Below are 72,089 nucleotides of genomic sequence, written 5' to 3'. Positions count from 1 at the left end.
TCTGAGTGGTTTTATAAAATGACAATATGCAATATCCCCTAGACAGAGTCTCAAAATCACTATTGTTACTATGGAATTTCTTAATGACTTCGTTTGTTCCCAAATGGACATGAATGCTTGTGTGTGACACAGATTCCGACTTCTCTATCCCTCTGATTTAGTTCCAACAGGAGGCGGAGGTGGGGAAGAGAACTGAAGTTCAAGAAAAATCTTCAGCAGTATAGGTAAAAACATAAATTATACATGAGAAGAAAGAAACAATATTTTATGGACTTTACAAATCCAATTCTGATAGACACGGTTTTGCTCCCTATTGCCCTATTGCCCATAGTACCGGAGAAGGCAATGGCACCCCACTCCAGTACTCTTGCCTGGAAAATCCCATGGATGGAAGAGCCTGGTGGGCTGCAGTCCATGGGGTTGCGACTGAGCAACTTCACTTTCACTTTTTACTTTCCTGCATTGGAGAAGGAAATGGCAACCCACTCCAGTGTTCTTGCCTGGAGAATCCCAGGGACAGGGGAGCCTGGTGGGCAGCCGTCTATGGGGTCGCACAGAGTCGGACACGACTGAAGCGACTTAGCAGCAGCAGCCCATAGTACCACAGCCCAACTCCAAACCCTTTAGTTGACTCATTGTGTGTCAACAGAGATGCTCACTCTTGACTTCCATCACTCTACCTCAAGGAGCTTGTTTATATCCAGTCCAGGTACTCCTTATCATACAAAAATGTCCTGCATTTGCCCACTGTCATGCTTTTCCTCTTGCCATTGTCCCATCTGGGATGTATTGATTGTATCAGATTGTGTCTGTCCCTCTGCTACGGCTACCCCAACTGAATGCATCTTTCAAGGCTGTGTTTAAGTCGTTTCTCCTCTGGGAAATATTCTGTAACTCAGTCAGAAGAAATCTCCCTGATTTGTGACTTTCTGTCTTTATTCATCATAGTCTACCTTTTATTATGGTTGTGCACTTTACTTTTTTCATTAGATTGTAGAATTCTTAAGAATAGAGAAGACGCCTTACTCATTTTTATTATATTACTCCATGATCCTAGTGCAATACCTGACTGGTAGTAGGAGATCAAGAAATATTTGTTGCATTCAGCAGAACTGAATTAACACTAACTTCCCAGAGAATCCAATAACCAAGATTAGATGTTTTAGTATATTTATTAACTAGATTTCTATCTCTCTGCCTCTTTTCCTTTTAAGTGAATCTGGGATATTTAAAACCACTTAAGGAAAAATTAGAGGTCTTAAAAATTAGTCATGAGCATAGTTCTCATTAAATTCTCATGAAATGTGAAATAGATAGAAAGATGAAATAAACCAGAATCAGCATTGTATGGCCCTCAAAATATACATTGGCTGTGATTATGAAAAATTACCAGGGAGATGGCTTTGGGGCTAATGATTTCACAAGTTATTTAAATTGGCTGTCATTTAGAAGTGGTATACCATGGCGTTCCACCTTGACTGAACTTGAGGCCCTTGTCAAAGGGAACCCACCAATCTAAAGAGGCAAAGTTGTATAACCTCCTTAATAACCACCCAGTACTTTTCAGTGAACTGTGCTCTTCCACTGGGACAAATGCCTTCTAATATTTTATATATTCCTGGTCAGTGACTTAAAAAAAAAAAAAAAAACCTACCCAATTGCAGTCTGCCATTCAAAAGGAATATTTCTGTAAAGAAAAAGATGTGAAAATGTAGGCATTCAAGTGAAAATTCAATCCTTCACAGTACAGAGCCTCTGCGAAGTCTTTTAAATGACCCTTTTTATCATGGTGCCATGTCTGTACCTTTCTGAATAGTGAGACCTGGTAAGAAAAATAGATGTATGTATACAAGTGGTTGAGTAATGTATTACTCATATGCACTTTGTTCTTTTTGGCAAACTGACCTTATCAAAGGGAAGAAAGCTATACATTGTGACAAGCTAAGCCTCACCAGAAAGTCTGAATTAGAAGTGCAAGTCCTCTGTTATCTGGATTAAAATGTGATCAGAACAAAAAAAAAATTGTCATTTAACCTCTTGAGAAGTAGAGATGACAAGGAATTGAGTTCCTTTTAAATCAAAACTTAAGCTTTCTTGTTACATTTAGATTTCACCGTCAGAGATGATTTATGTTAAAAACAATAATAATCATACTGTTTTCCTCTAAACCCTTGTCAGTTGTTTTGAAATGTTCAAATGAAGGGTTAGATTTTTGATTGCTTATACTTGCCTAGAGAACTATTAATAAGAAAAGGGTGACCAAATTTCCTTCCTCACTTCATCCAGGGCAAATGCTGTGCCTTTTTTTCCACCTACATAGATAACTTTTAAGTGGAAAACTAAGCTTTCACATTTATATTGCACAGTAATTAGAAGGCCTTGGCAGTTATCTGAGAAGCCCCTGGAATTCAAAAACACTCTTTCCTCATGCTGATTTAACCATTCCAGTGCAAATACCAAACTATTTTTAAAATCAGTCAATGGAGGCATAGTGAATCAAATTCATTCCTTTAAAAATAAAGACACGTGAGTCAAACTTGCTCATCTGCAGTCTTTTTTTTCTTTGTGATAACCCCTTTTCGAGCAAGTACATAAAGATGGACAAAATAATCTGGAGTGGCTAAAGCCAAGAAGGGGAAAAAAAGACATCTGACATAGCACACAGGCGCAGAGAAGTACTGCTGTTTCATTCACATTACAAGAGTACATATGTTGCTGCTGCCCAGTTATTGTGCATGTGTATCCGCCAAATCCTGACGTATTTGCCCAATTAATTACTCTGCTGTTCAACAATGATGGGTAATGGTCCAAGCAGCTCGCTCCTCCTCAGATCACCCGTGGAATTCATGCACGCATAATGTCCTCTCTTCAGAAAATGATCCCAACAAGCTCTAGAATTATTTTTTTTCCTTTTGAAATAAAGGCATCCATTCAATTATATGTGAAAACAGTTTGTAGGAGAAGAAATGGAAAGGAAGCAGGACGATCTCTCTCTCTCTCTTTACCTTTCTGAGTAGAAAGCTGGAAGAGGAGCTTCCCCCAACTCTACTCTTTCCAGGCGCCAACTTCGATATTAAAAAAAAAAAAAGAAAATTGCTGATCAAAACTGTTCATCATTACCCTTAATTAGTCTGTTGGTTTTCAATAGTTTTCTTGGTTAATACAGATAAAGGTGTGTTCTGCCATGTTTAATTATACGTGCTATCCCTCTGTGCTGGTGAGCAGATGACTAAGCTTATGATGTAGCAGATCAAACAAAGAACCCTCGTGTACAAATGCACGGCAGTCCCATAAACTGGGCTAATTAGCATTGCAATTAACTCACGTGATGACTAAAACAAAATCAGAGTAACCCAAGAATCAGTTAGAAAAGATACCAAACGGTATGTCCCCCTTTGTCTCCAGTGATGGGGGAGCCGGGAGGAGCCGGGAGTCACTCCCTCCTCCCAGCCTCCCCACCTCCTGGGGGCACAAGGCTGGACAGAAAAGGCTGCACAGGGCTCTCCCACATCTGCTGCAACAATGCTGTTCGGATTTTAGAGTAATGCAGCATGTTATTGGTTAAAGGTAGCTTACGGGGAAGAAAAAAAAAGCTTCCTCCTTTGCCTTTGCTGAAATGGACAGACACAGTTCTCTGTCAGGAGAACTGGAAGCAAGAATGAACACGTGGGGCTTCTTTTCACATACGTATCTGCTTAGTTAGGAGAAAATATAAGTATAGCACACAGAGGGATACTCCTATACTTCCACACTGACATCCCTTATAAAACAGAAAGCCCTGAATGGGGCCCACAGGCCTCAGTGGTTTTCTCTGGAATTTTACGTATAATGATCAAGGCATCTTGCTACTTGCTACAGGATTCTTACTAATTTTATCCAATTAGGAAAAAGTTCCCAGGTTTTATTTGGAGCAAGAAAGGACAGAGACTGCCAATAAAAATCAAAGGGAAAAATGACCATTGCAGGAGAACAAGTCAATATCTGGAACAACTTAATTCATTCCTTAAATAACTTTGTGTCACCTAAGATTAATAATTCCTTATTCAAGCGTTTTCACCCTTTTGTTTCATTTGATCCTTACAATTATTCTGTGGAAGAGGTACAGATTTAATTCCCATTTTAAAGAACTGAAAATGACCTTAGAGGTGCTAAGTAACAGAAATGCTCTAGTTCAGGGAGGTATCCATTATGGTAGGGCTTCCCCAGTGTCTCAGATGGTTAGGAAACTGCCTGCATGCAAGAGACCTGGGTTTAATCTCTGGGTCGGGAAAGATACCCTGGAAAAGGAAATATCTACCCACACTAGTATTCTTGCCTAGAGAACTCCATAGACAGAGAAGTCTAATGGGCAATAGTCCATGGGGTTGCAAAGACTGGGCCAGGACTGACTGACCTTTCACTTTTTTCATTATGGCAAGCTGACCATGCTTAAAGCTTTCATTTTTCTTAGGTCAGTGAGACTGGGAAAGATTTGTTGGTTTTTTTTTTTTTTTAATTAGTCCTGGTCTAGCAACGGCACCCCACTCCAGTACTCTTGCCTGGAAAATCCCATGGATGGAGGAGCCTGGTGGGCTGCAGGCCATGAGGTCGCAGAGAGTCAGACACAACTAAGTGACTTCACTTTGACTTTTCACTTTCATGCATTGGAGGAGGAAATGGCAACCCACTCCAGTGTTCTTGTCTGGAGAATCCCAGGGATTCGGGAGCCTGGTGGGCTGCAGGCCATGAGGTCTCAAAGAGTCAGACACAACTAAGCGACTTCACTTTGACTTTTCACTTTCATGCATTGGAGAAGGAAATGGCAACCCACTCCAGTGTTCTTGCCTGGAGAATCCCAGGGATGGGGGAGCCTGGTGGGCTGCCGTCTATGGGGTCACACAGAGTCAGACACAACTGAAGCGACTTAGCAGCAGCAGCAGCTTAAACTCAGTTCAAATTTAAATTTATTGACAAACTAAATTGCTTCCAGTCTGTTGTTATCTTCAAAACTCTCTGAGTATATGAACTATCATTATTGAAAAAAAAATGTAGACTAATTCTATTACACATTTAGCATCATATAAAATTGATAATCTTTAAGTCTCATGGCATATCCACATTTTTCTAGTGATCAGAGTAGGATTTACTGAAGATAGATACTTTACCTCTTTTCCAGAGCCCACTGTCAATGTATTTTGGTGACAACTACATTTGCAATAATAGCTGATACAACTTTAAAGGTATATTCATGTGATTAGCATCCATGAAAATATAAAAATTTTGACCTAATGAGTCAACTGCTCGTTTGATTTGTTATCTATTGGTATCACAGTTTACCCTATTTGATAGAATTTGATCAATTCATTTTCAAGATAGCAGATTTAGTCTTATGTTAGATGGAGCCTAAATGGCAGTATTAGATTGTTGATTCTCAGGACTGACAATGAAAGCTTGGTAAATATTCATAAAATGTGATTTGAGATTTCCTAAAGGATCAACCTAATGAAAAAAAATGGATATATCATTAGTAAAAACTTATGTTCACATCCTGTGTGATATGTGAGCACTTTTAATTAAGACACAACTTGTTCTTGGTATCCGCCAGAAAATTAAGTAGGGATGAGCTTGCTCTGAACATAAAAGAAATAATAAAAGACCTAAAGAAAGGCATTTGGAATGACTATTGGGAATCAGACAGCTGATCCAAAGAAAGTGCGTATCTTCTGCTTGTGCTTTTTTGTCTTCTTTTGTGGAAAGAATGTGGGGAAATGAAATTAGAAATACACTGGCTACTATTTAGCCAGCTTAATTATGATATGGGGCATAGGAGTAAGTGGACAGAAGGGTAATCAGTACTACATGATACAATAGACTCCTGTACCCCTTTCTCCAGTCTTCAGATTTTTTGGTGTTAGAAATAGAAAAGGGAGGATGCCAATGCAGATTTCTTTTAAATTTTCAAGCCCTAAAATAATTTTGGACAATGTTTACTCTTTGATTTTGAAATTTAAAAGAAGAGATATGAAACACCAGTTTTCAAAACAGGAAGGAATTTGTATCTGGCTTTGCATGCTTAGTTACTCAGCCATGTCTCACTCTGTGCGACCCCATGGACTGTAGCCCACCAAGCTCCTCTGTACATGGGATTTTTCAGGCGAGAATACTGGAGTGCATTGCCATCTCCTCCTCCAGGGGATCTTCCCAACCCAGGGACTGAGGCCACATCTCCTGCATCTACTCCATAGAAGGTAGATTCTTTACTGCTGAGCCATTGAAGAAGCCCATATCTAACAGTGTGGAGCAAAATATGATATCCTGAACTTACCATTTAAGCATGAAAGTAGTATTTGACAGACCAGTTACATGAAGTAAGATTTTTTTTTAGGAGAAAAAAATTAAGGATAAAAGGAAATATTATCACACATCAAGGCCCCAAATAGTTAACAAACTAATAAATGCAGTGTAGCAATATAAAATATGCAATATGATCTATTAACTTATTTTATCATTATGCTATTTTTATTATTGCATTTCTTCATGATGGTGCCATCACTCTCTGCTTTTTCATTCATCCTCTACATCTCAGGCCCAAAGGGGGGCACTTCCTGGCACCCATGTTCCCCTGAAATTGCACAAAGATTTCTTATGCGAGTATATTTGTATACCTGTGAGAGGATGACCCATAACTTTAGTTAGATACACTAAGAGGCACATGCCCCCAGATGGTTAATATTCAGCATCTGGCAGCTAATTAATAACAATGTCTCAATGATTTTTTTTCCTTTAAAATTTTTCCATCTAGACCTTCAGTGTTTCACACCCAGACTATGCCTCCCTCCTGCCTCCTTTCTCTAACCATCTTCTAGAGCAAAAACCACCAAATTAACTTCTTAAAAACATCATCTCTATCATGTCTCAAATTCAAACAAACTAACCACTGGTGCCTTTCACTTTACTTACAGGGTCAAGTTTAGATTTCTCACTCTGGCATTCAAATCCACCTAATATTGGATTCTCTACCATCTCTACCAGGAGTAGCTGACATGAGTAGAAATAATGTGCCAGCAACTGTGCTAAATGCGTTGCATAAATGGACTCACATAATCTCTCAGGTGGTGATATAATATTGGTCCTATTCTAATCAAAATGCTTGCAGATGCCTTAAGGAGGCTTAAGAGGTGACGGCATCCTCCCAAATTTACATAGCTAGTAATTGACAGAATCAGAATTCAAATCCAGGCAATCTGGCCTTGCCTGAGTTTTTAGCCATGAAGTTCCTTCCTGCCTAACCTAATTTACTTCTTGTCAACTGAACCTTCCTCTCTAGACAGCAGGGGATTCTTACGGTCAGCGGAACAGTGCACATTTCTGACTTGAAGCTTTTTCCTTACTCCATTTTCCCCATTCTCCAAGGTTGAACTCAAGTCTCACCTCTTTTTATAAAAGTCATTAAGCTCTTGGAACCATAACATTCATTGGCCATTTCCCTTGCCTTGGTCATACACACTTTTGCATTAGGATTTTTCTCTGGTTGGACAGTAACCCATTGGTGGGTGGGGCTTTGAGTTTACGTTTTATATCATCTTCAGCACATCGACCAGTGCTTTTCATCAAGTGTGCATTCAAAAAACTTATTGAGAGAATAAATTAACCTGAACTTCCAGAGAATGTCATGTTTGAAAAATGATACTATAATTAGTTCTCTAGCATTCTATTATGTCTTGATAAAAGCTCCTGTATATTGATGGCAGGTGGGCTTATCAACTATTGCTACCATGCTGAAACTGGTTTTCTATATTTTTTCTGTTTGCCTGGGTAAATCTGATAGGCAATAAAAAGAAACTACCCAAGGTGAGTGTCTGCGTGTGTTTGTGTATGTGCGTGTGTGTGTGTGTTGTGGGAGGTATTCATTTTCATTTAAGAAATCCTGTGTTATGAATACTTTTTAAAAACTATGCTGCCAGCTTCTTGTTCATTTAAATGAATTCAGTGCTACTGCATTAGCTTTCTCTCAAGAAAAGGATCTATTTAGAGAAGAATGTCTCTCTGATCCAGAGACAGAATTTCTGCTCAAAAAGGCCAAGAAAATTTGAAGGATTCACTTTACTAGGAAGTTATTGGAGCAGTTAGGTTCTTCTGTTCTTTTAATCCTTCCTGGGGATACATGGAGCAGTATGTAAGTTTCTAGCACTTGGGCCAAAGTCAGATTTCCCCATTAACACATATTGGGAACCTGGATTCTTTCTCACCATCAGATATTCCAGCACCAACTGACAGAAAGACAAGGAAGAAAGAGTCTCTCTTTCAAGAGACTGCTTGAAAAATCAGTCTCTCAGTTAGCTAGGCAGAACTCAGTTCAGCCGCTGAGTCGTGTCCAACTCTTTGCGACCCCATGAATCGCAGCACACCAGGCCTCCCTGTCCATCACCAACTCCCGTAGTTCGCTCAGACTCACGTCCATCGAGTCAGTGATGCCATCCAGCCATCTCATCCTCTGTCATCCCCTTCTCCTCCTGCCCCCAATCCCTCCCAGCATCAGAGTCTTTTCCAGTGAGTCAACTCTTCTCATGAGGTGGCCAAAGTACCGGAGTTTCAGCTTCAGCATCATTCCTTCCAAAGAAATCCCAGGGCTGATCTTCAGAATGGACTGGTTGGATCTCCTTGCAGTCCAAGGGACTCTCAAGAGTCTTCTCTAACACCACAGTTCAAAAGCATCAATTCTTTGACGCTCAGCCTTCTTCACAGCCCAACTCTCACATCCATACATGACCACTGGAAAAACCATAGCCTTGACTAGACAGACCTTTGTTGGCAAAGTAATGTCTCTGCTTTTGAATATGCTGTCTAGGTTGGTCATAACTTTCCTTCCAAGGAGTAAGCATCTTTTAATTTCATGGCTGCAATCACCATCTGCAGTGATTTTGGAGCCCAGAAAAATAAAGTCAGCCACTGTTTCCCCATCTATTTGCCGTGAAGTGATGGGACTGGACGCTGTGATCTTAGTTTTCTGAATGGTGAGTTTTAAGCCAACTTTTTCACTCTATTTCATTTCAAGAGGCTCTTTAGTTTTTCTTCACTTTCTGCCATAAGGGTGGTGTCATTTGCATGTCTGAGGTTATTGATATTTCTCCTGGCAGTCTTGATTCCAGCTTATGCTTCTTCCAGCCCATCGTTTCTCATGATGTACTCTGCATATAAGTTAAATAAGCAGGGTGACAATATACAGCCTTGATGTACTCCTTTCCTACTTGGAACCAGTCTGTTGTTCCATGTCCAGTTTGAACTGTTGCTTCCTGACCTGCATACAGATTTCTCAAGGGGCAGGTCAGGTGCTCTGAACTATCTACACTGAAAGTCTGTTTTCTTCTCTTAAAAACACACAGGACATCTAGTGTCTTTCATGTCTAACAGAAATACATTTAACCCATTTTATTGTTCATATTTTAAAACATGGAAGATATTTTGTATAATAAATCACATTACAGTCAATCTGAGAAATTTCATTATATACATATGTATGTGCAACTTTAATAGAAGGCTTTTACTATTTTAAAAATCCTTTTGAAATTTTTAGAAGGCACTCACTCCTGAAGCATCTAATCCTCAGTGGATAACACCCAGGACTTAGATGCATCACTGTAAATGATTCAGCTTTCCTTCTAATTCCTGATTTCAAGAATCACTTAAATGCTTATAGACAGAAGGCCCATAATGAATGCTGGAGGTGGGCTTGGTGGAAATCTCTCTAAGAAGTACTAGGACTGGGGCAAACTGGAGAAAGCATGCCCTCTCTAAAGAGAATAGCCAATGCTCAGCCTCAGCTGATCTTACCCTACAAGAAAGAGGACCCAGTGTTACAAAACCTTCTAGTTCCTCATAAGTAGCAGGGCTTTTTAAAAATGTGGAATTCCATGTTTTTTTTAGTTAATTTTTTTTAAATAAAGAGGCAGGCCAAACAAAACATGTATGTGGATGGGATTTGGCCCCACAGCTCTAATTTTTTACCATGGACAAAATGATCCATCCCTGATGCTTTCTGACCAGTGCAACATGCACATATATATGCAACTATTTCCTATACAAGATATTTCAAAAACACTTTAAAAAATTAAAGATATTCAGTCATAATCAGTATGTGCTGTGCTCAGTCGCTTGGTCGTGTACAATTCTTTTTCACCCCATTGACTGTAGCCCAGAGACCAAATTGCCAACATCTGCTGGATCATGGAAAAAGCAAGAGAATTCCAGAAAAACATCTATTTCTGCTTTATTGACTATGCCAAAGCCTTTGACTGCGTGGATCACAATAAACTGTGGAAAATTCTGAAAGAGATGGGAATACCAGACCACCTGATCTGCCTCTTGAGAAATCTGTATGCAGGTCAGGAAGCAACACTTAGAACTGGACATGGAACAACAGACTGGTTCCAAATAGGAAAAGGAGTACGTCAAGGCTGTATATTGTCAACCTGTTTATTTAACTTCTATGCAGAATACATCATGAGAAACGCTGGACTGGAAGAAACACAAGCTAGAATGAAGATTGCTGGGAGAAATATCAATAAGCTCAGATATGCAGATGACACCACCCTTATGGCAGAAAGTGAAGAGGAACTAAAAAGCCTCTTGATGAAAGTGAAAGTGGAGAGTGAAAAAGTTGGCTTAAAATTCAACATTCAGAAAACAAAGATCATGGCATCCGGTCCCACCACTTCATGGGAAATAGATGGGGAAACAGTGGAAACAGTGTCAGACTTTATTTTTCTGGGCTCCAAAATCACTACAGATGGTGACTGCAGCCATGAAATTAAAAGACGCTTACTCCTTGGAAGGAAATTTACGACCAACCTAGACAGCATATTCAAATGCAGAGACATTACTTTGCCAACAAAGGTTTGTCTAGTCAGGGCTATGGTTTTTCCTGTGGTCATGTATGGATGTGAGAGTTGGACTGTGAAGAAGGCTGAGCACCGAAGAATTGATGCTTTTGAACTGGGGTGTTGGAGAAGACTCTTGAGAGTCCCTTGGACTGCAAGGAGATCCAACCAGTCCATTCTGAAGGAGATCAGCCCTGGGATTTCTTTGGAAGGAATGATGCTAAAGCTGAAACTCCAGTACTCTTTGGCCACCTCATGAGAAGAGTTGACTCACTGGAAAATGGGAGGGATTGGGGGCAGGAGGAGAAGGGGATGACAGAGGATGAGATGGCTGGATGGCATCACTGACTCGACAGACGTGAGTCTGAGCAAACTACGGGAGTTGGTGATGGACAGGGAGGCCTGGTGTGCTGCGATTCATGGGGTCGCAAAGAGTTGGACACGACTGAGCGACCGATCTGATCTGATCTGACTGTAGCCCGCCAGGCTCCTCTGTCCATGGGGATTCTCCAGACAAAATACTGAAGTGGGTTGCCATGCCCTCTTCCAGGAGGATCTTCCCAATCTGGAATCAAACCCAGGTCTTCCACATTGCTGGTGGAGTCTTTACTGTTTGAACCACCAGGGAAGTCCAAGAACACCAGAGTGGGTAACCTATCCCTTCTCCAGGGGAACTTCCTGACCCAGGAATCACACTGTGGTCTCCTGCATTGCAGGTGGATTCTTTACCAGCTGAGCTACCATAGATAGCCTAATTAAGAACAATTTCACTTACTCTATTACAAATTTTTGATAGAGGAATGGTAATAGCTATAATGTATTGTAACTTCCACAAAACTTTTCATTCTGGTCATTATGATGAGAGTGTGTGTGTGTGTGTGCGCGCTCAAACTCTTTGCGACCACATGGACTGGAGCCCACCAGGCTCCTCTGTCCATGGGATTTTCTAGGCAAGAATACTGGAGTGGGTTGCCATTTCCTTCTCCAGGAGATTTTCCCGACTCAGGGACTAAACCTGTGTCTCCTGCACTGGCAAGAGTTCTTCACCACTGAGCTGCCTGGAAAACCCCCCACCCCTATAAACTATGGTGAAGATTAAATTTACAAGGGGATATACAACTGTACCCAGAGAAAGTTACTGGATTTAAAAACATCCCAGAAAATGTTTAACAAATAATGTTCTGTAAGGACAAGTCTTGACTTCATCTTATTAAAAATGTTTTTCTAATGTATATGATAGAATCAAATGTCGTTTTTTTTTTTCTAAAACTGGCTAATTCACAACCTGTCATCCAACCTGGTTCCATTTTAACCCTGGGACAGGGTAACTCTTCTTTGAAGCATTCCACTAAGCACATTGAGTGAATATTATAGAAATGTTAAGAAATGAAAATTGTTGCCCCTTTAAAGGCTTTGAAATGACTTAAGATTTCAAGCACATATGTGAAATGAAACAACAAGTTTATTGTATAAACTGATGTGGTAGAAATTAAAGCTGAGCAGTGCCAAGACAGACAGGAATCCAATCAATTGAGAGCAACCACCACAAACTCTCTGAAGGTAAGTCTTGTATTGGACTTTTAAGAATATCAGAGGCCAGGCAAGGCAGAGATTAACAAGCCATGCTAGGGCTACTGGGTTTAATGCTTAATGGTCAGACAAATGAGGCAAGTTCAAGAATCTCTCGGCAAATGAGATAAATAGTTGTAGATATGAACAAGGGAAAATGGTGCCATTTCATAATCCTTAAAATGGAACAATGATATAGAATATGTGAAAGAGCATAAGTACTAGATTCATTCATTAAAGACAGTTCTAATATTGTATTAAAGCCAGTTTGTTAGCATACAACACTTGATTTTGACCAAAGAATAATGTTTCAATTATTGCCGTACCTGATTAAAGTTTTGTGTCAGTTTTTTATAAAAAGTAAATATTGTACATATATTTCTATTTACAAATCTATAATTAGTTCAATTTTAGAAGAATTTAGGCAAAGTCATAGGCTGTACAATCAAACAAATGATTTACATATATTTGAACAGTTTCTGATACATACTAGAAATCAGCATGGCAGGGAGGAAAGAAGTTTTGTGGGGAAACGAAGCAGACATGGGTTTGAATCTGTTTTATCATTTGCTAGCCTGGTGATCATGGGCAAATCGACCAAATTCTCCTAGTCTAAGTTTCTTCTTGTATGAAATATGAGTAGTTCCTATTTTGTGAGAGTGTTCTCTAGGATGAGCAAAAATAAAATGTAAATCATTGCAGAAGACATTAGTTATTATTAAAGTTATTTTTCCTCATATAACAATTGTAACTTATAAAATTCACCAATACTCAGGTAAGGAATCAATTTCTAAACTGCTATTGTAATAAAGGCAGAACAACCTTCTTAAGTTAGGAACTCAAGGTTTTGTAAACAGAAGTATATTACTCAAATTTCTTTATCTTAAGTTCTTAATTTATATGTTAACCAGTTTAGAATCTTAGTTACATTTTTCTACAAAATATAATCAGATCTTTGCAATAGGTTAAGTTAGTGTGTTTTTGATACAAAGGTCGGGGTGGGGGAGACAATTCCCTCTAGGATTCTTGTAGAAAATTAATCTGCTAATTTCTAAATCTCACTGTGATTCAAAATGCCTTTTGAGTCTTGAACACATGTATTGTTTTAAATACAGCAGGTGCTTCTTGTGTAGAGCATGGTTTTCCACCCTCGGCTTCACATATAAGCAGTTAGAATTGGGTAGTGCTGCAGCCTAGCTGTGCAGCCCAAAAGAGGAGTATAGCCCAGAAAAAGAGAAAGAAGGACCCACTCTTCAGAAAGTCTGCTAGGGCAGCATTAGGTGGGGAACACCTGAGTGAGGACGTTTATCAGGAGATTTCTATATGCCAGATACACTCCTACACATGAAAGGGAGGAAAGGGCTCCCTTGATTTGTGTTCATGAGGTTGCAAATCATTCCTGTAGGAAAATACAGAAAGACTCTCCCTCTGGTATATAACATGACTGCCATAGTCAATTCATCCCATCAATTCCACTAAAAGGAATTAAAAGTTTCTGAATAAAAACTGGAAAATTCTGACATCTGTATTGATCTAAACATTTCTCTTTGGACATGTGTGTGTGTGTGTGTCTGTGTATCCAGTTAAATTCATCCTAGAATAAAAAAATGGCAAAAAGAAAGATGCAAAATATAATGCTTACAGAGTATTGTTTTCATCAGGATTCAATCCGAACATCTAAAGAATGAGCCAAATTATTTATCCTGAAAGAGACCAAGATTAAATTACAAAGATCTTAACATTTTCTGTATCAAAAATATTTTTAATCATAATTTGAATTCTCTTTTTCTCCAGTTTTATAGATGGAGCTTCTTTCTTTATTTTACTTTATGCAGAAAGGATATAAAAAAAGAAAGAAAATTACCTATAAGAGCTTAGTAAAACATATACATTAATCATAATTAGTTGATTTTTATTTGTTTAAATACTTGTGGATTCCTTGCTTTTCAGTAATTTTGAATATCAAATTCATAGCAGCCTGTGGCCTAAAAAATGATCAACTATACATATTCTAAAGCACCATTTTTCCTATCATAAAGCTACAAACATCTGCACTGATTACAATTAAAAACAGTGTAAAAGATTATCACTCCAATTATAGCTTCTTGTTCTCATCAAAATTCACAACTGTCCTCAGACAGCAATGTGTGTGATGCCCATATGCCTTTTTCTCTGAAATAAAACCTTCTTGAGATTTTTGCCCCCACTTCTTTAAAATAATGAATATATGTAGTTGTAGTGAATTTATCTTTATCAAAAAGAAATATTTTATTGAGACGTGTTTTAAAAAATTTTTGAAAGTCTATCTTTTCTGTCTCTGTGAATCTTCTTAGAAGAAATGCAGAAAAGCATTAGTATGCCACCCAGCAAAAAAGTTTCTAGTGTTCCAAAATTTTTTGAATGCTCTTTTAAAGGAACATTACTCTCTATGGTTTTCAATATTATTGATAGTGAGAAGTGTGGAGAAGCTACTGAATTTGAAATACATATTCATTAAATTAACACAAATATTATATTAAAAACTAGAACAATATTTCTCAAAATTTTATAAGTACCTTTTTTGCATATGGAAATAAAATGGAAGTACATTTGTAATAAGTAATAGAAAATGTGGAAAACTGAATACAATTTTAAAATTATTTAAAGTTCAGATAAGAAATTACACAGGAAAATTAAAAATCACTAAACAGTTGAACTACATTTCTTGTTTAGGATCTAATATTGCCATTTAAGGATAAAAGATTCGGGGAAATTATTCAATAATTTTCCTAACATGAGTTTTCCCTCATAGTTGTTTAAACTTTACAAACAAGGAAAAAAGTTAAAAACCAGACTTCTCTTTAAGCAATTTATACTAAAATTTAGTATAAAGTGGGAAAATTAAAGAACATTCTCTTTGGCTCGTTATTTTTAAAGGAGTATTCTTACATTAAGATATCTATCTGCTTATTGTCAAAATCAAATGTTCAAGAGGAATACAACTAAGGCAACACATCCCATCAATCAAAGATTGAATTTCTACTTTGTGAATTTCTAATTTTGCTCATAACTGAGTCTTTGAAAGTGAGTATTTTAATACATATGCCAAAAGTAAAGCAAATATCCAATTTTATTGGATTATTATTCTCCCTCTGTGATGTTACTTTAAATGTATGAAAAGTTAAAGCTCCACACCTCTTAAACAAGTACTAAATTCATTTACTAGAGCCTTTCAAGTTGGGATGTTTTATTAAAATATTTATTTTTCTATTGAACACCATGTCTATAGTTACCACTTGTATTTCTTATTGATCTCCAACCATAATGAAAAATATGTGATTCTCATGCCATGAGGTCTTCATCATTCCCGGTTTATATATGCAGCACTACAGCCCTCCCCCTTTTTGGTGACTTTAATCCTTGATCCATAACTAACACTATGCAGATACTTGATAAAACAAATTTAGAAATCAGCTTCCTTGCATCATTAAGAGACATCTATACCTCACAGCAAAAACATTATAAATCTAATCTTTCCACATTATCCAAGAAGGCAATCCTGTACTGCCAGAGTAGAATGCTTTAAAACGAAAGAATCAGTGGGTTCAAAGGCGGAATCCCTTTGCCTGTGAAACAAATCTATAAAAGGAAAGATAGAAATGTGTGGTTTATGGTAAAGTATCCTCAATGCCAGCTGAAGATTAACTTATTTAAGAAAGTTCAAGTACATTCTACATACATATAATGTGACTAAGGCCACCTTAATGATAATTTACAAGGATAACAGTGGAAAGCTGTATTTCTGAGAATGACAATAATACCTTAGCTTGTAAATCTTGGCAAACTGAGGTTCCAAGTGCTGTTGCTCTGGCGGGGCTGAGGGTGGGGGTCAGGGAAGAGCATCAGAAAATAGAACTATTTTAAGTGTTTCCAAGGAGGTGGTTCTTTGACTTTATGTCCAAAGGGGACAATTTATTGAAAAGTGAAAGCCTGCTAGATTCAAGAAAAAAAAAAAAAAGAGGCTTCCACTTTTGGAGAAAATGAAAATCCAAACAGGAATTTTGAAGAGAAGTTGGGGAGAAATTAAAAAAATGGATAGGAATAGAAGAAGAATCCTAATTCTAGGACTAGATCCACCCAAACTAAAACGGCACCAACAACTAAAAGCCAGGTTATTTAAACCTCTGAGATATTTTAAAACTAAAATCTTTACATCTTTCAAGAAAAATAGCTCCTTTTTGTCTGAATTCTCTGAATTAACTATGACAATTCCTCCCCTTCCCTTGCCTTGCAGACACTCTCTCCACACGAACAGGAATGCCTTCCTGAGACCAGAGGGTCTTGGGAACTTCTCATGGCGCCACTAGATGGCATGAAAGCACCGCACTGGGTCGCTCCACCACCGCCGCCGGCGCCGTGGAGGGGTTTACACTCCTGCTGAGAGCTCAGCGTTCAGTCACACAAGATGCATTTTCTTTCAGAGACATCTTTCTGTGTCGCAAGACACTTTTCAGGACACAAAGAGGGTCCTCCACCCTCCCTCCCCCCACGACACTCAGGAAAGTCGAATTAAATTTGGAATAGTGAAAATCATTTCAGTGTTTACTGGGGTTTCCTGAGAACTTTACCTTTCGGCTCTTTAGGGGCTAGCCTGCTATTTGTTATGCAGCCTCCCCTCCTAGGTAGTTAGGGGCAAAGAGAAGTCCCTTCAGCATTAGCCTGGCGCTCAAACCACTGCACACAAAGTTTTCATATTCTCAGTCATTTTGCTCCCTTTCCCGATTTTTTTTTCCATCAAAAATTCTCTTTGTCTTTCTTCATCTGGTATTGTGGAGTCCCTCATTAAGGATTGCAATACGAAAAGCTGGATTTAAATCTGCTGTCAGAATGGCGGTTGTCCTCTTTTAATTCTTTACCAGCCAAAAGGAAATACCTTTGTTCTTGCTTTTCAAATGCGACGCTTTTGCTTCATAGAGTGTTTCTGCTTGATCACAAGGTATCTACTAATCTACCCTCCAAACTTGGAGATACACTTTTATAAGGGGTGCATTCCCAGCTTCTTGATATATGATATATACAGAAGGCATATACCTCCCTGGGCCTCCACAACAGGAACAATTACCATATTTCCCCAGATATTATCACCATCTAGCTTCACAAAATGTCCATTGTAAAAGCTGTTTTGATCTTTTGGATAGGTGCCTTAATTTAAAATAATAGCAAAAAGGTAAAATTAGGCCTCTATGCTCAGCAGGGCATGAATGACAAATCTGCTGTAGTTTGGGGTATATCTTAAAAGATTCCTTTTAAAACCTCTTATAGCAAATTTACATATGATCAAAAACTATATTACACATTGAAAAACTGAACTGCATAATTTATTTCATGTGCTACTGATACAGCTATGTTTATACATATAATGGGTTTTATAATTCAAAATTTGAAAGATTTCTAAAGGCAATTTTTTTTTTTTTTTAGTTTTGAGCCACTGATGAAAAGGTTTCTTTTTTCCCCTGTGTGTTGCCTCTCAGAGGAAGATTATCATTTCCGGATATCCTCTTAGCCCTGATTTCAATGAATTTGTGAAAACCAGAGATTTTATGGTGACATTCAATTAAAACATTTAGAAATGTTTTAAATAAGGATTCAATAAAATGTAATCACATTTCTTTAAAAATACAAACATTGGAGATCAAAAGGACAACCTGGCAAAGTTACTTCACAGGCAACATTATATCATTTTACCCTGGGTATTTTTAGTTTATGGGAACTTAAGCTAATTTGTCATATTAAATAAATCCATGAATTGAGTCCTGTGAGTCATATTTTCAATGACTCTAATCTTTGGTATCATTTAATATCTACAATTTTAGTACAGTCTCCAAAACTCCATTATTATTATTATTATATGCTGCTAAGTTGCTTCAGTCGTGTCCGACTCTGTGCGACCCCATAGACGGCAGCCCACCGGGCTCCCCCGTCCCTGGGATTCTCCAGGCAAGAATACTGGAGTGGGTTGCCATTTCCTTCTCCAATTATTATATGAGTTGCTATAAAATAGATATAGGTAGGTAGATAGATAACTTGAAATAGGAGCCTTACGTGCACATAACTGACTTGCTGTCTTTAGACACTATAGAGAATTCACAGTTGGTCATAAGAGATATAATACAGACTAATGGTTTAATACTTAAAATGAGTGGTTTTAAATGCAGATCTAAAACAATTTCTAGAAGTATGATTTCAACTGACTGTGAGAGGCAACTAAGTTTTTTGTGGTATCTAAGTATTTAACGCCAGTGGAGCAGAAAGTCACTTTATGCTTGAAAAGCCACCTGCGGGTATATACATATATGCTTTAGAAACTGCCCGCTCAGTTCTATTTGATCACTTGCTGAAAAATAATAGCATTACACTGGTTCTGAGAGGGACAATGCATCCATAATAACTGTGTTAATTATTTCAATGAAAGTGTTTTCTAAATTAAAAAAAAAAAATTGGACCCCTCTGTGAATGAATGACTAAACTATTTCCACCTAATGGAAAACACCAACACTCCCAAGTTTTCATGGAAGAGGGGTAATGGGTGGAAGCAACACAGACTAATATTTTGTGTTGTTCTTTTTGTATTCATACATTCAAAGAGTCTGACCAAACTTGCAACATCATTTTATGCAAAAACCACCTGTAAATGCTTTTGTAGGTGTACTAGGTCAAGCTTAAAAGGCCACATGCACATTACATTTGGAGTCACACCAAGAAGAGTCGACTAGTACTTGAAATGATCGGTAATGCATTACATTCTCATTTGTCAATTGGTTTTCTATAGTATTAGTATTATAAAATATAAAGAAAATCTACGGATCAGAATCTTACTTTTAAAAAAAGACTTTTCTGTGGGTTTTGTTTCTATTTTTTTCTTGAGAGTTTTTTTTTTTTTCCTTAAATACTGGTTGGTTTATTTGGCCAACCAATTAACTAAATAGCAAATAATTTAATAATTGAATATTCAAACAACTAAATGTCCTATTCATTCTGTGACAATAAAAAGCACACACTAATAACAGAGTAGTGATTACATAGAAATAAGCTCCTCAACTTATCTAGTGATATTTTATTTCATGCTCGTGGTCAGGCTTTTACAAAGCCATTGTTATCTTTAAGAAAAACTGGACACCCATTAGTAATTTGGAAACTGTTAATAAAATAAATACACTTCTTTGGGGGAAAAAAACCACACTCGGTTTGGAACATCCTAAATTTGAGTTACATTTTTTAAATAAAAATCTTAAGCTGGAATAAAGTAGAAAAATAAAAATTAAAGAAGATCATAGAAAGCATACAGGCCATAGAAAGCACTGCAGCATCTTAAGGTCCTAAAAGTCTTCTCTCTTTAGTATGCAAAATATGGAAGAAATGATTAAAAATTCACCAGCGGTTTGGGGAAAGAAGGATTTGTTGGTTTCATTTACTTCCTTCACAGAAACTTCAGTGGTTAAGCCAGCTATCCTAAAACTCAGGGCACCTACTTTACCAATATATTAATTCTAGCTTCCTAGGTGTTTTCTCCATAAGCCTTCTCACAATGCACTGCCCTAAACACTGGATCTGTGACCGAGGCTGAGCTGTCCGTCCCCCAGGTCCACAGAATGAGCCCCTGTCTCTATCTCCATTCACAGTAGCTTCAGCTTCAGAATTTTTAGTTTTTCAACAATTTTCAACTACCCAGGACTACATTTCCACTTCTACTGAGTATAATACTCAACGAACAGACCAAAACAAAGTGAAACAAAATTAAACTAAACCACCAATATTTGAATAAAATTAAGGTTGGACCCGTTATTTGATTACACCAAGGATAATATGTCACTCTGCTCCTTCTCTGATTTGCTGCTTGAGTGAATCGTTTACAAAACATAACATTTTTCTGAAATAAACTGGGAAGCAGAGAGAGAGAGCCAGGAGGAGGAGGAAGGAAGAAACGGTTCAGATCAAATGGAATCTAGAAATCTGAGCAGGAAATGCAATATGAGGGCCTATTACCCTTTCAAAGGTTAGACTGAGTTAACAATATACAACTTTCTAAAACTTCTCTCTCTGCCTCTGTTTTCTTTCTCTCTCACACACAGACACGTGAGCACACACACACCCAGCCAGACCTCTCCTCAAGCTGAAATAAAGAGCGAGGCACGTTGATAATCCTTATGAACAACCATTTACACCTAGCACTGGTGATGGCCACAAAAAGCCAACCGCTTCTCCAAAGCTATTTTCTACAATATAGCTGATTAAAATGCCACCGATGAGGGGCTCACGTGAAATAAAAATATAGAATCCTATTCCTGAAGGAGAATGTTGGTAACCAAAACCGAAAGAAGCCCTTGCCCCAGTCCAACTAAAATACCAAATAGATAAACGTGTATGTGTGTGTATGTATGTGTGAGTCACTTAGTCATGTCCAACTCTTTGCAACCTATGGACTGTAGCCTGCCAGGCTCCTCTGTCCATGAAATTCTCCAGGCCAGCAAACGGAGTGAGTTGCCATTTCCTCCTCCAGGGGATTTTCCCGACCCAGGGATTGAACCCAGGTCTCCTGCATTGCAGACAGATTCTTTACCATCTGCACCACCAGGGAAGGCTATATAAATGCTCTTATTCAAGATGGAAAAAGAGCGCGGAGCATGGAGCATTATGTGAAAAAGAACAGGAGCACTTAGTCTGAGAGAAGGTTTGAAGGAACATATGTATGCAAGTCACTGAGATGTTTTCCGTGTCTTCACCAGTCCTCCAGATTCTCATTGTTTACTGAATGATCACATGACAGGCTAAGTATCTGACCCTGTGGATCACTTTCATCATTTTCCAGAAAGACTGAGAAATGAAAATGCTTGCTGACAACTTCAGCGGGAATCCAGTGACTTAGGTAGAATTAGAATTCAAGACATCAAAAACCTCAATACCCAATTTAATCCTTTAACCACTAGGCCGCACTCTTTCAAAATCGTTAAAAGAAACAACATTGCCCTTTTTGTACAGCTGTAGATGCCCTATTGATCTGTATCACATACCATTTAACACTGGATGATTTGGCTAGGAAAAGCAATGTTCACTGTTCCATGGCAAATCAGACAACAAAGCTCAGATTGGCTACAGAACCAGGAAAATAGCAAAGGGGAGATGGGGAAACAAACAAGCACAAAGAACAAACCTCATCTGCATGCTCTTCGCAGCTACTTTTTTCCTCCACAAGAAAGCAAAGTAGTAGAGTGCCACTGTGTTAAAACTATTTCTGCCTAATGCAGGTGTGGATCATGGCAATGGAAGCCTAATAATAAACCAACAGCTGAAGGCCACATTATTGCCCTAGCCTCCTCCCCTAGCTCATTTAGAAAATGACATGTTTTTCTTCACAATGTTTTTACCCTCCTCTCTCTTTAGTGGCAGTAATGCTGAATGCTCTTGACATAATTCTTCGTTCACCCCTGACAGTCATTTTTTTGAATACTATCCTGGTAATAAAACACCTGACCTCGAGTCTTTCAATTGGCCATTGGCTTGGGTTACCCCAATTAGTGGGGCTCGTTTGGAAGTATCCAGAGGAGTCGGGTGTCTTACTCTTCCCTAAACTCAGCATTATGAGGGAATACATCGTTTTATTCAGGTCAATTTATTCTTCTAGTGGATGTCTTTACTTTTGTATGATCTAAACATAGCAATATAACAGGTTTAAAAAATAATCTAAAAGTATGTAGAATTCTGATACCTAATATTTCCGCCTTGGAAGTCAAATACAATACCATTTTCTAGTTCCCTGAGAGCTGCTTTTCAATATTTAAAGATAATTGAAGGAATTATGTGTGTAAGCATCAATGAAGAGCTATTTTATTTACATACAAGGTAGCTACATGTCGGCATAACTTAATGAAAAATACGTACGCACTTAGTGCAGAGCACACATCTGTGGATTTCTGTGTGTCCGGGTCAATCTATTTTTGGGGTACAGATCTCCCAAATCAATAACTCTTTATTAAAAACTCTTCAGGTGGGAAAGAAAATCTGTACCCTCTAGAGTCAAAAGTGTGTTGATTATATGTTTGTGTGTTAATTAAATGTAAGATTTTACCTCAAGAATAAAGTTGGGAGTTACTATAAATAATAACTTCTTGAGGTTTCTCAAAGAACTTCGGCAAAGGAATGTGGGCATTTTCAACATAAATGAGATGGAAGAGAAATTAAGAGAATATTTAAATTGTTTGAAAGGAAGAGTCCTTTCATATTAAAATTATTTAAAAAGCATCTTTGTGTACCTGATATAGCACTGTCTTTGCTCCTTTTATTTGTGATTTAGCGTCTATTAACAGGCACAGGACTTCAACAAGAGTATAATTTTTCTTCACAAATCTTTAGAATCTGTGTGTGCTATGCAATTTTATCATTGGTCACATTTTCATTCTCTCTTGGAAAAGGTAAACCATAGGATTTCTTGATAGACAATACTTGAAATAGAATAAGAAGCCCACACAACTGAAAGTGGACAAATAATACAGACTGAAATGAGCACATGTCTTTCAAAGACTACAAGCCTGCCTTTGACATTCAAGCAACTATGGAGGGAAAGAGAAATTGAATTTAGCTGATGCAAATGAAATTAAAACTAAATTGGTTGTCATATCAAACTGATGTTAACTATGTAAATGTTTTCTGTTTATGGAACTACAGTTTAGAGTGTATAATGCTGCAAAAACACGAATATTTTCATGTTCGTTTAAAATAAAAATTCAAAGACAGATTGTAAAAATTGCTTAAAATCTTAGCTACTTACACAGGTAATATTTAAAGGACTGTGAACCATGACAACTGTGGACATAGACAACTGAGATAAACACACACACACACACACCCACACACACCCACACACATCAATACACAGGCATGCTTTTCTGGCCAGGCAGTATCCCATTACATCATTGCTTCAAATGCATTCATTCTCTTCAATATTGTTGGCTGTTTCAGGTTAACTACCAAAATCATTTGCCTGAGAAGCGAGATTTAATTGTCTTACAACTACCTCTGTGAGGTACAATAGGGATTACAAGTACCCATTGATTATACTATTGGGTAGAATAAGGGACTCTTATTCTAGCATTTCTCATTCATTTTGTCATTGCATTCTCTTTGAAAGAGACCAAATGGGTCCCAGCAGGTGAAAGCAAAGAAACCTGAAAGGCCCCCTTTGATGAATGACAATACCACAACCACCCTTCCCCCCCCATTTTTGGGAGATTATAAAACCTTATTAAATCATGCCCTGTTAGATATTGATTGAGAGGGAGCTAAACTAAAACCAACAATAGCAGCATGGATCAGAGAACACTGCTTTCATCAGTGGGCACTAAACACAGCTAAGCTTTCCAATCCTTTTTTTTTGGGGGGGGTGGGTGGAGGTGGGGGAAGGGGCTTTTTTTAACTATTTACTTTTGTTTAAACCATTATCCCAGAAAGTCATACAATTATAGCAGCTTTGTCAGTCAAGAATAGATCGTAGTTGTCTAGCACTTCATCTTTTTGAATGTAGCAGTGTATTACACAAACAATATTATACTTGGTTAGGATTCAGGATTATTATTATGATTATTTGGGGGGTGCAATTCTAGGTAATTATCATAATTATTCTTGACTCTGGGACCCCTTTGATGACAAGGCTGCTTTAAAGTAAACCACTTGGACATAACAACTCAAGATATTTGAAAAGAGGCTGTTGCCAGAATCAGAGTTGAAAACTCACCCATATTTTAAGGCTATCTTGATTATCAGGCTGTTTGCGTTCCTGGGCTGTCTTTTCTGCCATCTGTGAGCACCACAGCAAACAACCCCTTTATGACAATCACCTCAGTATAACTTGAATATGTCTGCTTTAAAGGAGATTTCTGTAATAAGACTCTGTGCTAATTAACTGTCAGCTTTTTTTTTTTTTTTTAAATCAGCAGAGTACATTTCAGAAAGTACAGACATTCCACCAAAAACTCCTAAGGAGGAATTCAGTTTATATGCTAGACTGCAACAACTTTCTCCGTGTTTTTAAGCCTTACTTACCCTGAATACATCGGTTTGCTTTAAATACTTCTCATGTGAAAGAATTTCACTTTTCTTGCCAGTTGACTACAGGTAATAACATTTGCTCCTATCTATAGACAGTTATTTGATTCAATCACATTACCAAAAGAAAGAAAGAGAGGAAAAAAGAAAAGGAGAGGAAAAAGGAAAGGAAAAAGGAGAGGATAGGAGGGGAAACGAAGGGAAAGAAGGAAGGGAGGAAAGGAGGAAGAGAAAATATACAGGTGTAAAGGCAACCTTTTGTGCCAGAAATTGTGGCTACATAGCTTTTTTAAAAAGGAAGCTAGTGTTGCTATTGAAAGCAAACATAGTTATGAAGGGCAAAATACTAAAATTCCTAGTTTGATATCAAAGACGAGTCATTTCACTTCAAGATAAATAATTATTTGTATAAATGTTACATGCAATGAAAATAACATTTGAAGAAAAACTCTAGCAACTATCATTGTCTTAAGAAGACTACAGAAATCAAGGCTGGAACAAAATAGAAACAGAAGTTTAAATATTTACAAATTTGTCTTGGCTAATTCTTTCCTCCTTAATGGATAAAAACAGCAGGAACCACGTGAAAATAAAGCATTAATAATATTATTTTCTTTAAAAACATAAAACATACGAATGAATGCAGAGGTTTTCATTTTGTTGCTTAAAATTCCCCTCTGAATCATGGAAATAAGTTTTTAAGTTAGATACAAGAAATATAAAAAACGAGAACATTTTAAAATTCCTCTGTTTTTAGGCAAAATTTTCTTTATATTGTACAACTTATTTTTATAATTTTGAAAAAAATAATTGAATTTATAAATTAGATTTTATTATTGAATAATAAAAATTCACCCCAAAATTTCTTATTTCTAATCAATATTTTCAATATTTTGTGAACTATCCTGAGTTTAAACTTAAACTTTGAAATCAGGCATCACATTCCTTTAATATTCTTCATTGTTTAGCATCAAGTATTGTAATTTATAAATTTTACTTTTCCATTTTTATTTCCACACCTTCTTAATGCTATGCTCTAAATAAAAATGTATAAGTATTAATTACGCCTAATACTTTTAAGTTAATATACGTAATTATTATTTTAAAGCATTTTGAACAGAACAATTAACAACAATTACAAAAACTATTACCAAGTTATGCATTGGATAAGTTTCTTTTTTGAAGCATGAAGATGTGCATATATTTTTATAAAGGCTGCAAGCCAGTTTAAAAGATTCAAATTTGTATATACTACCTAATATAGATAATTAAAGGACAAAATCTGTTGCTAATTTTATTTTCATTAGATTTTATTTTTTTCAAGTGAGTATTGCCTGTTACTTTTATTCTGATTAGTTCAATTCCTTTTCTGATTTGTGTTTCCTGAAAGAATCCTGAGAATTATTCTCTTAATGTTTGATATATTTTTAATATAGTCATAAACTGGCAATTTTAAATTGCCTCCTATTTTAGGCAAGTAGCGAGAATATAAAATAAGTGACCATTTAAGCTGCAATAATAGTATCTTTTTAATTGTCCTTTAAGGTAAACTTTGTTTTCCATTTTTAAAAATGCTGTAATTTACCTCTTCTTTAAGTTGTCTGAGAAAATTATAATGAAACAATTCTACTTAAGAATAAATCTCTTTAGTAAGAAAATCATCAAAATTTTGCTCAATACCCTCTCATATGTAAGAAAAACTAACAAATAGTTGAGATATCCAACTATTCATATTGCTATGTATTTGGGGTACTTTCCCAAGTTCTTTCTCTTCTATCATATTTAAAGATTGCAAACAAGTAAAAAATTATTTTGGTTTCAACATGAAAATATAATAATACCAATTCCTATCATTTTCCTTAGAAACGAAATTTAATTCTGTTTTTATCATCTTATTATGTGGGCCTTTTGTGATCAAATTACATATATGAGCTCTTGTAAACCCTGTGATCTCTGCCTAGAATTTTGTTGACTTACATCTTCCTAAACACTGTGCCCAAATTGTTACTTATTTAGCAGTTTTAACAATATTACAAAAAGATTTCCATCAATTTGTATTATAACTATAGTAAAAAATAAATAAGACATACATTTGTCTAATGCTTTCAAACTACATAGAAAATAGAAAATATTCTGTTTCATTGAATTTCACTTTTTAATGCATGACCACACATGCTGTTTTTCTTAAAAGACTCATCAGTGTTAAAGAAAAATAAGGATATTTTTCTCAGGTCTTCTAAAGACTCTCCTAAAACCAATCTTCAGAATCATATTGATATATATGCAAAGCATTATTCCCTTAGACCTTAGAAAAACACTACCATTCAAACAGTCTCATGCATCTGACATAAAAATAAAAATTGAATAAATTTTTCAAATTTAATAACCATGCTGAAAATATCCTAAATGCTATTAGCATCTATTTCACGTTACTGTTGGATTAAAATGGTTTATTTTTCCTAGAGATAGATGTTAATACTTCATTTTTGAGGGAGGGGGCAGAGCTAATTTTCATTTAGGTTGAAGTAATATTGCTACTAAGAGAAATATTAATTCAGTGGAATAGATACTGAATTTTTTAAATTGAGTTCATAGTAACATTTTAACTATCTCTTCAGACAAGTCTAACTCATGATTATGTTTATTTCTTATAGATTCAGTGGGACAAATTTTGACCCAATGTTTCAGCTGTCATTTCTGAAGTTGAGAAGTACCTAATGTGCTTTCTACACATAAAGTCTTTCAGAATCTTGTGTTTTCTCTAAATTCTATTTTTGAAAGATTTAAGAAAAATTAATTTCCCAAGTCAGGAGATCTTACAATATTTTTAACACAGAACTCTTAAATTTTAAGATTGCTTGACTTTGTTCTTGAGGCTTTCACTTGAAGATATTTGGATGAATTTGGATATAGTTTCCTTAAAATTCATCTGGGTGAACATAAACTATAAGTAGCACTCTCTTTCATTTATCAGAATATCCAAGATACTATACAGAAGCTAAAGATATAGAGAGGCTAAAGGTTCTTTTGATCTGACAAGGCCTTTCAGTTTCTGCTCAGCACATATTCACGAAGTATCAATACATGCGGTAATTTCTCATTCAGCATAGGGAAATTGGAAACATCTGTTAAGGCAATTCTGAGAAAGCCAAACTCCTTCCTAAAGAGAAAACGTGAGATGTAATGTCAAATTTCTTTAGTTTCAGTCTAAATGTTAAAGTCCCAAGTCCCATCAAGAGATTACATGGAAAAGTGAGTCAGCAACACTCTCCTTGGGTCTCTTCTTACAGAGTTTGACCACCATGAAGCAAGGACACCTTTGGAGGGTCTTCGTTATAGCAGCTGCACTGAGGGTCTACACATAAGCTTTCCTGCAGCCAATGCTCTACCGTCTCCCTAACCATTTACCAAGCTCTTCTTTTGGAATTGCCTTCAAAGTGAGACTATTAACTGCTAGAAAAATATTCTTACTTTATAGTCGCACTTTATTTTTAAATCCAAAACAGAACTGTTGATGTTCACTACACTTAACTCCATGTAGTTTCTCAAAGTCAATTTTCCTTTATTGGATAAAGATTTCTCATTATAAAAAAAATGTTCCAAAGATTAGGCAGTAGCCTCTGAAGACAATTATCAAAAGAGGACATCCAATACTGGATTGAGCAATGCGACCATCACTGAAATGAATATTTTATACCTTACAAGATGATCACTTTGAAAATCTTGATTTTGATAAATGTTTGGTTATATTAATTAAAATAATCACACTGCCCTGCAGTCATATTTTAAATATCTGCCTGTCATTCCTTTATAAGATTACAGTTTCTTGCAGCTTTGCATGTTAACTTGAAAATTTAGACTTCATAATCATAGTCCCTTGGGACACAAGTTTACTGAATAACAAGGCTTCTCTGTTTATATGCACAACAGGTAAAATGTATCAAATCTTAACATATAGACTAATACTTAAAATATTCTTCACTGAGTTACCCTATTTTTAAATTCAATTTGTAATTTAGCTAAGTTTAAATAAAAGAAAGGGCTTCCCAGGTGGCGCTAGTGGTAAAGAACCCGCCTACCAATGCAGGAGACTTAAGAGAGGTGATTTGATCCCTGGGTTGGGAGGATCCCCTGGAGGAAGGCATGGCAACCCAACTCCAGTATTCTTTCCTGGAGAATCCCATGGATAGAGGAGCCTGGCGGGCTACAGTCTATTAGGGTTGCAAAGAATCGGACATGACTGAAGCAACTTAGAAAATTAAAGAAAACTATTGGGTCCTGAGAGACACACATTTAGAATACTGTAATATGAACATTAATAGATGAGTATATATATGCTCCCAAATTAAAATTTTTATTTTTAAAGTAAAGCTTGCATATCAGTGCTTAAATGTTTTTAAAGGGTTTGAACAAAACTACCAGATAATTATAGTAACAGTTGTTTTACATACCATATATTTTCTTTAAAAGCTGAATATCACTTTCAATTATGTGCTTATATGTATGCCAAATTTTGAGTTTCTGATTTTCTTCTGTAGATAATTTCTCTATTGTCAAGGAAGACCATATGTTTATGATATGTATTTTCCCATCTGAAAATTCTATTACTGTTTTGTGAGTGCTGGTTACCACAGTGAAGGAGCTCCGTGATTCACTTGGTATGTGAGAATTTCTAGTCACGCCTTGTAATGTAGGTGGACCCTAGAATCTTTGGCTGTGCATAACTTGACGTGTCTTGCCATTATAAACTAATTATTTCAGGATAAATGATGAAAGTGAATTCAGGTTTCTCAATCTTAATTCAAGAACAGGACTTTCTCAGTGTTAACCTTGATGCAATATCTCAAGTTCCAGAAACATCTACCACCTCCATCTCTAGAAAATGCCAAAAGGGGAATCGCAAATGTCATGACCATGAGGCACTGTATTAAACACATGGTGAGAACTTCATTACTTTCGGATGAATATGTTGCCTTTTGTGCAGCCAATTCATTTTTTAAAGATATGTTATTAAGGATTTTTGAAATTGAATGAAAATGTGTAGCCAATTGATGATTTTTTCTATTAGAAGAAATGAGTATTTTTTAATTTGAACTGCTCTGAAATTATCCCTTTACCACCAAGTTTGTGCCAAATATTTTATTCGTATCATGGTTTGCTGTTGTTGTTTAGTCACTAAGTCGTGCCCAAATCTTTTGCAATCCCATGGACTGCAGCCTGCCAGGCTCTTCTGTCCATGGGATTTTCCAAGCAAGAATACAGGAGTTGATTACCATTTCCTGTTCCAAGAGTATCACGGTTTAGAACTTCAAAATCTGTCTCTGAGATTTGCTTCTAAACAATAAGAGTTTTAGTGAACTTCTCCAATTTTGATTGCAAAAAGCCATACCAGTCTCTTGCGTCACTTTCTCTTTGGATTTGGATAAGGATTCAGTGTGGAATTTTTTAGTAGCTCAGGGGAAAAAAAATCATAAAATTCCATTTCTGATGACAGCCATCTATAGCTTTGTGTGACATTCACTTCAAAAAAAGAAAACTGGGTCATTTGAGAAAATGTTCAACATCAAAATAAGAGAGATATCCACATGTACACACTGCTGTATTTAAAATGGATAAGCAACAAGATGGTACTGTATAGCACAGGGAACTCTGCTCAATGTTATGTCGAAGCCTGGATGGCAGGGGAGTTTAGGGGAGAATGAATACATGTATATATATGGCTGAGTTCCTCTGTTGTCCATCTGAAACTATCACAATAGTGCTATTTGGCTACACTCCAATATAAAATTAAAATTTTTTTAGAGATTTGGAAAACTGCTTTCCTAAAATACAGGTATATGAACTTGGTAATTCAGACAAAATTTGAGAAAAAAGAGTGAGCATTTGGAAGCATATTTTCCATAGGATACTGAAATTAACCTGAGAGCAGTTACTCTGAAGCTTACTCACTTCACCTTATCATACCCTCTCTGGTTCCTTCTGCTGGCTGTAAAGAGAATTTCTTATGCTGGACAGGTCTGGTCTTAGTTTTTCCTGCCTCTCCACTTCTGCTTTTCTTTTTTCTTATTTATTTGTTGTTCGTTTTTATGAGAGTTTAGCAACTGCTAAAGTATGATCATACTGAAGTATGGCTTGTTGTATTGTATACTGGTACTGAGCTGGTTGTTAGAGCCATAGACTGGATTATCATTTTGATATGGTGGCCCCAAAGCTATTATTTCTGGTACAGTATGAGATTTTTAGCTCTAACATTGCTGGTTAGCTCTTAGATCCTGTTACATGGAGTAGACTATAATATTGCTTTCTTCATAGCATTAGATTTCACACTTCTGGAGGGCAGAGATCCTTTCATTTGCTTTTCCTCTTAATTATCCCTTCCTTTAACTAGTGAACTTTGGTTCTGCATAAAGTAGGTGCTGGAGAACTCTACTGGAGGTCTTGTCTGCCATTAATACCTCCTCTGAAATGAAACTTGTATAGTATCTGAGGGAATCCAATAAATGATGCCACATGGACATAAGACAGTCGCTTGTAGAGTCAGCTGGTGAAAATCTATTTTCACCATCAGGGTGCTCTGAAGCCTATTTCTCAGACCTCCAGACACTGATTCCTTCTTCTCTTCAGACATAATCTTTTGAGTGTGCCTGTTACTTCCTGATCTGGCTGAGAGCACCAATCTGGACCAGGAGGCAGAAAAAGGACTAGATTTTAAGAGTTTTAGCCTCCTCTTCTGGGAAGTCATGCTCACTTTACCAGCTCTGATCTTCTTCTTCAGTTTGGCCAAGTGGCTTCTGCTTTTTTCTTCTGTCTGGGCAACTATCCTTGTCACTGGCCACAGCATGTGTTGTTCGTTTGGAAGGTTGGGACAGTGAGGTCTAGTGATACAGTGTTCAGACTCAGGTGGTGTTAAGAGTTGAGCCAGAAGCTGAAGCTCATCAGATCCAGAGGCCGTAGTCCAAACTGGGGGGGGTGACAGACATTTTGGCCAGGCTTTTTGGTTTTTTTTGGCTGTGCCACAGGGGCTTGTGGGATCTTATTTCCCTGACCAGGGATTAAACCCGGGCCCATGGCAGTGAAAGCACTGAGTCCTAACACCAGACCACCAGGGAGCTCCACAGCAGTTTTTTCCAGACCCTTCCTTACTCTTATTAATGCCTCTTGAGGCCACAGTCAGTCTTTTAATGGTGGTCAGAGTTAATCTCATGCAAATGGACTGTATACCCTTCCAGGACAGATGCCAAGATACAGCATCCCTAACCAACTTCTGCCTGCCTTTTGACTCCACACTCATCATTTGCTGGATTCTGCATCCTGGGTGCCTCTTAGTAGTAGTGATCCACGGCCACCTCACAACAGATCCCCTGGGTCTGTGCCACATCCTCCAGAGAAGACAACTTCCAGGTCGGCGTTGAGTCAGTGCCCACCTGTGGCCACCATGTCCAGGTAAAAATTAAACGCTCAGCCTAGACCCCGGAAGTCTGCTCTCTTCTGTCACTGTTATTGTTGGTCTCACTGTGTCCCCCTGGGCCTATGTAGATGGTAATTTAGCTGCTTGTGCTTCTTTCAGAACTTGGAAAATTCTGATACCACTTGCGCCCCAATCTAGCAACAGCCAGAGTGATAGCCAAAACCCTCATCAGAGCCAACCGGCTCTCCTAAAACAATGATCCCAGTACCATCCTTGTACAGGCAGATCCGAACATTATTCAAGCATGTTGATGAAGTTCTGAGCAATACAAACGCTGGCTTTTTGTCTCCTGTGCCTCCATGCCTGAATATATAAAATGACTACTTTTAAAAGTAGATGCTGTTTTTTTTTTAAAAATGAGGCACAAAACACAATTATTGATCTTGCTACAATAATAACTTTATGCACCTGGACATTGAAGAGCAATTTACATCAAACTGGTGCTGTTCTGGAGAAATATTTACCATCTGCATCATGTAGATATCTCCAGCTAATATCTGGTTCATGTCTGGACTATATAGTAAGAATGCAAACAGATGGAGCTTATAAAAGGCCAGTTCTTGAAAGTATATGAAAAGCTTAACTCTTAATTTGTGTTCTTCAAAATGATTAATAGAGATTCAACTTGTTTTACTCATAATTGCCAACAATGAAAAAGATAGACATTATTTGTTTGAAAACAACACCCATTTCTAAGGTTATGCGATTCTGATTTCTTCATGCTATGTAATGAATGCTTCCATTTACAACACATAAACATGGGCCACTTTATACCTTATGTTTTTCAAATAAAGTTTGCATTTGATGCAATTTGGACCTTAACAGGAAAATACAGCCCTCAGGTACAGATTTCCAGGGACAGTGAGCACAGGTTTCAAAGCAATTTTACATGATATAGGAAATTATTATAGAAAGATGGTAAGATATTAAATTATTAATGGCTCAAACAGTAATTTTTATTGGCTAAATCTAGTAACACCTGATTCTCTACACCCATGACTGCTATTAGAACTTAGGTTTTTCATCCATCATTGTTTATCCTGGAGAAATTCAGACTATATTATGTAAGTCAGCCCCAATTAGCTTAGTGAGTATTTTCCAAGATGGTGAACTAACAATCTGGTTAACTCTGCCACCAGCAGAGTCACGCTTACTCACTTCATCATTACATTTCTCTAAATAGTTTTAAACAAAAAAAAACCTCTGGTGAAGGAAAGGGACAAGCTGCTGGTATCCATCTGCTTTGGTTCCCACCTCAGTTATTTTTATTGATTTTACATTTTGTCCAATTAATGCGGTGGTTTATAATGTTCTCTTTTTTTCTCCAAGAGGATGCCTGTACCCACTGTAGTTTCTCGCACCCACACTTCAAGTGATAGCAGCTGGTGGGGGATCACACAGCAACTCCCTCTTTCCCCACAATTGTCAACCTATGCTCAAGTTCATCTTGCAGTTTCATGCCAGTCCACCCTTTCCTCAGAAGGAAAAAGAGAGAAAGAGAGGGAAAATAACCAACAGAATTCCTTTTCCCTGGATTGCTGAGATGCCAAAATTGGAAGTTAAGAACAAGTGAGGATTCTGGGTTCCTGCTGTGATTTAAGAAAAGGAAATTGTTCCTGCAGGAAAATTACATACTATTGTGTTCTCACATTCCATGTTAGGAAACAAAGAGGCTAGATTATTTTTTTTTCAAAGAGGCAAATGGGAGAGTAAAGGGATATCGCTATAGTTCCTATTCTCAAGCCTTTATAGAGAAAAGAACTGTGTGTGGTCTTGCAAATGAACACATATTTATATCTCCTTTTCAGCAGCCCTGACACCCACACTTCTAGTTTTTGTATTTAACTTCTATATTTCTTTCCAAAAGAGCTGCTTTGAAAATCAGTTAGTTATTAAATAAACCTTAGGAATACTGTATCAGTGTGTTGTGAATGCTGTGGAGTGTCGTTTACAAGTCTGGGCATTTAAACTCATTTTAGAAAAATTTTGGAAAATAGAGTTAGCAAAGGCAGAATTTAATCTAGTTGTTGGAAAGGGTTAATTGTGTACAGAAAAAAATGCCTTCTATTTTATATTTTTTCAGTCATTAACATAGCTGCCATGCTGTGATTGTTTTCCCCCTTTATGACTTTCTTTAAATAGACGTACCAAAAGAAATGTTATGTGAGTCAGTCAGTCTAAAGCCTTCTTACTCATTTCATAATTAAATAATGCCATTCTTAGAAAGAGAAAAATATCTATTTTAGGAATTTGCTTTTAAGAAAAAAAAGTCTTTTATCTGAACAAAATGCAATCAATGCAAAAAATGGCAGTTTGAGATTTTATTATATGGATGATTGTCCCAATTTCCTTTTTAGTTTTCTTAGTGTAAAACTGACTTTTTTCATTGATTTACTTCAAAATCCTGAATAAAACATAACCTGCTTTATCTTTCTCATCTCCAAATAAAGATAATACTTAGAATATAAACTATTTTGAGGAACAAAATGTTAATGACATTTAATTATTTTAATTAAAGTAAAGCAGCTCTCTGAAGTAAGGATATTTAAATAGTCATTGTTCTGTACTCTAAATCATACTTTTGTCTTGCCTTTAAATTACTGTCTACTTTTGATAAAAATTAAGAGTTCATAAGAATTTACTGGATGCAAAGATGAAATTATTATTTGGTTATTTAATGTAATAGAAATGTCTTTATAGTATTAAACTTCTGGGTAAGTGACTTGAAATTTTTTCACTGCATTTATATTTTAAAAGTTTATTTAAAATAAATATTTATGACTGATCCTATGCAAGGACAAAACACACAAAAAAACAGAGGATAATACTTTAATAGGAAAATTTGGGCAACTCTTCACGTGGCAGTGATAGATTTGTCCTGATCTTTCCTGTCCTATACTTGAACCTGTGTCTTTTCAACCTTGCCTAGCCTGCTGGACCTCTTTTGTATTGTACACATGAACCGTTATTCAGGTGTGACTCTATGTTGATATCTTTACCATTTTGTGAAGGATTAAAGTGCAATATTTAAAAAGCTGAATAAACTCCACAATTAAAAAAATCAGACTCCATCCCCTTCTTACCAACCCAGAACCCCTCCTTACTCTTACCCCTCCCCCAGCTAGTCTCCCTTTCTTGAACATTTCCAGAAGTTATAAGAATACCAGGGAGGGTGTTCTAAATGAGAAAATTGTGGCTGTGAGGATTATCAGGGCTTGGAGTCAAACTACATGTTTTCTAATCCTGGATTTACCACTCTAGCTTTGTAGCTGCAAGCAAATTACTTAGCCTCATCTGTAAAATAGGAACAATAGATCTACCTCAGAAAGCTATGAGGATTAAGTGAGATAATGTGTATAAAGCACTTGTCAGAGCACACTCAACAAATGCTATGACTATTATTGGACCTTCATTCACCTAACAATACACTGATCATAAAATTATAGACCTAAGATTACTGAGTATTTATCCCTAAGAGCCTAAATTACCAGAGGAGACCTTTTATTCCAAATGTAAAAACCAGTTCTTGTCATGTTTCAATGGTGATGTCATCCCAAAGGCCACAATAAATGAACCCTGACATGTTGTCAGGGACAAGGTAAGACTTTCAAGCTAAGGTCACAGAGGTAGCAATCTACTGACAAGGATTTTTTACCCTGAAGTTCAGGGATATACCTATATCCAGAAAGCCAGATATTTTATGGCTCTCTTGGAGAAAGAGGTTTTAGCTTTTAACCAATTTCCAATTATATCCAGAATGTTAATAAATCTGCCTACCATCTTCACTTCAAATTAATCAAAAACCAGAAATTAGCTATGTTACCCTTCCCTGATAGTTCAGTTAGTAAAGAATCCACCTGCAGTGCAGGAGATCCCAGTTCAATTCCTGGGTCGGGAAGATCCGCTGGAGAAGGGATAGACTACCCACTCCAGTATTCTTGGGCTTCCCTTGTGGCTCAGCTAGTAAAGAATCTGCCTGCAATGCAGGAGACCTAGGTTCCATCCCTGGGTTGGGAAGATCCCCTGGAGAAGGGAAAGGCTACCCACTCCGGTATTCTGGTCTGGAGAATTCCATGGACTGTATAGTCCACGGGGTCACAGAGTTGGACACAACTGAGTGACTTTCACTTTCACTTGCTTACTTCACCCATTTCAATAGGCAAGCAGGGATACCAACTGGGACATGCAATAGGGCTTCTCAGACCATAGGCCAGGTTCCTTCAGTGATTCTGGAAATCTAGATTTCTGCTAGGCAGGTAAATAGAGTTGATCTACTCTGGTCTAAATAGGACTGGTCTTAGAAAATTTATTTTCCCTCAAATAACCTTTTTAATTACTTCCCTGATGGTTCACCAGATAAAGAATCTGTCTGCAATGCAGGAGACAAAGGAGATGCAGGTTCCATCCCTGGGTCAGGAAGATCCCCTGGAGAAGGTAATGGTAACCCATTCCAGTATTCCTGCCTGAAAAGTCCCATGAACAGAGGAGTCTGGCAGGCTACAGTCCAAAGAGTCATAGAGTCGGACACGACTGAGAGACTAAGCACATAGTCACAAACCTTTTTATCCAAAAAATTGATATGGTCCTCTCTGACCCTATGTGCTCATATTTGCCCTTGGGTTTCCACTGATGGATCAGCATCTCCTGGCCTAGAAAGGTGTTTTACAGGTTTCTTCGATAAGTGAGCTTTGGCTACTGTGTTAAACGTACTCTCTTAGGATAGGTCTATGGGCCTCAGGCAAAGTCCAGATGCTCCAACTGTGAAAGCTTCATGGCAAATGGGACTTGCCAATCCCACCCCAGGTATAAAGATATATAAGGCAAACTGCATGGTTTGATGGTTTTAAGAAACCACTATTTATAATTTAATATTTAATTATTACTTGGGATTCAGACAGGAGTTTCCCCCCTTGCCACCTCCTTCTTGATTCTGCAACAGTTGATAGTTTTCAAGCACTTCATCCTAAAGTTAAAGACAATCAAATCTAAACTTTAGGATTTTAGAATCATTCACAAATTGTATCTTAAAAATCCTATTTTGTAAACTATTTGATATGAAAGAATCCTTAGAATCTTTGGAATAATCTCTTTAAAGTCATTTTCCCCCTCTTAAAATAAGGTTCTCTTTTTCTTTTATTTCCCTTTTTTAAAATATCTGAAAAGAATTTAAACTCCCACATGGCTCAAATCAAATCAAGTACTATAACCCAAGAGGTTTAAATAAATTCTGAGTTTGATAAAATTCATTTTTACCATTATCAGTGATCAAAATATAAAATGAAACCATGAAATCAGTGTTTGGACTAATGAAAATGTTTTCTTCAATAAGTTTTTATTATAACTCACATTTTTTCCTGGTAGCAAGTTATAAAGGTATTGATTTAAAAAGTATGTCCATGCTTTCATATAATAGATAAGCTATTAATATTATTTATTTGTGGGGTTATTTCCTATAATAAACATATATGCTCATAAAAGCATTATCTTGACTATATACATTTTTAAAATACAGGAAAATTTCATTAAAAGATAAGAGAGATACAAAATATCTGGGCTACAACAAGGCATACGACACGTGAAATCATTTTTTGAGCTCCCATTTACACGTTGAAAATATAAAATGAGAACTAGAGTTATACTACATCAATCTCAGTTTCATTCACTACCTCTAGGACACAACCTCATCCCTAGTTTTCAATTTGGTTTCACTGACCTGAACTCAGATACACTGTCCGAAACCGGGCCATTTCTTTCCCTGTATGAGTGGTGTGTGGGATCCACAATTGATTATAACCAGGTGGATAATGAAATTTGGATTCTTTAAAAAATGAAACAGTTCAGTGAATTCTCTTCTTCACTTTTTGTTATTAACAGTGTTTGACACAATAAGAACTGTGCCGCACTTTCACGTTATTTTCTCTTGCAAGTCTTCAGCCCCTACTGTTCCGTCTGTTCTGTCAGCTAATTAAACACATAAACCTGTGAGGAAGCTACTGTTTAATCCACCCTGCTTACAAAGATGATTTCTCAATAGGCCTGATGTCGAATGTGTTTGAGGTGCACAGCATAACCTCTTCAGGAAGAAAAATACATCTCCTCACGAGCTGCCAACTGATATTCATGATTGTTTCAAATTAGGATTTCATCACTTACCACAAATGTCTATGGGAAAAAAGCTTGGGCTTTCCAGAATAGATAGTCCACTAAAATATTATATCTCCAAAAGATGTGTACATAATTTTTTTAGTGGGCATTGACATACTAGGTAAAATTGAAGCAGAAAATAAATATACATTCAAATCATTTCTTTAACATAGAAATATTTGATTTTCAGATATTTCCAAAAATCAGATATGGTTAGTTTCACATCCTAATTTTATGAACAATGTCTTTTGTGGCTATGCCATTTAAATCATTTTGTTTTCAGATATAATAGTTATAGTATGTACATAATTAGTACGTATAGAAATAGTCACTGCTATGACTATGCTTAATTAGATACAGTACACAGAAAGTTCTTGTAAGCAATAAATCACTTTTGATTTCCAGAAATGGGTACTACACAAACCTTGGTAAACTAAATGCTATTTGACTTATCATTGCTAAATAATTGAATAAAGAGAACAGCTAGGTAAATGGTGTGGAAAAAATATCTAACATCACTCTTATCAGAATGAACGTTGTTTTGAAAATGAAACACAATTTCAGCTTTTGTAGCTAGTGCAATCATTTTCTTACCTTTATTTCAGTAAAACACTTTCTCCCTACAATCCATACACATACAATCTACAATGTAAGCGCCCTTGTGCTGTCTCAATTCCAACAGATTTTTTTTTTTCCTGTTAATTACCAAGATTTACTTTTGGACATAGAACAATTGATTCTACATATCATTAACCAAGCTTAAAGTACATTTCATGTATTAACGAACAATATCATGAATTTGGGAGGTGCCTGGGGGGTTAATTACTAGTAGTAGAATTACCCTTATTGATACGAATAACAAATCATTGAAAATTGTAAGCATATAGTGTGTTTTGGATCCTTGGGCATCAGATCTATAGGGTTTTTTCCATAATCACTTCTACTCAATAAATTCTTAATAGGCTTAAATGTAGATTGAAAGCTTCCAGATTTGGAGTAAAAAGTGAATCTTTTACTCGTTTGTGTTGGATATAGTTAAGATACTGTTGAAGAATTTTAAGTTTTGATTCTTTTTCAATTTCTTGGACATTTGGGAGATGTATTATTCTTTTTCTATTGAAATTCCCACCATGTCTCATGCAAAGTAGTGACCTACACTCTCTAAGAGCTCAATACATTTTAGAGGAGTAGTTATTAATAAAAGAAATCTTTCCCCAGACATACATATTATGGGACAATCATTAAAAATTCAGGGGAATCTCCTTGTTTGTAATACATTTCACAGTGGATACTTTCACTGTTAAACAGTTTTACCTTTTGACTTGATCTAATTTTTAGGTGATCATAGGATTTTCCCACATCTATTATTGACCTATATTACCTGGTACATTATGAGAATAAAGTGAGACTTGAATAGAGTCAGTTAATAGAAAGCTAATACTCCCAGATGAGCTTTTAGAGACTTGCACCTTAAGTTCACCTGAGGCAGTTTTGCAGAATTATAACTTAATATAGCTGGCGAAAACCTGGATTCCCAGGTAAGTATTAGAAAACTAGCTCTATTCTAATAGTAATGTCCCTAACACCTTTCTATCTGCTACTAGCCAAGTCTCAGTTCCATCCAAGGAAATAAAACAAGCTAAAAGTGCCTAGGTGCCCAGAGAAAAGATTCATTTAAGCACAACATCATGAAGAAATCTTCTAAGTTGAACATCCTATGTGATTCACTTTCTTGAAGAAAATTCTCTGCATGACCCCTGTGGTTAAACTCAGCCCACTTCCCATTATTCTCACTTGCCTATTTCCCACTGTGGTTCTAATCCCCAATTACTTACATTTACATCTGCTAATAGAAAACTTCTAATTTCCAGTAATTTAACAGCCTTAGAGACTTCTCTGGGTTAAGGTAACAAGAAATCCCAGAAATTAGGTAGAAATTATCACCATCTTAAGGCAAACAACAAATTATGTCTTGTATACATGTATGTCTTTCCTTGAGAAAACTATTTTACATAATATTTACAATATTTAAGTACTCACTATAAGCAACAACTGAATCACAAGCTTTGAATATATTATTCCTTGAGTCTCATAACAACCCAGTGAAGTAGAGAAAAACCTCTTTTCCCATTTTCCAGAAAAGGAAACTGATCCCCTAAGTTCACCTGTGGATTAACCCCAGGAGAATCATCTGAAGAGCACTGATGAAATTGAAATCTCTTAGGTACAGACTAGCAACCCAGGTCGGAGAAGGCAATGGCAACCCACTCCAGTATTCTTGCCTGGAAAATCCCATGGGCAGAGGAGCCTGGTAGGCTGCAGTCCATGGGGTCACTAAGAGTCGGACACGACTGAGCGACTTCACTTTCACTTTTCACTTTCATGCATTGGAGAAGGAAATGGCATCCCACTCCAGTGTTCTTGCCTGGATAATCTCAGGGATGGAGAAGCCTGGTGGGCTGCAGTCCATGGGGTCGCACAGAGTCGGACACGACTGAAACGACTTAGCAGCAGCAGCAACCCAGGTGATTGATATATACCAAGTTAAGAACTACCAATATGATGGATTTCAAATATAAATACATATTGTATATCTATATATATCTTCATACTAATTCAAATACATATTTATAATGCCCTTGTATCATCACCATTGAAACTGAGTAAATAGAGCTGGTAATCTTGTAATCTTTGAAAGCTAATGCATCATGATGGATCAATGAATTGATGAGTTGATATTTTCCTTGAGAAAAATCAATGATATCAAGGTCACTCTCTGATTCACAAGGCATTCTATGAGGCTAAGAGACACAAGTTAATTTCCAAGACTGCATCACTCAAGTGAAAAGCCTCTAATTTGCTTGTGTCAAGGGCAGAAATGTTTTAAAGAAAAAAATGTTATTTGATCCAATTTCCATGGAAGGTCCCATGTTTTAGATACTGTACTAGATCCCAGAATTTGTTGCTGACAATCTGGGAAGATCAAGAAGGCTAAATTATGAAGGCAGAATAGTAGAGAGGAGAAAGTTTCATGGAGAGCGTACTCTTAAGGTCTACAGACATACCCTTCTCCAACACCACATGCAAATAAAGAGACTATCCAAAGGCAAGGAAAGGACTACCTGGAAGGATTAGAGAAAGCAATATTCAACACTCATACAGGGCCAAGAAATACTACCTGTTCCCACAATCAAACTGGAGAACTTCATAACTCAGGAGGCACTGAATGGAGGTTCTTTCCTCAGTTGTATAGAATAAAGAGCAGGAAACTAATTGAGGCTCTGGACCGGCCTAACAAATCCTAAGCAGGACCCAAAGGAACAAAACTGGGCCCAAGGAACTTCACTGCATGTGACTGCAAAGTTCAAGAAAACTTACAGGATGGCAAAAATATCCAGCACTCAACAAGGTCAAATGTACAATGTCTGAATCTGATTAAAAATTACCAGGTATGCAAAGAAGTAGGCAAATATGATCCATATTAAGGAGAAAAATGAATTAATCCAAAGTGACCAAGACTGGCCTAAGTGTTAGAATTGTCCAACAAAGATATTAAACAGTTACTAAAACTGTATTCCATGTATTCAACAGCTAGAGAAAAAAATTGAGCAAGTACAGATATGGAAAATACAAATGCTGACCCAAATTGAACTTACAAGGATGAAAACTTCAATGTGTACAATGAAAAAGCACACTGCATGGAATAACAGCACATCTTCCTTTCTGCAAAACGAAAAAAAAAAAAAAAAACTGTTCTTGAAGACACAGTAATAGAAACTATCCAAAGTGAAATAGAGAAAAAAAAGTTCAAAAAAATTTAATGGAACTGGCAGCCTGTAGGGAAAAATTAAAGCAACCTATGCCAAAGCCTTTGACTGTGTGGATCACAACACCTGGAAAATTCTTCAAGAGATGGGAATACCAGACCACCTTACCTGCCTCCTAAGAAATCTGTACGCAGATCAAGAAGCAGCAGTTAGAACCAGACATGACAACAGACTGGTTCCAAATTGGGAAAGGAGTGTGTCAAGGCTGTATATTATCACCCTGCTTAGTTAACTTATATGCAGAGTACATCATGTGAAATACTGGGCTGGATGAAGCATAAGCTGGAATCATGATTGCCAGGAGAAATGTCAATAACCTCAGATATGCAGATGACACCACCCTTATGGTAGAAAGCAAAGAACTAAAGAGCCTCTTGATGAAAGTGAAAGAGGAGAGTGAAAAAGTTGGCTTAAAGCTCAACATTCAAAAAATGAAGATCATGGCATCCGGTCCCATCACTTTATGGTAAATAGATGGAGAAACAATGGAAAGTGACAGACTTTATTTTTTTGACTCCAAAATCACTGCAGCCATGAAATTAAAAGACGCTTGCGCCTTGGAAGAAAAGCTATGACCAATCTAGACAGCATATTAAAAAGCAGAGACATTATTTTGCCAACAAAGGTCCATCTAGTCAAAGCTATGGTTTTTCCAGTAGTCATGTATGGATGTGAGAGTTGGACTATAAAGAAAGCTGAGCACCAAAGAATTGATGCTTTTGAACTGTGGTGTTGGAGATTTTTGAGACTCCCTTGGACTGCAAGGAGATCAAACCAGTCAATTCTAAAGGAAATCAGTCCTGAATATTCATTGGAAGGACTGATGCTGAAGCTGAAACTTCAATACTTTGGCCACCTGATGCAAAGAGCTGACTCATTGGAAAAGACCCTGATGCTGGGAAAGATTGAGGGCAGGAGGAGAAGGGGACGACAGATGAGATGGTTGGATGGCATCACTAACTCAATGGACATGAGTTTGAGTAAGCTCCGGGAATTGGTGATGGACAGGGAAGCCTGGCGTGCTGCAGTCCATGGGGTCACAAAGAGTTGGACACAACTGAGCGACTGAACTGAACTGAATATGCACATAATTGGAGTTTTCAAAGGAGGCAAGGGGAATTATAAGTAACATTAAAAGAAATAATAGTTGAAAATGTTCCAAATTTGATGAAAACTATAAGCCAGTGGATTCAAGAAGTTCAATGAACCCCAAACACAAGATACACCAACCAAACTGCTCAATAATCAGTGATAAAGAATGAGGGAGAAAAGTTACATTATATACAGAGGAAAAAACATGAAGATGACCAATTTCTTGTCAGAAACAAGCAAGAGGAGAGAGGAGTTTTATCTATAAAGTACTGAGAGAATTTTTTTTATGTTGATCAAGAATTCTTCACATGCTTTTCAAAAAAGAAGGCAGAATATAGATTATTTTTAGACATACAAAAACAGAAAAACTTCATCAGCAGCAGATATGCACTATGAAAAATATTAAAGCCAGTCTTTCAGACAGAAAGGGAAAAATTGTAGGAAAGGAAGAAGAAAATGAATAGAACTACAAGAAAAAATAGACTAATCTATAATTACAGCCAGAAATTCTAAAATCCTTCTGTTAATAATTGTTAATAGCTACAAGATAAATAGAAAATCAATAAGGATTTAGGAGATTTGAAAATACTATCAATTAATCTGTCTTGGTAGATATTTATAAAACACTCCGCTCAAAAACAGCAGAATGTGCATTCTGGAATGTTCTTTCTTTTCAAATGAACACAGAACATTTATCAAGATAGATCATTTTATAGACCATAAAAGACTACAATAAATTTAAAAGAATCTAATCAAATTACATTCTCTGACCACAGTGCAAGTCATTTGAACAACTGAAAGATCTCTGTCAAATTTCCAAATACTTGAAAACTAAATAAAACACTTTTATCAAAACCACAGGCCAAAGAGTAAATCAAAAGGAAAATCAGACAGCATTTCTATCTAAAAAAAGTGGAAACACACCATCATCAAACTTTGTGGGATGCAGCTAAAGCAGTGGCAAACTGAAGCCTATAGGCCACATTCTGCTCATCAGGTATTTTTGTAAATAAAGACACACTCTTTTTTACATATTATCTATGGCTGCTCACCCTGTGATGGCAGAGTTGAGTAACTGAGACTGAAACCATAAACCCTGAAATACCTCAAATATTTACCATGTAGTAAATACTGAAAAGGTTTGCTGAATCATGACTTGAGAAATTTATCTCATTAACTGACTTTACTGGTATAGTCTTGTAGGCCAGAAATAACCTTCGTTAATATTTTTATCTATACCATATTGGTCACTTTCGTTGGATACATTAAGCTATTTTTACAAAATTGGAATCATACTATATCTACGTTGAAACACATATTTTTGAGCTCTGTATAGAATTCCATCTTAAAGATATTCCAATTTTTTTGTTTTCTATTCTTAATTATATTATTTCTAATTTTTTATTATTAAAAATAATGTTAGGTTTAGTATCTTTGTAGATAACCTTAGTGTGGATTTCTAATTGCTTTCTCAGGATAAATCCCTAGAAAAGAAATCGTTGGATTATAGGGTATCAATTGACAACTGTTGTGTGGCTATACTTCTGGATTTTCTATTCTGTTTCATTAATTTACATGTCTATACTTATAGCAGTAGCACTTTGTTTTAAGTACTGTAGCTTATATATTAAATCTTGAAATAAGTAATATAAATTGTTTTTTCAAATTTACTTTGCTAATCTAGGTCCTTTGAATTATTTCCATATACATTTAGAATCACCTTGGTATTTTCTTTTTAAGAAACACATGGAATTTGGTTGGAATTGCATTGCCTCTATAGATATAATAGATTTGGGAGTACTGGCGTCTTAACAATACTGATTCTTCCAATTCATGAACACTGTTTATCTCCTCATTTATCTAGGTCTTTGGATTTTCTCACTAATGCCTTGTAGTTTTCAGTGAACAGATCTTGCATTCTTCTAGATAAATGTATCCCTTAATTTCTCATATATTTTGATATTCCTGTAAATGATATTACACAGGTTGTAAATCTGTATGTGTGAATACACATACGTACTGAGACATGACCGTTTTGTGTGCAGCATAATCCAACCAACTGAACAGACAAAAGAATGAAGGAAAAATAAGTCATACATAGATAGCACCCTGCATGCATGTATACTAAGGTGCTTCAGTCATGTCCAACTCTTTGTGATGCTATGGACTGTAGCCCACCCACAGGGCTCCTCTGACCATGAGGATTCTCCAAGCAAGAATACTGGAGTGCGCTGCCAAGCCCTCCTCTAGGGGATCTTTCCAAACTGGGGATCAAACCCACGTCTCCTACTTCTCCTGCACTGGTAGGTGGGTTCTTTAACACTAGGCCACCTGGGAAGCTCAGATAGCACTCTAAATTGCTATAATTATTAGCCAGCATGTGTGCTAGATCAACAATTTATCTCTAGAAGATAAATATAAGTAAGAATGGAAATACTGTCTTTCTGCTTTCGTACAGTTTCAAGTTTCTCATCTTTAAGAATTAGAATAAATTACTAGGTGTGCAACTGTTGGGTCAGAGATTACACACATTTTAAATTTTAATAACTATAGGCACCAGTACAGACATATGGAAAGGATGTTCACTGTAGTATCGTTTAAACTGAAAAAAAGTGGAGTAATCCAAATGTGTGACTAGAAAGAATTGTTTGAATCATCTTGGGCAGAATTTAGTGCTTTAAATACCTATTTTTCTTCAAAATAAGTATTTTACAGAGGCTAGGTATTAATTCCAATGCTAGGCTATTTTAAAAATATTTTGGCAATTCAGAATTGTAGAACACTCTCTTAAATAGATTCCTCTGAGATCAACAGTGAACCTTTGAGGATGGATTGAACTGTGATAAAACCAAGTTGCATTCAGAGTCAAAATTAGCAAAAAAGAATGAAAGAGCATTCCAGGTAAGCCACTGGGTCAAAATTTTATGATTTTTTTCACATAATTTATAAACTGGCTTTGAAGAGAATTCTATTATAAATATAAAAGATTTGAACTAAAATTGCCATAGGTTGCTTAGAACTAAGAGATATCTCACAAATAATTTGTGAAAGAGTGTTCTGATACAGAAAGACAAGATACTAGACTAAGAAAAGGTAAAATCCAGATTTTATTTCCAACTCTGACAGCATATACATGCCTGAACCTGATATCTGAGACCCATTTTCCTTAACAGAAAAAAGTCAATTCAATTCACCAGTTCCCAGTCCAGCTCCTCATCAGATCCCTTTTGTTACAGATAACTGGAACACACCCTGCAGATTCTGATTTAATTACTCAAAGGCAGGTGAGGTTCAGAAATTTGGTTTTTAATTTCCTATATATTCTTGATGTTTTGTGGCAACAGTCTATGAACAGGCATTGGGGGCTACTGGAATATACCTTTAGGATTCTTTCCAGTTCTGAAGTCCTGGCTTCCCTGGTGGCTCAGAGGTAAAGAATCCACCTGCAGTGCAGGAGACACAGGTTTGATCCCTGGGTCGGGAAGATCTCCTGGAGAAGGAAATGGCAACCCACTCCAATGTTCTTACCTGGGAAATGCTATGGACAGGGGAAGCTGGTGGGCTACAGTTCATGGGGTCGCTAAAGAGTTGGACATGACTTAGCAACTAAACAACAAAATGATTCTGTAAAGACAACAAATCATTTTTAATCAGTTTCTAATAATCATGTGAGCATGCTAAGTCCCTTCACTCATGTCCAACTCTTTGCAACCCTATGGAATGTAGCCTGCCAGGCTCTTCTGTTCAGGGAATTCTCCAGACAAGAATACTGGAGTGGGTTGCCAGGCGCTCCTCCAGGGTATCTTTCTGACCCAGGGATTGAAGCCGCATTTCTACGTCTAACCTACATTGGCAAGCAGGTTCTTTACCCCTAGCGCCACCTGGGAAGCCCACTTATAATAACAGCTGCTGATAATTAGAGTAAAAGGAGTATTTCTTTCAAATTAAGAAATAATTATTGAGAGCCAAAGCAAAAAGAATACCCAGCTGTGGATGTGACTGGTGATAGAAGCAAGGTCTGATGCTGTAAAGAGCATTATTGCATAGGAACCTGGAATGTCAGGTCCATGAATCAAGGCAAATTGGAAGTGGTCAAACAAGAGATGGCAAGAGTGAATGTCGACATTCTGGGAATCAGTGAACTGAAATGGACTGGAATGGGTGAATTTAACTCAGATGACCATTGTATCTACTAATGCGGGCAGGAATCCCTCAGAAGAAATGGAGTGGCCATCATGGTCAACAAAAGAGTCTGAAATGCAGTACTTGGATGCAATCTCAAAAACGACAGAATGATCTCTGTTCATTTCCAAGGCAAACCATTCAACGTCACAGTAATCCAAGTCTATGCCCCAATCAGTAACACTGAAGAAGCTGAAGTTGAATGGTTCTATGAAGACCTACAAGACCTTTTAGAACTAACACGCAAAAAAGATATCCTTTTCATTATAGGGGACTGGAATGCAAAAGTAGGAAGTCAAGAAACACCTGGAGTAACAGGCAAATTTGGCCTTGGAATACAGAATGAAGCAGGGCAAAGGCTAATAGAGTTTTGCCAAGAAAATGCACTGGTCATAACAAACACCCTCTTCCAACAACACAAGACAAGACTCTATACATGGACATCACCAGATGGTCAACACCGAAATCAGATTGATTATATTCTTTGCAGCCAAAGATGGAGAAGCTCTATACAGTCAGCAAAAACAAGACCAGGAGCTGACTGTGGCTCAGACCATGAACTCCTTATTGCCAAATTCAAGAGTCAAGGCCATATATTGTCACCCTGTTTATTTAACTTATATGCAGAGTACATCATGAGAAACGCTGAACTGGAAGAAACACAAGCTAGAATCAAGATTGCCAGGAGAAATATCAATAACCTCAGATATGCAGATGACACCACCCCTATGGCAGAAAGTGAAGAGGAACTAAAAAGCCTCTTGATGAAAGTACAAGTGGAGAGTGAAAAAGTTGGCTTAAAGCTCAACATTCAGAAAACGAAGATCATGGCATCTGGTCCCATCACTTCATGGGAAATAGATGGGGAAACAGTGGAAACAGTGTCAGACTTTATTTTTTAGGGCTCCAAAATCACTGCAGATGGTGACTGCAGCCATGAAATTAAAAGACACTTACTCCTTGGAAGGAAAGTTATGACCAACCTAGATAGCATATTCAAAAGCAGAGACATTACTTTGCCAACAAAGGTTCGTCTAGTCAAGGCTATGGAGAAGGCAATGGCACCCCACTCCAGTACTCTTGCCTCCATGGATGGAGGAGCCTGGTAGGCTGTAGTCCATGGGGTCGCTAAGAGTCAGACACGACTGAGCGACTTCCCTTTCACTTTCATGCACTGGAGAAGGAAATGGCAACCCGCTCCAGTGTTCTTGCCTGGAGAATCCCAGGGATGGGGGAGCCTGCTGGGCTTCCGTCTATGGGGTCGCACAGAGTTGGACACGACTGAAGCAACTTAGCAGCAGCAGTCAAGGCTATGGTTTTTCCTGTGGTCATGTATGGATGTGAGAGTTGGAATGTGAAGAAAGCTGTGAAGAACTGTGAAGAACTGATGCTTTTGAACTGTGGTGTTGGAGAAGACTCTTGAGAGTCCCTTGGACTGCAAGGAGATCCAACCAGTCCATTCTGAAGGAGATCAGCCCTGGGATTTCTTTGGAAGGAATGATGCTAAAGCTGAAACTCCAGTACTTTGGCCACCTGATGCGAAGAGTTGACTCATTGGAAAAGACTCTGATGCTGAGAGGGATTGGGGGCAAGAGGAGAAGGGGACGACAGAGGATGAGACAGCTGGATGGCATCACTGACTTGATAGACGTGAGTCTCAGTGAACTCCGGGAGTTGGTGATGGACAGGGAGGCCTGGCGTGCTGCGATTCATGGGGTCGCAAAGAGTCGGACATGACTGAGCAACTGATCTTATTTGATCTGATTGAGATAATGAAAATAAGTGTCCTTAATATCAAGTAGTTAGTGCAAGTGACAATGAAAAAAATATATTCTATTGTCCCCTGATCTAAAGTTCTTAAGAATACTGACATTCCTTCTTTTAAGGAAGAAAAAGAAGGGAAAAAAGATGAACTTATTTGGAATTCTATGTACTTTGCCCTTTAGAACTAGATGGTGTTACTGAAAGTAATATGGATCCTAGCACATTACAATATATAAATATCAGACCTGAATATAAATGTGCAGTGCAAGTTTGGCCTTTGGGATGTTAAAATGCTTGATGAGCCACAAACACATAATAAGTTAAAAAAAAAAAAAGTTGGCCCCTCGAAGTTATGTTATGAGCTCACGAAAAAAGAACAATGTCTTATTTGATGTCTTCTAGAGAACATTTACTGTATGTTGAAGTTCAATAGCCATCCAATTAAAAAAAAGCTTCATAATATTTTTGATCATGAATTAAATTATGCTGAAAACTAACACTTCAGTGAATGGTATTGGCTATTTGATAGGGAAGGAGACATAAACTTAATACTACGCAGTATTTTACTCAAAAATATATTCAAAAATCTTTTTCTATCTCTTGTGTTTGTTTGTAGTTTAATTCATTTAATCTGTAAAATGAGTTTTTAATCTGTATTTTAACTTATTAAAGTTTATATATTCATTCATGTATACACTCATTTGTTCATGTATCTATACATATCTACCCTTTCTTTAAAAAAAGAGTGTCCCTGCTTCTTATTTCTCTTTTCTTTAATCATCCCAAATGTTTTTTACCAAATGCATCCCCAACTCTTGCCCCACTGGTCATTCTTTTGTAAGGCCAAGAAGCCTCAATGTCCCCAGCTCCCACTCTGTCACGTTCAATACCATGACAGTGACTATTACATTTCTCTCTCTATTTCCCAAAGTAGTCTTGTCTCCTACTATGGACCTGTCTGCTTTGATCTCCAAGCCAGTCCCCATGGGCAGTTATCCTTTTCCTGGCTTTGGGCTTCTCCTAAGCTAGCATCTTATCATGGACAGCCTCATTTTCCCAGCTTCTTCATTCCATTTATTCAAGGCTCCCCTCCCTCAAGAAAACTTCCTCAATTTGGAAAGGCAAATGCAGTCACTCTCACACCAGTCCTCTCTCCTTTCCTCCCCCTCAGCTACTGTAAGGGACAAGATCAGGCTCGTTACTACGCTGAGAACCTTCTCTGTTTAGGACATCGTCTGAATCTGAAGATATCAATAGGTAAAACACTATTCTCCAGGCCAGGATACTGGAGTGGGTAGCCATTTCCTTCTCCAGGGCATCTTTCCAATGCAGGGATTGAACCCAGGTCTCCCGCATTGCAGGCAGACGCTTCACCCTCTGAGCCACCAGGGAAGCCCACGTAAAACACAATCCTTGACAAAAAGTAGCTTGAAATCTATTTGTGGGTGAAAAGACAGGAATGGATGACAATATTGCAAAGCATTAGCTAAGTCCAAATTAGTATAGTAGACAGGAATGTATAGTAGGGTCATAATGTACTCACTGCAACTCAAGATATGTCTGTGCACACATACACACACACAGAAACATGACATTTCTTTAGTTGGCTCCATCATGTTCTAGTGCTGTTTTCCTTGTGGCTCGGACAGCAAAGAATCTTCCTGTGATGCAGGAGACCTGGGTTCGATCCTTGGGTCGGGAAGATCCCCTGAAGAAGGGAATGGCTACCCACTCCAGTATTCTTGCCTGGGAAATCCACTGAGCCTGTGAGCTGCAACTCCTGAAGCCTGTGTGACTACAGCCCATGCTCTGCAACAAGAGAAGCCATCAAAGCTCAAGCACCACAAAGAAGAGTAGACCCTGCTCACCTTTGTCCTGTAGAGAAAGCCCTCGTACAGAACAAAGACCCAGTGCAGCCAATAAATAAATAAACCTTTAAAAAGAGAGAGCGAGAGATGGCTCTTTCAAGCTTTCCATAGAGGCAAGGCTCTAGATTCAGAGAAATGGTGAGCTTTAGGGGAATGTGAATATACTCAGACATCTGTTTAAAACTTACATCCTTCCTAGGGTAAAAAAGTCACATCCTGCCATATTCCAGGGTTCCTGAACAAGGAGCTGAATGGCTGCAGCACTGAGGACAGGAGGTTTTATCCTGCTTGTAGTTTAAGTCTATTCGGAGACCCTGCAGATCGTTCACTCTCATCACCAGGTGTAACGCATAACCAGCTGAAACCACTTCAGAATACAGCTGCCTTGCTCAGAAATGGCAGTGGCAACAAGCAGAGCTTTCCAGAACAAGAGCATGCAGAGAAGTCCATCTACTGCCCATTAAGTCATGTCACCCTTAGTTTCATTTGCTTTCATGCCCAGGAATTCCAGATTGAAAGAACCTCATGACGCACTTCAGTTATTTTAGTAACATAATGCACATCTGAACCTATTCTGATGCTTAATCATTACATTTCAAATGCTAAAAACATCTCAAAAAAACATATGTTGAACCTGTGTCATCCTATAATCACTGCAGTGTCTGAGTCATGATAGTGAAGGCTTACATTATAAACCCTCCCCCAAAGTATCCAGAACTCTTCCTGCAACCAGGTGCCTGGTATTTTGTATATATAATTTCCTTGTCCTGACAGCTTGCATAATAGCTATTGTTAACTCCATTTTACAAGTAAGGAAGACAAGGAAACAGCCTCAGAAAGCTTCAAAAACCTATCCAAAGTCATTCTTTTAAAAATCTGGGAAAATTCTATCTCACTCCAAAACGTCCATGGCCCACCTGTAGCAGTCTCTAAGAAAAACGCCAGGGTCACTGTTTTGGCAGGTCCTCTTTTTTGGAGAAGTCTTTAAATGGCCCTTCCATGTTAGTTGTTATGATCACTGTTTTTCTGCTCTGAGCACCTAGGCCAACTGTTCTGTTACACAGATGTGAAGATGAAAGGGCTTCAGAAATAAGAGATGCATAGAGGAACAGAATTGGAATGTGGCTTCTTTTTCTTGTGGCAGGAAAGCAAGAATAGGGCAATGCAATATTGCACCTGAGTACTTTTATTTTAATGATTCAGCAGACTTCTGGTATTCTCTTCTCAGACCTGAATGTCTGGTTCAGGTATCAAATGTTGAATTCTTGTTGTTTCTGCCTTATCAGATCAAAGTGACTCACAAATACAGGTCAACCTTCTACAAGCTCTTTCAAGTTGTTGCTTTCTTTAGAAAAAAAAAAAAAATACTGACTTGAAAAGTTACAAATAAAATACGATTAAAGAAAGAGAAACAAGCTAATGAGCACAAAGAAGTCACTCTTTCCAGAGCTGTTTTAAACTCACTAAATGTTCTCTGCTGAGCTGAACTCCCTACAAAAGCTTTAAACATGTAGGGGCCAAAAGGCCACCAAATAAAATATACTAAGGGTCCTTTTGTTATTGAATCAAGTTTGTTTTGCCCTACACTCAGCAAGCCAAAACTCAGAGACCCTGAGGTTTGCAACAAAGAGAGGAGAAAGGCATTATTTGAAAAACAAGAGGATCATAGGTATCAACAGAACGTGAATAGTTATTTAGATAAGAAAACGTTTTTTTTTTTTTAAATAAAATTTTGTGGGCAAATATACTTGGAAAACAGAGAAGGCAATGGAAACCCACTCCAGTACTCTTGCCTGGAAAATCCCATGGACGGAGGAGCCTGGAAGGCTGCAGTCCATGGGGTCGCAAAGAGTCGGACACAATTGAGCGACTTCACTTTCACTTTTCACTTTCATGCAATGGAGAAGGAAATGGCAACCCACTCCAGTGTTCTTGCCTGGAGAATCTCAGGGATGGCGGAGCCTGATGGGCTGCCGTCTATGGGGTCACAAGGAGTCAGACACAACTGGAGTGACTCAGCAGCAGCAGCAGCATACCTGGAAAATGCTGTTACAAAACCAAGTTCATTTTGCCCATCATGCAACAAGCCCAAATGCTGAGATGTGGACGTCTACAGAAAATAGAGTTTATTTAGCAAGGCAGAGAAGCGAGCAGGCAGAAAAACACGTCTTAGATCTGGCTCCCCCGAGGCAAGGGGCAAGCTGAGGTGGTGGGGGTGTAGGAGACATGGGGTAAGGAGACTGGAAAAAGGTGCTGTAAAGCTCAATGGATAAAGAATCTGCCTGCAATGCAGGGGGAACTGGGTTCGATTCTTAGGTTGGGAAGATCCCCTGGAGAAGGAAATGGCAACCCGCTCCAGTATTCTTGCCTGGAGAATCCTATGAACAGAGGAGCCTGGCAGGCTACAGTCCCTGGGGTCATAAGATTTGGACACGACGCGGCGACTAAACCACTACCAAACAGCAATCGCTATTCTGCTCAAGTGTTACTAAGCTCTAGACCTCCTGAAAACATAGATGCACTTAGCATGTTCTGACAGTGGAGTTTTCAGCCCTCTGATGTCAAAATGTCAATGAGTGGACATTCGTGCATACCCAAATGGAGCGTCAGCTGTCCTATACAGTCTTAACCATCTCAGCTCAAAGATGAGACACAGATGACTCCAATTCCTGGAAAACAACTTGATTACGTGCAGTTTGGAGGATGTGTAAGACTTTTATGGCAACAATTAAAATAACCTTGATTAGTGAAGGTAATTGAAAAAGATTTTACTACTGACTACCCATGGTAAGGGCTTCCCAGGAGCCACAGTGGTAAAGAATCTGCCTGCCAAGCAGGAGACCCAGCTTAGACCTCTGGATTGGGAAAACCCCCCGGAGGAGGAAATGGCAACCTACTCCAGTGTTCCTGCTTAGAAAAGCTCATGGACAGAGGAGTCTGGTGGGTTACAGTACATGGGGTTGCAAAGAGTCAGATATGATGGAGAGACTGAGCACACACACTACCCATGGTAATCATGACATTACCTTTATAACGTGTTAGTGTGTTAGTCGCTCAGTCGTGTGCGACTCTTTGCGACCCCATGGACTGTAGCCCGCCAGGCTCCTCTGTCCATGGGATTTTCCAGGTAAGAATACTGGAGTAGGTTGCTATTTCCTACTCCAAGGGGATCTTCCCAACCCAAGAATCAAACCCAGGTCTCCTGCATTGCAGGCAGATTCTTTACTCTCTGAGCCACGGAGGAAACTCCTCTTTATAAAACCTGAGTGCAATTATCTTGGGACATTCCTATCTTAGAGACCATATGTATCCAAACATTCAGGGAAACAAAATAGAAAACTAAAAAACCCAGCTGGATGGATAATTTACTGGAGAGAGTCAGGGACAGACCAGACAGCTTGATGCGACTCTGACTAGGATAGCAACTGACATCCATCAAGAGCCAAAATGCTCTCTCTCTCCCTGCTCCTCTCCCTCTCTCCTTTCTGTTTCTTTTTCATAGGGCAAAACAGAGGCATCAACAGGCCTGACTTAAGTTCAAGAATCCCTTAGACTCCCTAAATTTCCCAAACTCCATTTCGAAAGACTGGAAAGAAGGAATCTGATTGGCCCAGGCCTGGTCCAATCATTTGCAGGTGAGTGGGCGTGGCCAGGACCCATGTCTCTGAGAAGGAGCGTGGTGGTCCCATCCCTCCAGAGAGCCTGAGGGGGGCCTTTCCGCCTCCCAGCAGGCAGAGTACATCAAGTTAATTTCCTTAGAAAGTGTATTCCGTTTATGGTAGTACTGAAAGTCACTCAGTCGTGTCCGACTTTTTGCAACTCCATGGACTGTAGTCCGCCAGGCTCCTCTGTCCGCGGGATTCTCCAGGCAATACTGGAGTGGGTAGCCATTTCCTCTCCAGGGGATCTTCCCTTCCCAGGAATCGAACCCAAGTCTCCTGCATTGTAGGCAGATTCTTCACCAACTGAGCTATGAGGGAAGCCCCCCGTTTACAGTACGCTATAATTCATTTCCAGTGTGTGGACTAGTTTTCTTGTCATATAAACAGTAACCACTACATGCGAAGAGTTGACTCTTTGGAGAAGACTCTGATGCTGGGAGGGATTGGGGGCAAGAGGAGAAGGGGACGACAGAGGATGAGATGGCTGGATGGCATCATTGACTTGATGGACGTGAGTCTGAGTGAACTCCGGGAATTGGTGATGGACAGGGAGGCCTTTCGTGCTGCGATTCATGGGGTCGCAAAGAGTTGGACACGACTGAGCGACTGATCTGATCTGATCTGACACAGCAGAAGGATTCATTTTGGCACAGTTCTTCAAAAGATACACAGAATTCTTTAACTCACTCCCACCACCACCACCCATCTACCGTTCCCGCTTCCTCCCTTCCCGTCTGTCACCTCCCCTGCAGCGTAACATCACAGATATCTGTAAACACAAAGAACATATCATTGGCCTGATAGCAAAGAGGGTAATAATACCTCCCTCTAGCTTTCTTTAAAAGGATGCTGTTGACAATGAAGGCACTACTGTTTATTGAGGTGGCAGTTTGTGTTTCCCAGAAGATAGTCACTGTATAAATACAAGGTATTATTACTATTATTACCACGTTTAACATGTGGTTAATAGTGGGGAAAGTTCTTTACAGTCTTAGCTGTAAACTATAGCTATAAATTCTTTCCTTCTTTAAAGCTCTTCCAGAGGCTCTGAACAATGATACTACAGTAACAATTCAAGTACATCACTGATCTTAATGAATAACAGCACTCTTGATTAATGGCACTTGTTCAACATCACACTGACAGAAGTATGAAGTGGTTAAAAATAATGGAGTTTCTGCCTACCGTGATTTTTCGCTATTAAAAAAAAAAAAAGCATCATCAGCACTGAGTTTTTTTTTCCAAGCTGAACTTTTTTTTTTTTTACTACCTTTTTGTCTATTCAACTGCGGTTGTATTTCTCATTCGACAAGTACTGTGCTTTTGTCTCACACTGGTGCTTGCTATCAGTGTTCTCACTCAAGAGATCTGCCGTTGGACCTGCTAAGCATCTCACAATCAGCGAGCTGGCTGCTACCCTACCTCGAGACCTCTATCCAGGGTGGAAGAGGAGGGTGGGGAAAGGAAGGGGGTGGGGGCAAGCATTGCTGACAGGCACACACTGGTCACAGCTGACAAGGAACAGCCAGATGCTGGGAATATCTATCATGGAGCCATTGGTGAATTGTAGGTGACTGGAGGCATACTTCACGCTGCTGTATCAGAGTTTATGTATTTTACTAACCTTATTTCATTGGGTTGAAGCTATACAGTTTTATGAGCCCCCCAATCCTCTACTAGTTGGAAATAAATTCCTCCTCAGCTATATATCAGAGGATGACATTGGCTGTTGGCCCATCGCTCTGGGCAAATGCTTTGCCTGTATTTCTTCTTTTTCTTTGAGCCTGGGGGTAGGGTGCAGGGGTGTGGAGGTTGGGAGTGTTTCTGCATGACATTCGGGAAGGAAAAAGCCTGTAGTTCAAGGTGAGGGAGGCGGTGTGCAACCCAGACGCCAGCTTTAGCCTCTTGTCCCATCCCTGGCTTGCAAATTGTTCAGTCCGCTGGAGATTTGAATGGTTAGCACGATTGTCAGCTATCTCTGCACTCCAGCTTTTCTCTCTCCTGGCAGGAACATCTGGGACCCAGACTTTACAAACAGTAATAATAACCCTACTTTAGCTTTCACATTTTTGCAGTTGTTATTATGTCATCATGGTAAATGACCATAATTGACCCCCACAATGAAATGTTGCCAACATTCATATGAATAGCAACTGCAATCGTGCAGGCTAGCAGGCATGTGCTTTGCAAATAAAAATTTTGCTGAATGGTCGAAATCTCAGGTTCGTTTGGGGACCTAAGTATTTCTGAGTTATAATAGGAAATGATTTGTTTCTGAAACTGAAGAGTGCTGCATGCAGAAACCTAAATAGGAGGTCGGGCCTAAGTTAAGTATTAAAGGGAGATTTCCAGAATTTTCAGGAGCCCTATGTCTTTGGGGCCTGATTTAGACACAGAGTGATGAGTCAGGAGGCATGGAGATCTTGTAATTCTATTTCTCATCTAAAGGGCACACACAAATTACACATATACTCTCACACTCAGGCAAATTTAATCATCTCTACCATTCCAGAGTTAGCATACCTTTTCTGACCTTCTCCAGAACTGGACGCAATAGGGATATAACAAAATAGTGAAGAAAGAAACGACAATGCCAAGACACATATCAATTATCTGACAGTAACTGTGCATTTCAATATTGTGCTCAGGATGCTATTCCAGTTAAGTTTGTCTTGATAATTTTAAGCCAATATGATTGGGAAATCAAGGTCACTTCAAGATGTTTGTTTCAATAAATGAGTGAAATCTACCCTATTTCTAATAAGCCTAGTTTATCACAGAATCCCTATGTTTTATTGGGCTTTTTTCTCAAACTGGGCATGACGCCCTAAAATAAAACACAACCTAACACAGAAAGCAGGGCCCTTGAAATTAACTTCATGTAGATGAAATCTAAAGAAACTTTGCTGGTTTTCATTTTCATCCAGTTAAAATTACCCAGGATTTTGAAACCTGCCCCAACATTTCTCTTAATTCCTCCTCACGTTCCAGAAGCAAACTTCACCCCAGTCCTGCTCCTTTACTTAAATGAGAATACCTTTAGGAAGAACAACCAGCCACCTCACATAATTTTTGCAATAGAAATTAGGAAAGCTCATGAACTTTTCCTTATTATCAGATAGTAGAAATTATTCAACTATTCCTGAGATTCCCAAATTATAAGGAACTTCAGAAAGAACTTTGTCTGGACCATTTCTAGCATGGAGAGTTGATGGTTTACAGTAGTAAGCTTCCTGTGATTTCCTACAGCAGGAAGAGTTATCCCACAGGACGACCTAAGACAACCACTGGAAAGAATACAATTGCCTTTGGACCAATTCCACGTTTTAAAAGATTCTATATCCTGGTTCCCCTATCAACTAGTGGTTTCATTTGGTCAGTGGCCCCCCAAAAGCAGCCAGAGCCCCGTGGTGTCCCCTACTCCTCCCCACCCCTCACGACAAGCAGATTTTCTCCCTTCCTCCTGTCTATCAACTCATCAAAATGTCCCCATCGGGTAGCGCCCTCGGCGGTCCCTCAATCTTTTTGCTGCAACAGTGCATGGATGGAACAGACCCAGCGACGCCCCTGGCTCCAGCCTCGGACCAGCCTCCAGCCTTTTTTCCACCTACCTGTCTCTGGGCTTCTATCTTTGATGGCAATGATGGGCCACTTTTCCCATGATTTGGCAGAGCGGAAGCGCCAGGGCGGCCAGCATCTTTTGAAAATGCGGGACAAGCAGAATTCGTGTCAGGACGAGTGCGGGAAAACCCAGGATGCTCTGGAAGCTGGCGGTCTCATGGAGAAGACCCTGAACCAGGCCATGTTTGATCTGCACTGCCTGACTTCTGCCCGCCAGGCCCCCATTGCGGTGACTTCCTGGAAAGCCTGCAGGGAAGCGCATCAAGATGGCGACCACCTGACCAACCTCCACAGGCTGGCTGGTCCCCAGGCCCGGCTGGGCGAGTATCACTTTGAAAGGCTCCCCCTCGAGCATCAACTAGGAGCCTCTGGAGCCCAGGGACCTTTGAGGAGAGCCCCCTAATGTCAGGGCTTCTGCCTAAAGCCCCTCTCTGCAGTCATTAGGCAACTTTTAACACTCTGGAATCCTCTCCTAAGCCTTGAACCAAACTGAAACAATAAAGCTTTTGCAGCGAAGGGAAAAAGCAGAAAAACATGTCCCCATTACACTAGTGTGGCAAGGCTAGATATTACCAGAAAACTTATTTACCAAAAAACTTATTACCAGAAAGCTTTTATTCACTGGACTGTGAAAAGCTGTAACTCTCCTAATGAATAATTTCAATTTTAAAAGGAGTTTATTAACTCAAATGAATCTCTTATTTTTCCGATGGATAGAGATATTTGTTCAGGGAAAACTCATCTACAGGACTCCCCAGGGTCTGCTTTGGCATGCTGAACATCAGCAACTTGATATCCTATTTTTGAAAAGTTCGCCGAGTTGGATTTGTATTTCAATGTTGAAATTCAAACATGTTAACCTTCTTATTTTACTCTAAGGTGAGTTAAGTAGAAGGAAATGGCAACCCACTCCAGTATTCTTGCCTAGAGAATCCCGTGGACAGAGGAGCCTGTGGACTGCCATCTGTGGGGTCGCACAGACTTGGACACGACTGAAGTGACTTAGCAGCAGCAGAAAGGTGAGTTAAAAGCAAACAGAATAATGTCAGAGGTACATAACTTTTCTTAATTGCATTTGTTTGACTCTTTCTCATTCTTCTTTTACCAGAACAGAAGGGAACTAGTAAGAGAATGGCCAAAGAGCAAATAATCACTGCCTGGTTGGAGGCTGGCTGACTTTTGACCAAGCAAGTGCTGGATCATCTCTAACTGGACTTATCAGTTACTGTGGGCAATACTGGTGCTCCTCTTGGAATCTTCAAATGGAGAAAGTGTGTGAAATTTGTTCATGTTTTGTTGAATTTTCTGAAGCTTGTGCATTCCATTATTAACTCATTGCAGTGTTGGTTTGACCAGGGGAAGTATTAGCCACAAGCCTGGACTACCAGCCTCTGTGGTCACCTCTCATTCTGGTGGGAAGGAATCTTCTCTTTCTTCCCAGTTGGCCATGGACTGTCCTGCCCACTTTCTCTGTGCTTTGAGTCTCCTTCCCTAACCAGTGATTCTTACTTAATAGCTAGGTCACTGCCTAAGTCAAATGTGCAAAGAAAAAAAAAAAAACCAAAAGCTTATTATGTGTTTGAAAGATACTAATTAATCCAAATAGCTATTGTATTTTTAAATGTGTGATTATTTTCTATACTTGAGTTAATCTTATTTCTTGAACACCCACCTATGACTTATATGTGTGAGAAATAGTATCTCTTACTATCTTGCAGTTTAATATCTTTCATTTCAAGGTAGTCTATTTGGGGGTACATGCTTAGTCTTTCATAGTTCTTCTCTTACCCCTTAATTACCCCAGTATAGCACTAGGGTATATAGAAGGTTATAGTCCTTTGTGGGGGAGAAAATAATAGACTTGCAGTGATAGTCTCATGTGTTGTACTCTGGATCTTGGGAGAATCTGGGTAAAAGTGGCTAAATCTCCTGATACATCTTGTTCCGTGGCTGATATTCGTGCTTTTATCAACTTGCTTCTAGTCTCAAATACCCTATATTTTGTAACTTCTTCTATAGTCTACACCTCTGGCTGGTTCAGTGATAACACTGTGGATACTTCTGGATCATTTGCATAAGATGCGCAGCCATGGGGAACCTGAAGTATTATCTCATGTTGATTTCAATAAGCATGTCTTCTACTATGCTTGTGGTTGAAAATGGTTCTAGGATAAATGTTTGGTTTCTCCCAAAGGCTTGTATCATCCCCTTGGCCAGTTCTAAGAAAATAGGCCTCTACTCAGATATACTAAGATTCCTTCATTTATCTCTGGATGTTTCTACCTCCCCAGCTTCGCCAAGTCTGGCCTGGAGTGGGAACTCTGGATGCACATATCCAGCTGCATACTTGAACTTCTGTCTCTCATAGCCCTTCCAATTCCCTAAGGGCTGGGTTCTCACCCTGTAGTAGGATATTCCTTTATATTACATTCATGACACCTGATGACACCTGATAAAACTGGAAGCTCAGTGAACTCAGAAAATCTTTTTTTTTTTTTTTTCCCTTCCAAGACTTTTCTGGCTTTTAAGATGCTTTCAAACCAGACACGCAAAAGATCTAGTGTGGTAGAGAAAAACTGAATGTTGGCTCTTTGTTTCTGTTTACAGTTTGCCTACTTCCTGCCTCATATTTCCAGATAAAAATCAATGTTTCTGGACAACTAGAAGGAAAGTCCTGTGTATGAAAATGCACAAGAAGAAAAATGCCGTAATATTTTAAAACAATATTATTTCTGTTACATATGCTTAACATGTCTAACTGATGCTGTCTCCCATCTTCTTAGGTAGCTCTCAGGAGGGGATACTCTCACAAAATGTCATGATGGTATGAGAATTTCCACCCAGACCTCTCTAAGTCATAGTTCTGACCCAAGTCTTAAGACAGTTGTTAGTGAGTCAGAGAACAACTTGATGCCTTTGTCTTATCAACACACAGAGAGCTCCTCAAAATGCTGGGATTATCTTGTTCATGTCTGAATCTACAAAATCTAACAGAAACATTAGCCACTGGTTGAAATTGATCCTATTTTATTAAGTAGTCCTGAAAATTGAAGTGAATATTCTCCCTAACCTGACAGTCTGTTTTAGATAATTATCATTTCTATAGTATTTCAAAATATATATTTTTAAATTTCTCTATCTGCTCTGGGCCATCTCATTTAAACCCATAAATTTAATATGCCTGATACACCAATGGTGCACAGATTGTATCCCCAGCCCACATCTCTTCCTTGATCTCCAGACTGCATAGCCAGTTGACTACCTGACCTCTTTGCATGATTATCTAAGACTGGACAACTGACCTTCCTCTTTCACTCCTGCTGCTCCCATGGCCTTCCCCGTCTCTTTCCCTGCCTCTTCAGCTTAGAAACTGTATAGTCATCCTTGGTTCCTCTTTCTCATACCCCAAATCCAGTCCATCAGAAAATCCTGTCTCTTTATCTTCAAACAATTATTCCTCATTCACAAGAATTGAATTATATTTCCACCACTGTCATCTCGGTCTCTCACCTGCATTTTATCATTGCCTCCTAACTAGTCTTCTTGCTTTCAATCATGCAGTCTCCTTGCAAATAAGCAATAGCTTATATCCCTTCCTCAGAGAAGGCAATGGCACCCCACTCCAGTACTCTTGCCTGGAAAATCCCCTGGACGGAGGAGCCTAGAAGGCTGAATCCATGGGATCGCTGAGGGTCAGACACGACTGAGCGACTTCACTTTCACTTTTCACTTTCATGCATTGGAGAAGGAAATGGCAACCCACTCCAGTATTCTTGCCTGGAGAATCCCAGGGACGGGGGAGCCTGGTGGGCTGCCGTCTATGGGGTCGCACAGAGTCGGACACGACTGAAGCGACTTAGCAGCAGCAGCAGCAGCATATCCTTTCCTTGAAGAAAAAAGCCTCTACCAAGGTGCTTAAAAGGACCAAAATGGCTAACCTGTTGCTACTTCTATGACTTTATCTCTTACTATTCTTCCTCCTGCTTACTCTCCTCCAGGCTTACTGGCTCCTTGATAATAACTAGCAAGCACGGTACTGCCTCAGGAACTTTGCACTTACTATTCCCTTTGCCTGGAATGATCTTCTCTTAGATACCCAAATGATCACTCCTCTCCTTCTTCAGATCTCTGCTTAAATGTCTACCAGGGAGGCCTTGCCTGACCTCTTTAAAATAACACACTGTCCTTGGGTACTTCCTATTCCCCTTTCCTGATGTATTATTTTTCCATAACACTTACCGTTATCAAAATATTATACCTTTCCATAAATGCCTGTCAGATGTTTTCCTTCTCTAAAAAAGAACCTGTGCTGTGCTGTGCTAAGTTGCATCTGACTCTTTGTGACCCCATGGATGCAAAGTCCACCAGGCTCTTCTGTCCATGGAATTCTCCAGGCAAGAATACTGGAGTGGGTTGCCATTTCCTCCTCCAGGGGATCTTCCCAACCCAGGGATTGAACTCAAGTCTCTTGTGTCTCCTGCATTGGCAGGGGGATTCTTTACCACCATGCTACCTGGGAAGCTCAAATGAATGCATCAGTTCAGTTCAGTTCAGTCGCTCAGTCGTGTCCGACTCTTTGCGACCCCATGAATCGCAGCACACCAGGCCTCCCTGTCCATCACCAACTCCCGGAGTATGAATGCATAGATGGATACAAAGATGGACAGAAAGAAGAGTCACTTTCCAGATGGGACCAAGGCATTAAGGAACACTAACATTCATTGTTTTATACCAACAGAGTTTATTGGCATTTGTAAGGATTTTCTGGAGGTATTCTGAGCTAGAGAGGGAATATTTGAAATAAAATTATTTATATTCACTTATTTGTTGTATATTTATTAACGGCCAAACCTTGAAAGTTCACCAGTGAGCAAAATAGACATGATCCTTGCCATTAAGGAAATTACATGTGAAAATATATTCCAATATTAAAAATAGCTGCCAAGTTATTATAAGATATTAGCAGAGTTAGTATTATTTTAAAATATTTCTACACTTCTCCTCTCTTGCATTTTCATATATGGGATACAAAACCTTGGAAGCACTGAGCCTAGTTACACAGCTACCCACTGTTCTAAATTGGCCTTTTACAGCAGCAATAAATAAACTTCTATTTTAAGATTGTTGTATCTCCTTTTTTATAGGAATATAGCATTCACTTTAATTATTTTCCATGCTAATAAGGTTATGCTCGTGGACTTCCCTGTAGCTCAGATGGTAAAGAATCTGCCTGCAATACAGGAAACCTAGGTTCAGTTCCCAGATCAGGAGGATCCCCTGAAGAAGGGAATGGCAACCCACTCAAGTATTCTTGCCTGGAGAATCCCATGGACAGAGAAGCCTGGCAGGCTACAGTCCATGGGGTTGCAAAGAGTCGGACACATCTGAGTGACTAACACTAAGGTTATGCTCAAAATGCTTCAGGTTAGGCTTCAGCAGTACATGAACCAAGAATTTCCAGATTAAAAGCTTGATTTAGAAAGGCAGAGGAGCCAGAGATCAAATTGCCAGTATTCATTGGATCATGGAGAAAGCAAGGGAATTCCAGGAAAACATCTACTTCTGCTTCACTGACTACTATAAAGTCTTTGACTGTGTGGATCTCATCAAACTGTGGAAAATTCTTAAAGAAATGTGTGTACCAGACCACCTGTCTGGTGAGAAACCTGTATGTGGGTCAAGAAGCAACAGTCAGAACCAGGCATGGCAAAACTGACTGGCTCCAAACTGGGAAAGGATTACAACAAAGATGCATATTGTCACTTCGCTTATTTAACTTATATGCAGAGTACATCATGTGAAATGCCAGGCTGGGTGAATCACAAGCTGGAATCAAGATTTCTGGAAGAAACATCAACAACTTCAGATATGCAGATAATACCACTCTTATGGCAGAAGGTAAAGAGTAACTAAAGAGCCTCTTGATGAAGGTGAAAGAGGAGAGTGAAAAAGCTACCTTAAAGCTCAACATTCAAAAACCTAAAATCACTTCATGGCAAATGGAAGGGGAAAAAGTGGAAGCAGTGACAGATTTTATTTTCTCGGGCTCCAAAATCACTGTGGATGGTGGCTGCAGCCATGAAATTAAAAGACACCTGCTCCTTGGAAGGAAAGCTATGACAAACCTAGACTGTGTACTAAAAAGCAGAGACATCACTTTGCCAACAAAGATCTATATAGTCAAAGGTATGATTTTCCAGTAGTCATGTACAGACGTGACAGTTGAACCATAAAGAAAGCTGAGCACCAAAGAATTGATGCTTTCAAACTTTGGTGCTGGAGAAGACACTTTTGAGAGTCCCTTGGACTGCAAGGAAATCAAACCAGTCAATCCTGAAGGAAATCAACTCTGAATATTCACTGGAAGGACTGATGCTGAAGCTGAGCTCCAATACTTCGGTCACCTAAAGTGAAGAACCAACTCATTGGAAAAGACTCTGATGTTGGGGGGAAATGAAGGCAAAAGAAGAAGAGGGCAGCAGAGGATGAGATGGTTAGATAGCATCACCCACTCAATGGAGATGAATTTGAGCAAACTCTGGGAGACAGTGAAGGGCAAAGAAGCCTGGCATGCTGTAGGCCATGGGGTTGCAAAGAGTTGGATTCAACTTCATGACTAAACAGCAACTAATTAATATGCACAGTTTTCTGAGTTTAAATGATTATAGCATTAACCAGGAACATGTAGGATTTTATTTTTATATTCTTCTTTACAGTTAAGAAGAGCAAATTCCTTTATTGAATCTGGGCAGCTGTTTGCCAATCAAATCCTTGCGCATACCTCCTTCCCAGACTTCCACCCAAGTGGAAGAAAAGTGTTACTCAAGGTGATCTGATCTTAGTAGATGACACTTGAAGTATTCAGTCCTTTCCAATTACTATCACTATTGGGCACTGTCTCATCACTCCATTTCTAGAACAAAACTACAATTCCCAGCTTTACTGATTCTCAATCCTCTATGCTGACAATGAAAAGTGGACCACAGTCTGCTCTCATAGCATCACTGGTAAAGGATATTTTTGCTTCATCAGACACTTGCAGCGTTCTCTTTTTGTTCCTCTTGTGCTCTGTTGCAAAGAACAACCTGTAATAAATTGTTCCCACTTCACTACCAAAAATAAAATCTTCTTTTAAAATTAAATACGTTCATTTCAACTCTGATAATGCCAAATTTGGCACAAATAATTTAACAGTTTCAACCTCAAAATCTCCTCAAAACAGTGGATACAAAAGAGTGTTTAAAATTCAGGCAATATTCTCCTGTGGAAAATGTTCATATGTTAGAAAGACCCTAACAATTAGGTATCGAGATCCCATTCTTCCCATCTCTGCTGCTATCACCACACGTCCATACTCAGCAATCAGTCCTCATGTGTCTTTCCATAGCTCTTATCATTGGCATTGTTCATTTGGAACTCAGCATGTGATTATGATTATAGTTGTTTTTCTTTTTGAGTGTAGGTCTGTGTCCACATTTAGCTTGTAAGACAGGCACCATAGCATGTAATCTGAAGTAGCCCCAGCCTCTAGCACAGCCACTCCAGGGACCCACTGTGCTGGGTAAGAGGGGAGTGCTGATGCTATACCTAAATACTGTTCTTCTCATGGAGCTCAATGTTTCCAGGAAGCAGGACTGGGAAGGGAAACTTGAAAGAAAAGGGGACAAAGGGGACACTTTTCTCCACTAAACACACACACACATATAAATTACTCAGTGATTACTTAAGGAGGTCCATGGTATTTTTTTTTTTCCCCTCATAAACCAGTGTCTAAGGTTATGCTGCTCCCCTCAGGACACGTCTTGAATTCAAGTTCTCAATTTCATAGGCAGCACTTGAATCTGATGATCTCAAGAACATGATATCTAATATCTAATAAGGTATGAGCAGTATTTCATAGGAGTGTTAGCATAGGTAAATTTCTCATTCCTACCTATGTTCAGGTGGAAAATATTTGAAAGCTCCTTTTCCCATGTACTTCGCTGATTTGCAATGATCAACTTTACTATTGTTTATTTACTTTGGTTTACTTTGTCAGGGTTTACTTTATCACTGTAAACAATATAGAGAATGATATTACCGCAATATATCTCAAAGTCTGGAAAGGACTTGTACCAACATGACATTCCTAACAGATGTTTTTTTATAGAAATGCCATGTGGAGGCAGAAGTCAGGATAACTCAGGCAAAACAAAAATAAGTCTGCGGTTAAACACCCATCTGATCCCATCTGAAGGGAACTTTTCAACGGTTGTTGTTCAGAACAATATCTTTAAAGTTAATTTAATGATTCATCAGAGAGGCAATGTGGCAAATGGGTTAAGAAAATAGGCTGTGGACAGGCACTTCCTGGATTTAACCCCAGGTCTATCCCTCACTAGCTGTTAAAACTAGAGCACATCGTTTCTGTGTGCTCCTATTTCCCCCACAGGAAAAACTGGAGGGAAAGGGCATCTATCTGATGGTAGTTCTGAGGATTGGGTAAAGGAATGTACACAAAGCATGGAGCACGTGGCCTGACACATGGTAAACATCAAAGGATATTAGTCACTATTTTGGGATGGCAAGTATTCTAGATAAATCAAGTGCTGAAATCTCCATTTGACTTTTCACTTTCTAATGAGAGAATGTCAACCAATATTTTTGTCTTATTTGAAGATTTAATTCCCTCTTGTCATCTCCAAGGGAGTTCCACTTTAAGAAGAAAATAACCTCAGTAGGTAAAAATGCACTGAAAGATGGGTGAGGGGGGGGTGGAATTTGCTGTGATTCTTCTTTACCCCAAAGTATTAACTGGGAGTTTTAAAAAATTATTCACACTTAATGTTGCATTGCCTACGTCTTTCGTCTTTAGGAGGACTGACTCAGGAATAACCCTAGGGTTAATTGTAAAACAGAAAACTGGCCCTATGTCCCATTGAGATTTTCTCTCCCCCTCATTAGGGGGTCTATCCTGAGTCCCATTTCCACTGTCTCAGGGGTCATCCAAGCTTGAAGAATGCCTACTAAGATGCTAATTTGGTATTATTTCTTCAAGTATAAAATTTGCATTTTAATAGAAAACACCTAGAAGGGAAAATGTTAGGCTGGTTTAGTGGGACCTACTGTTTCATCCACCCATCCCATACCACTCTTCTCTCTTATGACGACTGCCTTCCCCTAACTCCATGGATTCTTAACCACTGGACCATCAGGAAAGCCCTCTATCAATTTCTTGAAACTGCATTTCAACAGCATCTCACAGAGGGCCAAAATTCTATTTCTTCTTTCCTCTTTAGGAATTTGTGTAATGCCACAGTGTGGGAACTGGTTCCCTATTCCTGTAGGTCCCATGTGAAAGTTCAAAGTACGTAGTTTGGAGCTCCCATTGACCAACAGAAGCCAATGGATAAAGTCTTTGTCCTTTTTACCCCAGGTAATGAATCACCTAATGTAATTCATTAGGGTCTCAGAGAGGCTAAGCATCAGTCAGCCAGTCCCCTGGTGCAGTTAGGGTGGCCAACTTAACTACTCTTCCTTGAATTTGTTTTTCTCCTTCCTTGTTTCTCTTCCTCAGGCCCCATACCCCTGTTCCCTGGCATCATCTTCCCAGATAAATCCTAAGAAACCCTCTGTGTCAGGCCCTGCTTTGAGGGGACCAGGCTAAGACACTCATGATTCTTTCAGCAAATTTCCTTTGGGTTAGATTTCAGTCATAACTAATTGGAATGGATTTTAAAAGACTTGATTTCTAGTCACAGTTAAATCATTAATGCACTAATAGTCACTGTGGGTGCATTGAATGGTCTATACCTTAGCTTATTCATCTATAATGTGGTAGAATTGGGCTCATTTCTAATATTCCTTTCATGTCTAGGATTCTATGATTTGAAGAAAAACATTCATGTCTCAGAAAAATGAACCTCTAGCGGTTGGCAGTGTGGATACTGAGATAGTCAGTTCCTCCTGGGTTTCTGGTCCTTCAGTATACACATTCCTGCAACACCATGTCAGAATTCATCCTTGATTTTCATGTGTCCCCTGATCCAGGATACCCAGGCAGGAATTGGTGATGATGGTTACATGGGGGAAGTGGAGTTTATGAATTATTTCCCCGGCCTATCTGAATCTCTCAAACTGCTCCAAAAGGACCTTTAGATTATTCTTGCTGTGAAATTAATTATATTCTCATTAAAAAATTCTATGAGAAGTTCTTGGAAGTCTCTTTCTTCTGTGAAATCTTAAATCTCATAAGATTCTGGAACATTCTTGCAATTTTCTATTGGTTTCAAGATTCTCAAACTTGAGCTTTGGGCTTCAGAGCATTTCTATCTTCCTCCACATCATACATCAGACTCTTTCCCTGGGGCCTCCAGTTAATCAAGAGCACACATTTCCTGGTGACTCCTGGCTAAGTATTCAAGGTACCTCTGCCATCCTTAGAACTCTGTACTGTGAACTAACATCTGAATGCCTTGTTTTTGGTGAAGACTGGTCACTCTTCCAAAATTCTTTGATATCTCTCCAAAGATATGACCAGGGGAAGTAGAGAGTAAAAAAATTTATATGTTTAAAACAAAACAAAAATAATGAAAAATTTTTTCATATTTGGTGTTGGAAAAGTACAGATTAATGACCCAAACCAATAAAAACAACTGGAGACATCACTAAGGATGATAGCCATCTTGAAGCGTGAAGGTACGTGACAAGCAGTGAGAATCTTTTTCAAAAAATATTTATTATTGGCCTAACCAGGTCTTAGTTGTGGCATGTGGGATCTAGTTCCCTGACCAGGGATCAAACCTGGGCCCCCTGCATTGGGAACATGGAATCTTAGCCATTGGACCACCAGGGAAGTCCCAACAGTGAGAACCGACACAGCAAAATCACAGCAAGGACTTGCGGTCAGGCGGTGGAGGACACGTTCTGATTCCTATAGTGCACGTGGTCAGAGGAAAGGGTGATGGAGAAGCATTTACTAGTAGGGCAGAGAGAATGACTTCAGAGTAATGATGATCAATGTGTCTGTACAACAATGAATCCCAAACTTTTTATTTGATCCATTTAAGATCAGAGAGATTTATAAAAACCCTCTTCATGGAGAAGGTGGTGGTTTGTAGCTAATATTTTTTGTGGAGCCCATTGTATTAAAAGTATACTACATTAACAAGTTTTGCATGAATTTATATAGTAGAAAATAAAAACAGAAATGACCAGAATATTTTAAATGCTGTTGAGAAATGTGTTTGCTTTAGAAAATAATCACAAAAAGAGAGACAAGCACATTTTTTGCAAAGCATCTGTCTGCTCTGATTTTTTAAAAATGGCTTTAGGATTTAGAAGAAGATCAAAGGGAAATGTAGTTGAAGTTGCTGCTCTATCTGGCCCACGCTGCCTTTGCCAACAGCAGACTGTCACAGGTCTCTACAGAGCAGGGACGTGGGGAATAAAATCACAATGAGGCAGGTTCCTCTTAGATGAATAGATCCATAATTTTGCAAATTGAGAAACATCTAGAAGGAAACTATTTTCATTTTCACATCACTTTAAGTAGTATCCTTTTGAAAACTAAGCTTTTATTTTGAATTGCATATGAAAGTGAAGGTAGGGTCCAGCCTGTCTACTGGTGGCTTCTGTGAGGCCCTTCCTGGGACCAATGAGGAATCCCACTGGATAAAGTTAAACCTCTGAACTGGAGACAAGATGGAATCAAAGGGGCTCCAACCCAACCAGCTGGGGCTTCCCAGGTGGTGCTAGTGGTAAAGAACCCACCTGCTAATGCAGATAGATGTAAGAAACGTGGGTTCAATCCCTGGATCAGAAAGATCCACTGGAGGAGGACAGGGCAACCCACTCCGGTATTCTTGCCTGGAGAATCCCATGGACAGAGGAGCCTGGCAGTCTGTAGTCCATGGTGTCGCACAGAGTCAGACATGACTGAAGCAACTTATCATGCACACAACCCAATCCCATGCCCAATTCTGCTCAAAATAGCATTGCCTCGAAAAATGAGTAGGGTTCCACTTTCTAGAACATTACTTATTATTGTTGCTCTTCCTTCCTTCCATCCTCCCATTCCCTCCTCCTTCTATTTCTCTCTTTCTTTCTCACTTTTTTCCTTTTCTTTTGTAATTGTGGTAAGAAAATATGAGATCCACCCTCTAACATTTTAAGTAATGGCAATATAGTGTTGCTAACTATAAGCACCAGGCAATACAGCAAACCTCCAGAACTTATTTATATTATATAACAAACTAAACTTTTTACCCATTGAATAGCAACTCCCCATTTCATTTTGATAGTTTATAGTAGGTGATGAAATTGGAGAGGGAGACATTTCCTGTTGAAAGATTGTCTGAGATTATGGGACCAAAAACAGTATTAGCTTTTATAAAAACAACTTAGAACTTGGTCATTCCTTGCCTTAATATTAATAACCATAAAAACCAAATATTGATCTATTATGGGAATTGATGACTCAGTATAATTTTTCCCATTTGCTTCTATTACCATGTTCCCACCCCCCAAATTTTTCAAGTATAAGGAAACAACTGGTGGAATATGAGGGCTTCCTCTTTCTCTATAGAACAGGAGGCATTTCCCTTCAGGAGAAAGAAGGGTGGAGCTGGCACATCCAATCCCAGATGACTAATCCTGTGTTCTTTTATTGTTGACTTTGGTTCCCAAGAAATCTTTTGATGTGTTTGGAGAAACTCTGACTATCTCATTCCTCTTGGTGATTGCTCTCTTGACTTCCCATTGAGTTACACATTGGCTATAAATTCTCCCTCACCAGAAAGGGGATCTTTTAAAACAGGCGTTTTCCTTTAAGTTATTGAAATAATTATAGGAAATGGTTAAAAGGTATTAATAACATTTCAGAGGCGTTTACATCATGGACTCTACAAAACAAATGGTTGTTCAGAAGGCCAAAAGATTGAGTACTAAAATTTCAATGGCATTCTGATATGGAACTAAATCCTCTGAGAAACAAGGGGACTGGCTTATTCTATAGCCCACAAAATTTATCACACTCCAGGGTGTAAAGCAAAGCAAAGAACTTTATTTTCCGGGTTATGTATTTCAGTAAATATGTCTCTGTCCCTAAAAGGATATTGGTTTTAAAGGCCCTAAAGACTTTGATTCCCGAAGACTTGACATTTCAAGATGATTGCAACATGCCCACACAGGCAGAACTAGATCTCTGTTTTCCACAGAATTTTAAATCTATTACTTCATCTGTTTCCCAGATTTATACTACACCACTTGTAATAACATTTACAAAGGAGACATACACACGTTATAATACTGAAGAGACTACTGTCTCTCATTTTCGTTTCTTTCTTATTGGGCAGAAGGGGGAATTGAAAGAAGTAAGAAATGGGGTGCCTCTTGAAACAAATTTGATTAAAATAAGCCCTGGGACCCTATTTGTTTTATAGGTTCCCTCTATCTTTGTTTCACTGTCAATTCAAAAATTTGGGTGTGAGAAGGAGGTTGTTAAACATTATAGCATCCATCCTGATTTTTTGAAAGCCCCTGCTGCCATGGTTCAGCTGCTCAATTTGAATCATGTCCGACACCATTCCTGAGAAGCCAGGCGAGAGCCTGCGGGAGAGAAGTGACCAAGCAGTTCAGCCTTTTTCAGCTCTGCTGGAAAACGGAAGCCAACAACAGCAGGACTCCTCTCCTGCCATTCAGAATTGAGGTGGGACCACCTGGGGTTTCCAGTTTTAGATTATAACTCTTTGGGCAATTAGAAAATCTCTGAGCATCCATCTCCCCTGGCATTTAGGTAAATTAATAATATTAAGCATGTCTAAAATAAGAAGTGGGTTATAAGATACACCAAGGTGTCACGAGCATAATTTGCTCTGTTGCCTTTTCCCCAAAGGAGCTTCATCAAGGTACAGTCCTACAGCATTAATGCTTCTGAGCTCATAACCCTGGAATATCTATTTCCCACAGATTCAAGACAGTGA

This window comes from Bos indicus x Bos taurus, chromosome 7, assembly GCF_003369695.1.
Source record: "Bos indicus x Bos taurus breed Angus x Brahman F1 hybrid chromosome 7, Bos_hybrid_MaternalHap_v2.0, whole genome shotgun sequence".
NCBI classification, from domain to species: Eukaryota; Metazoa; Chordata; class Mammalia; order Artiodactyla; family Bovidae; genus Bos; species Bos indicus x Bos taurus.
This window is presented reverse-complemented; position numbering follows the sequence as displayed.